This window comes from Perognathus longimembris, chromosome 1 (assembly GCF_023159225.1).
Source record: "Perognathus longimembris pacificus isolate PPM17 chromosome 1, ASM2315922v1, whole genome shotgun sequence".
Classification (NCBI taxonomy): Eukaryota; Metazoa; Chordata; class Mammalia; order Rodentia; family Heteromyidae; genus Perognathus; species Perognathus longimembris.
This window is the reverse complement of record NC_063161.1, coordinates 39,735,102-39,797,107: the sequence shown is the minus strand read 5'-3', so window position 1 is coordinate 39,797,107 and position 62,006 is coordinate 39,735,102. Positions and strand designations below refer to the sequence as shown.

The window sequence follows — 62,006 nt, the reverse complement described above, 5'->3', positions numbered from 1 at the left end:
CACTCAGGCCCTAAATAAGTTCAAGCCCATGACAACAAAACAAAACAAACCCTTAGAACTATTGTATGATTTTTGGGGGGTAAAGAAGGTCTATGTATCTGAGGTTGACTTTGAACTTGTTACCTTCCTGCCTTTTTCTCCCTGGTGCCTAGATTATAGGCATGCACTGCCACACATCTTGTCTTGCATATTGATTCCCTGGCCACCAGGTCTCAGCACATGTTTACATGTCTTTGGGGCTCAAGTCTGTTGGCTCAACAGTGGTGTGGTAGAGAAAGAACAAACAGATGAATTCTATAGAGAATTTAGTTCTACAGTCTCAGTAGGAGTAAGTGGGAATTCTGACTCAGTAGTCTGTACTTACCCCTATCAGTGTGAATGTTGTTTTTTTTTGCCAGTCCTGGGCCTTGAACTCAGGGCCTGAGTACTGTTGCTGGTTTCTTTTTGCTCAAGGCTGCCACTCTACCACTTGAGCCACAGTGCCACTTTTGGCTTTTTCTGTTTATGTGGTGCTGTGGAATTGAACCCAGGGCCTCATACATGCTAGGCAAGCACTCTTGCCACTAAGCCACATTCCCAGCCCCAATGTTGAGGATTCTTATGGGTGTGTCATTTCTAGGTTTTCTACTGGTTAGTGATCAGAGACTACCTTCATATTTCTCCAGTATTGAAAGGACTGAATTGCTCTAAAATGTAAGTCTTGAGTACCATGTACCAGTGTCCCATGCCTGTAACCTTCCTTAGGAGGCTGAGAATTAGAAGAACTCACTTCAAAGCCAGCCTGGGCAAAACAAAGTCCCTACAGATTCCATCTCCAATTAACCAGCAACATGCTGGACTGGACGTGTGGCTCAAGTGGTAGAGAGCCAGCCATGAGCAAACAGGCCAAGTTGAAGGCCTTGAGTTCAAGCACTGGCACATACCCACACACAAAAAGTCTGATCTAAACTTTTTGGCTGATGTTCTCCTTTCCCTCCTTCCTTCTTTTACAGTTCGGCCTCTTCTTGAAATCTAAAAAGCCAGTGCCACCTTCATTACTTACCTCAAATACCATCCAAATGCTCTGACTGCTGCTGTTGTTGGCCCGTTCTACTTTTCTAGCCTGTATAGATGGAAAAGGGGAAGCATCCAGCTAGGTTGCTGCTGGCCAGCCGAGAGTGGTTGGGAGGGGCAGGTCTACTAGTTGCCCTATGCACATTCTTTCTAGGTAAGCCAAGACCACAAAGCTCGGGTCACTCGTTATACAGGTCATTTCTCTCAATTTTTTCCCTGACCAACTCTAAGGGGTGGTGGTGGTGGTGAGGTCATGTCTTCGGATTGCTGCAAAACCACCAGGTCTTAAGCCCAGCATTCCCTTCCTGTAACAAACCCCATTCATGTGCGTGTGTATGTGTGTGTGTATGTGTGTATATATGTGTGTGTATGTATATACAGGGTGAGGCTCAGAATCATGCCTGCAGAGCTCCTAGTCAAGACTGATCTGGCAGGCTCATGCTGTGTGCTATGCTGTGGTAGTTCTGTCTATAACCCTGGAGTCCATTAAATCTCAGACTTTTACAAGGGACTTGGACAAATTACTTGTTTTTCTATAGGAATCTGGCAACTTTGAGTGTCCAACCTCTTATTTTCTACTTGGTTTATGAACCAGGAGGTCTGAGGTTGGGAAATTATGGGCTACTTGTTCTTGTAGTGTTGCTGGAATAGAGCCTACATGCTTATTTACATATTGTCTGGGGCTATTTTGTGCTACAACAGCAGTTAAGTAGGTGGGAGAAGACCACAGGGCCCACAAAGCCTGCTATGCTATTTATCTCTTTAAGAAAAAGTTGAGAGGTTGGGATTTAGCAAGTGCAAGGCCCTGAGTTCATTCTTCAGCACTGGAGAAAAAATAAAAGAATTGTTGGTTGACTCCTGTAAGTTAGCATTTTCCATTTAAGGCAACGAATCATAGCAAGATAGCAAGGCAAAAGCACCCTCAAAGGGGAGCTTAATCTGCCTACTTGAAAGCAGGCCAATATACGTGTTTTCTCTAGAGCTGAGAAGGAATAATGATTTATCAGGAAGGTTTTTCTTACATGGCACTCCATTCAGAGTTTACCAATCAGTAAGTACCATCCATGTACATAAGAGCAGCTCAGGTAGAGACTTCAGATGAGGAAACGGCCTCTTTGCCCTTGTGAGTGATTCAGCTTGAAACAGCAGGTATAACAGTAGTTCAGCACTTAGCTGGTGTGCATGAGGTGCTGAGTTAGATTCCCTAGCACTGCAAAACAACAACAAAAACTAAGTAGTATCAAGGAAAGTATGTCAGTAATAATACTTTGCGGCCAAAACAAAGGACACATTCCGGAACACTAGGACAGAAATAATTTTTAATTCATTGAAAAGTGCAGCAGTGAACAGGGTCCTTTGAAGGGCACTTTCTAAGTGAAGTGACTGAGATGACAGAGCCAGGGCAGATTAACTTCTGGGAACAGATGATGCAAAGAGGAACTTACAGTATTCACTGAGGTCAGAGTGGAGGTAAAACTAAACCCAAGCATAGCCATTCAATCCATCAGTGGGTCAGGTGGAAATAGCCTTTGCTTTCTTTTGAGGATCCTGGGCTACTTTCTCTTTGTCCATAAAAAAAATAAAAACAAAAAACGACCCTAATTCCTAGACACTTAAAAATTGAAGAACATTTCTCACAGGTTAAGGTATAACTTGCATGGTTCTTAGTATTTTGTACAAAAGTCCTAGAATTGGGCTGGGAATATGGCCTGTGGTAGAGTGCTTGCCTCATACATGAAGCCCTGGGTTCGATTCCTCAGCACCACATATATAGAAAAAGCCTGAAGTGGCGCTGTGGCTCAAGTGGCAGAGTACTAGCCTTGAGCAAAAAGAAGCCAGGGACAGTGCTCAGGCCCCGAGTTCAAGCCCCAGAACTCGCAAAAAAAAAAAAAAAAAAAACACCAAAAACTAATATTGTGAATTAAAAGGTGTTTGGAACAGCACCATGTGTCAAAGTCAAAATATGTTTCCTATGTGGGAAATGGCTGTGTGAGGGACAGTGTTAGAACAGCAAATCTTGTAAGGCAAAATCTCTTCATTCTGAGTGTTTTATGGTCTTCTATTCTTAAGGTCACCAATAGATCTGGATCTAACCCTACAAGGGATTATCAACAAACTCCAAATCAGCACAATTAAAAGAACAAGGATAGCTTCTTGCAGCAGGTCCCTGGTATGTAACCAGTCTTAAACACCTGTGCATTTTTCAGTCTTTTAGGCCATACACTGAAGTGTCTTCACTCAAGTGTCAGGAAACATACTGGAACTAAGAGATACAGAGAGGGCCGCAGTACATCTACCACCCCTGTACCTGCTATTAAATCCAAGAGCACTGTGGCAGATGCTCCTGTCACTCATGACTACATCTGCTTTCTAGACCCAGCATCCCAAAACGGAGTAAGGTGACAGTGTAGCCCAAGACCTGGTAAGAGTTGTTTCTTTGGGGGGAGGGGGTGATAACAGTGGCCAACTTTCATTAATATTGAAGTTGACTGATAATGTTTAGACTCAAAATGGAGACTAAAGCCAATAGCCATATTCAGCACTGCAATTTACTTTTAGGATTGTTTTTTAAAACTTTTTTTTTCCTTAAAAAATACACATCAGAAATGTTCATTTCCGGGCTGGGGATATAGCCTAGTGGCAAGAGTGCCTGCCTCGGATACACGAGGCCCTAGGTTCGATTCCCCAGCACCACATATACAGAAAACGGCCAGAAGCGGTGCTGTGGCTCAAGTGGCGGCGTGCTAGCCTTGAGCGGGAAGAAGCCAGGGACAGTGCTCAGGCCCGGAGTCCAAGGCCCAGGACTGGCCAAAAAAAAGAAATGTTCATTTCCTTTTCTATTCACCTCTGGATACCACAATTGCTGGGGTCATGAGAGGTAAAGTATTAAATCCAATGGTGATGAATGCATCATGGCTATTTGGAATTCTGATATTAAAGTGGCTTGTGGCCTTGGTCTTAAAAGAGCTTAAAGCTCAACAGAAGGCAGTAAGTAAAACTAAAATCACTTATTGTGGTGAACAAGATAGACTCCACAGCTCTTCCTTTTCCTCTGCTTTCCCACCAAAAATTAGCCTTTCTGTGAAGATGTTAGAGGTGAACTTGATTTTCAAGCCAAGAACATAAGTGTTTCTAAACAGAAAGGAACATAATGGGTCTGACTTCAAAGGGGAATACTAACTGGAACCCTCATTATTCAAGACAGAATGAACCTGCCTGAAAGGTAAGAAGGATGTGGGATAGTTTGTAATTGCATCAACCATTGGAAATGGTTCCATCTTAATATAAATGGAACGAGCAACGGTAAAAAGGTAGTGATGATGACTTTACACATGGCAATGGCACGTATGCTCTCTACAGGGAAGGCACCTCTTTCATTCCAGGTACAGATTCCAACTCAAGAGCCTACCTATCTCCTGAAGGTCCTCAGAAAACAACCTTCCCTCACTCCTGGCAGTTTTTGGCTCCCCCCTCCCCCACTCCCCCACTATACCTCAGCCACTTTGGGGTGGGGAGGATATCTCTAGGGACATTTCCTTGGCTTTCTAGGGCTAACAAGCATTCCACAGGCTTTGCAGCCACTGGAAAGCAGATGGCTGTCTCCTCCAGGAGCTACTTGGAATCATCCTCTGCCATAAGTCTGCTGTGCTCAGTACAGCAACAGCCCACAATTCAAAAAACCAACCAAAATGGGCAGATTTGCCACGCTGATTGATCTTGTAAACAGCATACCTCTACTTAATCTGAAATCAACGGATTTTTGTTCCTAATCACAGCTCTAGTGGTTATTTTTCAAGCCACATGATATTTTGATGGTCAGACAAATGCTACGCGGGTCATTTGACATTAGGTACAGCTAAATACCAAAAAGTGTTCTTTTTTGCCCTAAAGTATTGCTATTTACCTGAATAGGCTTATCAATTCAGACTTGGGCCACATGGATCCTATCAGTGGTCCTGGATCAGGAGGGAGACCTCAGAAGTGCTCATCTACTTAGAAAAAAGACCAGGGTCAGCCACTGCTGACACAGGGGCAGATTCACAGTTTACCACAACACGCAAGTCAGCTCTCAGGTGGCTCGTTCAAACAGGACTTAAAATGGCCAGTCCAGAGCTCTTCCAGGCATGGTCTCAAAGAAGGAGCTACACACACCTACAGCAATCACTTCATGAGAAAGAGGCGGGCAGGGATCCAGTAGCAGAGGCTGGGCTCAGTCGCTACAGAAAATGTTTTGAGAACCTTCGCTTCCGGATGCTGCCATGATTGCTGAACATGAGACGGGGGTCAAACCTGTACCTGAGGATGAGGAAAGAAAATGGTCACATGCACTGTAGTTACTGAGTATTTCAGCAATTATTAGTACTCTGGTATAATAGCAGGAAAGGCTATAAAAGCTGTGCTAATTTATAGGGTAGCATTTATTTTTTTTAACATGCATATACATGGTTATCTAGGTTTTTGTTGCTTTAGGGTGCTGGGGATTAAACCTAGTGCCTTGAACCCACTAGGCAAGCCCTCTACACTGAGGTACTTCACCAGCTTTCATCTTTAGTGCCTTAGAATCCTTGCCCCAGACTGTACATACACTATTTCAAAGTAAACATGAACATCTCTAAGACGTAGCTTATCATTGAATTTCTCTACTCATTCTCCTACATTCATCTTTGGTTTGAGGTGAAGATAAAAATGAACATGAAGATGGCCAAGTAAGTTATAACAGAGAACATCTCTTCCCTCTGTCCTTAGGACCACAGTGTGGAACTAAACTCTTCTCCAGGGACAGTCTGGATTTTTGCTTCTTGCCACAGCAGTTGGGACACACGGGGTACTGACATTGCCAGTCCTGACACAGACACAGAAGGGCCCTGTGTGAGATCCCAGGGCAGGGGAGAGCAAATCTCATCTGGCAAGTGTAGTAGGGTTATATAGTCCAACATCTGATTTTACACCTGTGTTCATGTGTGTTTAATACATGAAGTTTGCTGGTCATCACTCGTTTCTCTACTTAGGGCTTGGGGCATGAAGTCTTGGGAGCTCTAGCACCGGCTAGAAGCTTACATAAAGAAGCTCCCGTGCCACCCCAGCAGGAGGATCTGGGGAGCAGCACAGTGTCTGTGGCTGAAGCACCCACTATGTGTACACAGCCAAGGGTCAAACAGGCTATTTCCTTAGTATCACAGCAAAGCAGAATGAGCAGCCCAGCTCAGACCAGCCACACTCCCTTTGACTTACACAGCAGTGTGACCCCTGGAGACAACCCCACAAAGAAACTGAAGACAGAAGAAACTTACCCTGGGTCAAAAATCCCTGGAGTGCGACAGGTTGGCCCAGCACACGACTGTAACATCATCAAGCGGTAGTTCATCTTTCCTAGAAGCTCTGGGTCGATAATTTTAGCGATGTTAGTGATTTGGTCTGGGTCTGCAGTCAGATTATAGACTTCCACAAACACCTAGAGGCAATGAAAGAAGAGGTTAGGAAAACAAAAGTCAAATAACTCCTAAGGCAAGTTATTTCTAAAGAAAAAAGAAGGTAAGTAAAAAACAAAACCAGAAAAGAAAAAACAACCCTAAACCCAGCAAAACATCATCAGGCCTAAAGATACTCCCAGAGCCAAATTGTGCACTTGGGCTGAAATGCATCTCCATTGCTTTGGGTCTAGAGCCTGGTGCAGGGAAGGGGCCACCCATACACATGTGCCTTTGGGTCAGCAGATGGTGAAACATGACCTTCCTTCTGTAACCAGAGCAGAGAGCAGAAGGCAGGCCCCTCAAGGGCAAGGTCTCAGAAGCCAGGCTTGGTAATAAGGCCACTGAAGTAAAATTAACATTTGAAGGGTTATTTTTACCTTAGAGTTGTGTAGTTCAAATGAGAATGACTATGGAAGTGCCTCAACTTGTGTTAGACAAACGTTGTTTTCCTATTTTAAATAGTACCTCAGGATGCTTAGTACCAATTGGAGGACACAAGTGTCTTAACTTTTAACATTAGACACATCTAGTTTCTAATTAATGTGCTGACTAATATGACTGGAGTCAGGTGACGAGCAAAGAAGGTGGTGCTCAGTGCCACCTGTCCAGTCCTGACTTTCTCACTGGTAGGTATCTAGTTGATAAGTATAACAAGGACAAACCACCAAACAGGAAGTGAGTTTGATGGTTCTCTTCCTAGTTGGTCCCATGTGCTTTTGCAAGAGGAAGGGTGGGCCTGGGACAGACAAGCATCTGCTATCTGCTACACATTGTGTGGAGGGGAGAGAGGCTGCCAGATGTGTAGGGGAACAGAGGCTGATAACCACATGGGGTCCAGAGGGACTGGCTTCTATATCCACAGCATCTTCCAGATATCCAACTAATCAGTGGAGGCCAAAACCCACCACGGCTCTGGGTCTTTGTCACCCAACTCTAATCTATGAAGTGACAGCAGAGGGTGTGTGAGGAGCAGCTCCTCAGCTTCCTAGGAAATATTCCGGCTCTGTGAAGCTCTGTAGACGTTCAAAACACTTCCCTTTCACCCCGACTCCTAGGGAGAAGCTGGAGAGCAGGCACATATCACTGAATTCCAGTGAACTGGGCATGGAAAGCCCAGTCCTGTTGGGGATGTGAGCAGTGAGGTGCCGCCTTAGGAAATTCTGTTTTCTTCACAGAAGGAAACGAAGTGTGGAGAAGAAATGTGCCCCCTGGGAACTTCAGCCCCCAAATCCAACCAACAAAGCCTAGAGAACAGGCAAAGGGAGGTGGGGGACGGGCAGGCGTCGTCCTTACTTCCTGGTCATCAAACTCGCAGTACTGTAAATTCCACAGCGCCGACACTGTCCTCACGCACGCGTACGTATTGTTGTAGGCATCCTCACACACACAGTCTGGGAAGCATTGCTGTAGGGAGATTTTGAAAAGTTCAATGAAGATTGCTTTTCCATGGCAACAAAAACTTGGTTGCCTACAAGGGCAGAAACCAGACATGGTATGTGGTGCTCATGTTATGGATGGGAGCCCCAACTTGATGAGACAGATACCACTCCCAATGGAGTGGTACTCCCAGTGAGCTGGGTTGGAACAGGGAAGGGAACTGCTAAGGTAGAATTCAGGTACATGCTCCTGCTCTATAACCTGAACGAACTCAAAGTGAACCTTCTGATGAGGTGACTAAAGATTAGCACCTCAAGGGTTTTAATACTTCGTACATCCAAATAGCACCTTGCTGTGTTGTGGGTGAGCCACTGTAAGTTGCTACTCACAGACACGCCAGGACTCAAGGAAGGACAGGTTGGGTCAGTGACATTCCGGCCTTCTCCTTGATATTCCACCAGGACATCCGATCGCCATGTCAAATTACTAGCTCCTCTCTAGAAAAAAAAGAGCAAAGGAGGTCTAGAAAAAAAAGAGCAAAGGAGGTGTCTGAGGTGTATAGGCTGTGGCACCAAAGACGACAACATTTCTAGAAACCGATAAAGGGGATTTGGGAGTTAAAAGGAATTGGTTAAAGGGAATGGCTAACTTGATGCATATGAAATCTACTGAGTATCAGGCTTGGTATTTACAACTTTGCAAGTGATGGGTGACAGCTTTGAACATTTAATAGTTCATTCCTAAGACAACTTCTGTGAAGCAAGCCAGGAAACAGAAACCAACAAAGTAACTCAACAGGAATCAGTTACTGGGTGCAAGTTGTTTGAAGTCCAGATTAGACTGTGCTTTTTAAAACCATTAATCTCCAAGAACTGTTCTAAGCTTACCTAATAGGTTTCGAGGACAAGAACAAAACAAAACAGACTGGAGCTGCACATGAGGCACTGTGCCAGGGTCCCAGGAGCTCAGAAAGAGGGTACAGTGCACATGTTATCCCCTCAGTATTCAGTGCACGTTAGCAGTATGGAAGGAAAAGAGGAGGCAGCATTTGAAACGCAAAACTTTAAGACAGGAATACAAAAGGTGAAAAGAGGAAGAATCTAGAACAAGACCAAATTTCTGGATCAAAAGCACATAAATATGGAACACTCAGCTTTGTGAAACCTAGTTTTCATACGTAGTCAGAGTGGTGAGGTGGGCTGGGGCCCACACAGGAAGAGGCCCTGAACATTAGGCTTCATGTCTGTTCTATAAACAATAACACATAAACTGGGCACAGTGGGAGTACCTGTATTCCCAGCTGCTTGGAATTCTGGGGCAGGAGGATCAATTGAACCCAGGAGTTTGAGGCCAGCTTGGAAAATATAGTGAATACTTCTATTTCTTATGAATGAAAACGGCAGGTGATGGGACACAATGGGAGAAGGTAGGTTTTTTTGCTTTGTTTTGTTGTTTCTTCCTTTTTTTGGTACCAGGGATTGAACCACTTAAGCTATCCCCCCGGACCTGGGAGAGGAGATTTTGTGCAAGGATTTCACACAGTCAAGACTGTGCTTCAGAAGTCAGTCTAACAGCAGAATCTAGAGCTGGAATGGCGATAAGGATTCAGGAAGACCTAGTTGGAAGAGGTTCTTGATGTGAGCCAAAGCCTTCCTTCTCAAAGGTCAGGCAGGAATCTGTTTGAAATGCACAATCTCAGGCTCTGTTCTGTGTCAGCTGAGAAGGGTCATTCGTTCGTCCACTTGTTCAGTGGTACTGGGGAGCAAATCAAACATGCAAGTGTTCTACCACTGAGCTACTTCCTCAGTACTGATGAGCCAAAAAATCTGTGTTGGCTTTTTTTTTTTTTTTTGTGCTGGTCCTGGGATCTTTTTTCTCAAGGCCAGTACTCTACCAAGTGGAGCTACAGCTCCTCTTGGCTTTTTTGGTGGTTAGTTGGAGGTAAGTCTCAAAGACTTTCCTGCTTGAGCTGGCTTTGAATGGGGATCCTCGGATCTTAGCTTCCCAAGTAGCTAGGATGACAGACATGAGCCACTGGCACCTGGCAAAAATCTGTATCTCGGGTGACTTACATGCACAGTAAAATTTGAAAAAAGAAAACCAAACAGTGATTTGGAGCACAAGCAGCACGAGCAGCATCTGGGAACATGTGACAAATACACATTCTCAGCTCCTGATGATGTAGGGTTCACACAGATACCCTCAAGCCTCTCTGGAGAACATCAGTTTGCAGACCATTGTTTTGAAGACTCATGCAGGGGAAGCATCTTGAGGAGCTGTCCCCAGCTTTAAAATGCTAAGAAAGGAGAAGGAGAAGAGCTATTTCCTAACTCACTATTAGCAATGAAACCTGAACAGTCCTGTGAGCTTTCTTTAGAAGCACCTCTTCCTCCGTAAGTGCTCACAGTGCTCTCCCCTCCTCACCATGGGCTGGGGAACAGGAAAGCTTATCTGCCATACTTGAGTGCATGGAGCCCCACTCTTGAGTGACAAGTGTCCAGGAGAAAATAGTATACCTGTGAAGTCTAGAGGAGTGGCTCTTTTTTTTTTTTTTTGGCCAGTCCTGGGCCTTGGACTCAGGGCCTGAGCACTGTCCTTGGCTTCTTCCCGCTCAAGGCTAGCACTCTGCCACTTGAGCCACAGCGCCGCTTCTGGCCGTTTTCTGTATATGTGGTGCTGGGGAATCGAACCTAGGGCCTCGTGTATCCGAGGCAGGCACTCTTGCCACTAGGCTATATCCCCAGCCCCTAGAGGAGTGGCTCTTGAATGCTGCTACCGAATAAAATCAACCAGGGAGCTTGGGAAGTCCCAAGGGCCTTGTGATTAAGTCAGACTCTTGTTATGTTCTCATCTAACTTTATTCCCTCAAGCAGCAGCTGGGCTAGACTGGCTCCTGCTAGTCCAACAGAATTTTCTGACAGACATGTTTTAACTGCTGCTCACATGGTTAATACATCCAAGGGTGTGAGATTTCATTTTGTTCTGTGGTCATCGACTGCCCTAATGGATAAGAATGTCATTAGAACCACCTCAATGACAAAACAGGAAGGACAGAGCCATAGCTCTAAGTGGTGCTTTTGGAGCTGTGTGGGGAATTAAATATACAGCCTGGGTACCCCTAGAATGTAGTTTTTTTTTCTAATTAGGAATACATTAAAGTACACACCATAAATTGGGAGTAATTAATTCTGTGCTCCAATGTTTTTCTGGTAATGTGAAGTTTATATGGTAGAAAGGCAACTTTGTGATGCCACAGTCAGCACTCTAGAACTGCTGACTGGATTTGATTCCATAGAACAAATTCATCCAGAGCATTCTGTGATATGTCTTGCTAAACTAGCCTCCTGAGAGGTTTTACTGCTGATACCTCTATTAGTAGTTTTTAACACCTCAAACGTCTACTAACACTGGGTAACAATCGTTTTAATCTTTCCTAGGTCATAAGTGAGAAAGGCCTTTTACCAGCTAAGCACTTCTTACAGCACTTCTTACTGCTTTTACATCGATTCTGGCCATTTTTAAGTTTTCAGTGGGTTGATTTTTCACTTTTTTTTCCTGACCATTTCCAGACGTTCATTTTTGTTTCCTAGAACTTACATATTTTAGGACCATATATACTTTTTTTTTTTTTTTGCCAGTCCTGGGCTTGAACTCAGGGCCTGAGCACTATCCCTGGCTTCCTTTTGCTCAAGGCTAGCACTTTGCCACTTGAGCCACAGCGCCACTTCTGGCCATTTTCTATATATGTGGTGCTGAGGAATTGAACCCAGGGCTTCATGTATATGAGGCAAGCACTCTCGCCACTAGGCCATATTCCCAGTCCCCCTATATATCCTTTTCACATGTGCAAAATATATATTTTTTCAATTTGTCACTTATCAAGTTTGTTTTTCTGGGAGGTGGTTTTTCTGGGAGGACAGAGAAAAAGAGAATACAGAATGTTGAAGCATATACATGGTCCAATCAGTCTTTTTCCTCTAGAGAACTCTTTCCCCCACAAGATCAGAGAAGAATTTTGTTCTCTGTCCCCCTGTTGAATAGCTTTAAGACTTAATTAAGTCTTTACATTCCAAGAATTTATTCAGAGTTTCACCTGAGTGCTGATTGAGGGCCTTGTACTCACCAAAACAGGCAATAAGGACATTCCATCCATTCGAGTCTTATTCAGGTCATAGCCAGCAATGTCCAAAATTGTAGGACCCAAGTCAATGTTGGCCACGAGCATCTATTAGAATGAGGAAATAACAATTTAGTAACACAATTGGGCCCATTTCCTTCTTCCATCCATACTAAAAGCTCTCATTCCCACAACAGGGAACACTCACAGCCATTCTCATTTTGATCTTACAGTTTCATATGTTCAAACACAACTTGAAAAAGGCAAAATGAAAAAGTCTTGCTGTCAATGACAGTGCAACTCACTGGCATTGGCTAGAACATAGTCAAATCAGTTCACTGTTTGACTTCATGTGGGCTCCTAATACTTCTTAAAGCTATAAAGGTTGGATGGTTGCTACCGATGAAAATGATCAGCCCATTTTATAGTTTTACAAAGCAATGGAATCGCTTTAAAAAAGATTTCCTATAACTGGTAGTTATATCTTATAAACATAGCTACTCAAAAGGGTAAGAATGGAAGGACTACAGTTTCAGATCATCTTGAGCAGAAAAGTTACTTTGTAAGATCTCTTCTCAACCTATAGTGGGGTGCAGTGGCCCAAGCTTGCCATCTAAACTTCATAGGAGGATGGGGTTGGGAGGATCGAGGTTCTTGGCCAACCTGGGAAAAGAAAATCTGCGAGATGCCATCTTAATAGAGGGAAGCCGGATGCAGTAGTGTGCCTGTCATCCTCAGGATGTGAAGCCTAAAATAATCAGACTGAGGTCCAGGCATGCACTTGGGCAGGAAGGGAGAGCAGATCAAAAAACTATCCCGTGAAACACAAGCTGAGAGGCATTGCTCAGCAATAGAGGACCAGCCTAGCAAGTATAAGGTCCTGAGTTTAAGCCCTAGTACTGCCAAAATACAAGTTTGTGGGGTTTTTTTTTTTGTTGTTGTTGGTTGGTCATGGGGCTTAAATTCAGGGCCTGTGTGCTATTCCTGAGCTTTTTGCTCAAGGCTAGTGCTCTGCCACTTTGAGCCACAGCTCCACGTCTGATTTTCTGGTGGTTTAGTTTCTTAACTCTAAATTCTCACAGACTTTCCTGCCTGTGTTGGCTTTGCACTGCGATCCTCAGATCTCAGTCTCCTGGGTAGCTAGGATTACAGGCATAAATCACTAGTCACTCTAAAAAAAGGTTTCATTAAGCATAGCTCAGCAATAGAGGATCAGCCTGGCAAGTATGAGGTCCTGAGTTTAAGCCCTAGTACCAACCCAAATAAATAGATTTCATTAGTTTTTTGTTGTTGTTATTAATTTTTTGGAGATAGGGTCTCATGATGTAGCCCAGGCTAGCCTTGAATTCAAGCTTGCAAAAAAACTTCAGAGGCTGCAGGAAACTTACTCCAACTATACAACTAAAAAAGTTTCCTTAAATGGCATAAAATAATCTTTAAACAAAATTCTAGAAATTAATGGCATATTTTCTTGATTTATTAGACTTATTTTCCCTCTGTGTACAATGACTCTTCAGGGTTTAAACTGGAACAGTCAACATATACACAGTGTATACATATACATATGTATGGGGGTAAATACATAACTATGTTAGAATTTTTAAAAAGATAAAATTATATGTGCACATACACACATATATAATTTAACCCGATATACAACATTACTGTTCCCACAGGTACTAAGTATGAGAAAAAGAATGAGGTTCTGTATCTGTGTTTGAACCCATGTTATATTTTACATGGTAACATTTTAATTTGGGCTATCCACCGCTCATTGCTCCACAGCCCCACTGAGACTGGAGGGCACTGTGGTGGACAGCAAAGGCCTGAGTAGAACCTTTCAGGCTATGTTTTCAAGCTGCCTGGTCACCAAGTAGAAAAGCCTGAGAATGGTGAAACTAGTTGTGAGAGGTGAGGACATGTAGGAATCCAAGTTTACCAAGATCCCAGTCTCCCAAATATGTTCGGGTTATTCTCATGTATTCATTCTTACTGCAATCCTGGAAAGAAGAACTTCCTTCATTTTGTAAGTAAGAAATGAAACACAAGAGCTAGGCGCCAGTGGCTCACACTTGTAATTCTAGCTACCCAGGAGGCTGAGATCTGAGGATTGTGGTTCAAAGCCAGCCTGGGAAGAAAAAGTGGATGAGATGCTTATCTCCAATGAGCCACCAGAATAAAGGAAGTAGCACTGTGGTTCCAAGTGCAAGAGTTCTAGCCCTGAATGAAAAAGCTCAGGGACACGCCCATGCCGCTGAAGGACACGCCCATGCCGCTGAAGGAGTAAGTATAACAAAGCAAACAGCAGTAATAGTATTTGCAATTGTTGAGAAAACTTGAAATACTCTAGGAAAGGCTAAGGATAGAGATTTGGGGGGAAAAAAGAAAAAAAAATCAACTAAACCTGCCACTTTTAATTTACGAAACAAAAGCAAAAAGCCTAGCTCTGAAAGGCAAGGAGACATCTTCAGAGCATTGTTGGCCAGGGGTCAGGTTTCCTGATGGCCAGGATGGCTCTCAGAGGGCAAGCGATATACATCCTGGCTCTGAATCAATGTGGAGCGCCAGCTGTCAGAAATTTCCATCCAGTGAAGACAATTCAGGGACAGGCAATCCATATGTCACTGAGAAAGAAACTCTCCAGAGCTAGGTCTCCAGGGATTACACAAATCCAGTGTAACAGACAACTGCCCTAGTTCCAAGTCCCCCAGGCAAACTGAGCAGCCTGGAACAGCCTTCAAGTCTGGGTGTGAACAGGATAGATGGCCACAAAAAACAGGAGTCTCTAGAGTCCATAACTTGGCTGGAGTGAAGCCAGTTCCACAGGACTACTGATATGTCTAACATTTTTTTTTTAAGGGTAAATACCAAAATCCCCAGAGATAATAAACCCGTGACTACCAAATAGCAAAAAATGGCCTCAAGGACCAGCAGTTGTATGATGGGAGACTTTTTTGTTGTTTTTGAGAGATAGTCTCTTCAATGTAGCCCAGGCTGGTCTCTTACTCACTGTCCTCTTGCCTTAGTCTCCTATACAATGAGATTACAAGCATGTGCCACTATTCCTGGCTGATGGGAGACTCATCTAATTCTACTGATAGGATTCAAGTAAGTACCCAAACATTCTGATTAGATCAAAGTTTCTAGGAGACCTGGGGGCATGAAATCGAGGGGTGATCCTGCTCTGTAGTTGTGGAAGAATGCCAATGTTTGTAGTTATTGGAATTAAGTACACCCAATTACATTGAGAACTGAACTGTAACATCTTCCCACTTCATGATATGGCACAGCAAGGCTTATTAGGTCCAAACTCTTCTTTTTTTTTTTTTTTTTGCCAGTCCTGGGGCTTGAACTCAGGGCCTGGGCACTGTCCCCGAGCTGCTTTTGCTCAAGGCTAGCACTCTACCACTTGAGCCACAGCACCACTTCTGGCCTTTTCTGTTTATGTGGTACTGAGGAATCGAACCCAGGGTTTCATGCATGCTAGGCAAGCCAGTCTACCACTATGCCACATTCCCAACCCGAGTCCAAAGTCTTAAAAGCAGATGGGCAGTCTTCCTGACTCCCAAACAGTACTGTTTTCTCTGGACCATGCTCTGTCATTTTCCTTTTTCTTCCTAAACCCCTTTTTGAAGAACCACCACCACAAAATCCAGAGCTAGAATAATGTTCAGCTGGAGTAGAAAACGTCCGTCAACTTCTGGCATCCACAGGGACTACCTCTCCTAAACAGCAGGCACAGAGCCAAGTCCACATGTCAGTCAAAATGTGCACTGCTCTGGCTGACAGGCTGTTGACAGCTTCACTTGTTATTGTCAACACGCAGTCCTGTGCCACTCAGAACAATTGGCCCTGGGAAGACTGTTGCCAACACATGATGTATGTGATCCCCTGACATTCTTTAGGTTAGATAAAAGCCAAGGCATCTCACACTTCAGCTATACCTGTCAGCACAGCAGTGTGACCAAACATTGATGTCCCCATGAGTCTTAGCTCTGCTATCTGTGATCATGGCACAATTCAACCAAAATGGTTGCCCCAACACTGGTTAAGGACTGTGTATTTGAAGTCAAAACAAACAGTTCTTTTCAAGGACATCCTAGGAGGTAAGTGTGAGACCAGCTAGAAACTTATGGGAAGGGCAGAAGCCCTAAACCAAAGTCCTAAAGGACCAGTAAGAGGGCGGGGAAAGGAGTCTCGGGTGGGTAATCCAGAGAGAAGGAGCCATCGGTTGAATAAACAGGAGACGGAAAAAGAAGGTTCACTGAGGAAGTGAAGGCATTTTTGGGCTAAATGGCCTCTGAACAAGCCTAGCGTGTTCTGACACTTTTGCCTCCTCATGTCCTGTTCTACTTAGCCAGCGCCTCCCACAGACCTCTGGTGTCTGCTCAAGTGCCCCAGAAGCTTCCACAGTCTGCTGTAGCTAAAGTACCTGGCTCTCCTGACATAGTAACTTAAGGACCCATCTTCCCCAGTTGTTCCTAGCCAAAACCAAGGTTCCTGATTTACGGTGCCATAAGGGGAAAAAAAATTAGAAAAATGTGTGATTGCACTAGAGTGTAATGGCAAGCACTATGGACTCTGGAGCCAGCCTGTTGGGAGTTAAAAGGTAGTGCTCTACTTTTTACCTATGAGATCTTAGGCAAACCAAGTAACTTCTGCACCTGTTTTCTTATCTGTAAGGTGGAGATATTAGGATATACAAATGTATATCTCATAAGACAGAAGATTAAAGGAGTTGGTTCAAGTATTATACTTAGAATAGCACTAGCTACTCTGAACAACTGAGAGTTACAGCTGAGAGTTTATGGGGCCAGGCTTTATTCAGCTTGCTTAACTAAGGTGAAGTGTCTACCTCTGAAACTTACATTGCAGTGTTAACTGGAAGAAAAGAAGGAGCATGTGTTCCCTGGGCAGCCTCCTTCCCCACACCAGTTGGTGGATGTGGGGTGGGCCAGCATGCCTACCCCTGCTTCTTGGAAATACACACACTGCTGTCATGGTCTCCACACCCAACTGCAAATGCCGACCTCAGCAAAGTACCCTGCAGATTTACTTACTACCTTCCGAACTTGCCTATATCCTTTGAAAGAAGAGGCCTCTCTAGAGGGCACTGAAATTTGTAATGGAAGGTGACTAGCTGTAGCCATGCAGTCATAAGAGCAAAAGAATATTTTTGAAAACATAGTTACGAAGCCCATTTTGCCTTTCTGAGAGGATTCTAACAAAACCCCACCAACAGCTTAATAATAAGAAGTGAAAGGTAGGAAATGAGACTAGTCAACACTAACCCCTCCAAATACAATCAAAATGTCCAATATGCCCAAAAAGTCTGGCCCATTTTGCAGTTTTTGTGTAAATTATGTACTTGATCATTTTCTTTGATCTCTAGAGCTGGGACTAAAACTGTGATATCAGGAAGGACAGAAGTCATACTATGAGGCATTATCAACTATTTCTCAAGTATTGGCAAGTGTTTTGATCAAGGTGTCTACCATATCTAGGAACAACACACTTCAACAATAGATCCTGAGTCTGAAAGACATTACAACATGTTGGAGGGCAGAAAAGCAACAGCAAGAGCCCCACATAGGAAAAGGACAGTCGTATATGCAAATGAGGCTAGGTCAGCAGCAGACACTACCTGGGACCTCTGCCCTATAGAAAAGTGGATGCCAGGGACCAGGAGCTTGGCCTAGTGATAGAGTGCTTGCCTTAGCATGCTCGAAGCCCTGGGTTCAATTCCTTGGTACCACATACACAGAAAAAGCTGGAAGTGGTACTGTGGCTCAAGTGATAGAGTGCTAGCCTTGAGCAAAAAGAGCTCAAGGACAGTGCCCAGGCCCTTACTTCAAGCCCCGGGACAGGCAAAAAAGAGAAAAGTGTTGCCTCTCACAATGAAGTTTACAAAGAAAAGAAGAACAGATGCTTGTACCTACCCCATACCACGTGAGGCAATCAAAATCTTTCTGGATATTGCCTAAGCCTGTATCATTTTTCTTTTTCACTATTTCAGAAGGAATTGAGAGTCACTGGTGCAGGACAAAGAGTAGTTTCCAAAGACAAGCTATACAAGCTGATGTGACATAGTATGTGTGATGGCCCACATATACTTCAGAGAGGCTGGTGGAAGCTAAAAGAAAAATGCTTAAAAACACATATGATGTCACCCTGACTGGACGTCATCCTCACAGAAGGAACAGCCTTCACTTCTCAGACAAGGGCCCACCTGTATACTGCACCAGCTTCACACTCAGGCACTTACCTTGCTGGTCTGATTTGGTTTGATCCCAGGCCCTCGAACCAACAGTGGAACTTTGATATCAAATTCATACAGTTGTCTTTTGTCTATTGGCAAAGAAAACTGCCCTGAAAACAAAATACACAAAGTAAAGACAAAGCCAAACAGATGTGTAGGGTATACTCTGTTCCATTCATTTAATTGGCAGCAAAACCTAACAATACTTTGGACTAATGCTGGTATTTTACAAGGAAGCTTCAATTTGTCCAGGTCTCTTAGGTACTAAGTCAGGAAAAGCACTAAAGCCCACCTTCTTCAGATAAGTAACTAGAAGGGACTTCCTATTTTGCAGTAGAACAAAATGAACCAATTAATGAATGGAAAGGGCTAAAATACAAATATATAAATATGTATGCACCATATTCAACCTGATCAGTTGAAGGCAGTGACTCTAAACACCACCAAATAAGGCAGCAAATATTTATCCTGCCTTTCTTGAATGAACTGCAATTGAAGACAACCAAATAACTGAGGAGAGGAAGGTCTTTGAGGATTCATATATAACATGTGGAAGGACAGAATTATGACAGAGTTTGCCATTTTGGCTGGAAGAAATAATAACTCTAGGCAAAAAAATCACTGAGGGTAATTTCAATGCTAGAAAGGTTCACAGAAAGGGCTCAGGTTGAAACTAGCTGATCTTTCCTTTTACCCTGGCAGGCTCAGCATGAGGGCACACACCCGTAACCCCAGTCCTTATAGGAGGCAAAGATCAATAGTTTGAGGCCAGCCTAAGCTACCCTGTAAGACTCTGTCTTGGGCAAAACAGTGAAACTAAGGAAAACTGCACACTAGTATCGACAAATTAGGTCAGCCAGACAGACACATGGGCCTCATGAGGTGATACAGGAGTAGGAAGTGCATTCTTGCCTGAAAATCATTTGTATCAGTTCTAGTCTCACTACCAATCCACAGGAAAGGCCAAGTACCAATGAGTAAGTAAAGGCCTCATGAAATGGTAATTAGCCAAATACGGAATGTGGAACATTCTAAGGACAAAAGCTTCATTTTCCTCAGAATATCAGTCTCAAGTAAGACAAGACCTAAATAAACAAAGGTGGTGTGTGACTTTGTTTGGATCCTGATATGGAAGGCATCTGTCCAGGTGTGTGTGGGTGCTGACATATGGAATCACCTAGGATGGAGGAATTACTTCAAAACCTAGCAAACAGGAAAACACAGGGAAATCAGGAAGGATTCAAGACTGGCCTCACACAACTGAAGGGTCAGGGCAGTTGTTTTACTAGGTATTCTTTTACATTTTTTTTTTTTACTAATAAAAAAAATTATATTTACTTAGAAGCATTCAGAATGTCAACAAAACAGCTGCAGCTTTTTTTTTTTTTTTTTTTTTGGCCAGTCCTGGGCCTTGGACTCAGGGTCTGAGCACTGTCCCTGGCTTCTTCCCGCTCAAGGCTAGCCCTCTGCCACTTGAGCCACAGCGCCGCTTCTGGCCGTTTTCTGTATATGTGGTGCTGGGGAATCGAACCTAGGGCCTCGTGTATCGGAGGCAGGCACTCTTGCCACTAGGCTATATTCCCAGCCCTGCACCTTTTTTTTTTTTTTTTGCAATTACAGAGTGGTATTCAGTTAACAGAACAACAATTATTTCATATAAGCTGCGTCAGACAACTGAAGATGAAAAAACTACCATCCCCATATATAACTAATTTGTGCTGTGCACCATCAAGAACCTGCTTTAAATTTCCATGCCAATTTACAACCCCCATACTGTACCAGGCAAGGTTAGTGGCTATTGAAAATACCACCAGGACAGGGCTATGAAAAGACATTCCGTAGTGTGTTAACTATACAAAAAAAGACACTGTACAGTTTAAAAACAAATCTTACACAGCCTTACATTTCAATTTTTTTTCTTTAAAAGGAGTGAGTTGTGTACAGGGGGGTTAAATGCTTTATAGACAAGAAAAAAACTGCGCTAGAACCAACTTATTCATCATCATCCTCATCCTCTTTGTCTTCCTCTTCTTCCTCCTCTTCCTTCTTTTTCTTGCTCTTTTCAGCCTTCACAACCCCCTTTTTGGCTGCATCAGGTTTTCCTTTAGCTCGGTAGGCAGCAATATCCTTTTCATATTTTTCCTTCAGCTTAGCAGCCTTCTTTTCATAAGGCTGCTTGTCATCTGCAGCAGTGTTGTTCCACATCTCTCCCAGTTTTTTCGCAACATCACCAATAGACAGGCTGGGGTGTTCCCCTTTGATTTTAGGGCGATACTCAGAACAGAACAAGAAGAAGGCCGAAGGAGGCCTCTTGGGCGCATTGGGATCCTTGAACTTCTTTTTTGTTTCCCCTTTAGGGGGGATGTAGGTTTTCATTTCTCTTTCATAATGAGCCTTGTCCGCCTTGGCCATGTCTTCAAATTTCCCTTTCTCTTTAGCAGACATGGTCTTCCACCTCTCTGAGCACTTCTTAGAAAACTCTGAGAAGTTGATGGAGGCATCCGGGTGCTTCTTGTGCTCCTCCCGGCAAGTTTGCACAAAGAATGCATATGATGACATTTTGCCTCTCGGCTTCTTAGGATCTCCTTTGCCCATGTTTAGTTTTTCCTCCGCGAGGAACAGAGTCGCTCGGTGCCCGTCCGGCTCTCACTTGCCCCTGCGCTGTCTCTATGGAGCTCAATGTACTCTCTTTTACATTTTTATTTTAAAAGATAGTTCTCATTGCCCTTTCTGGCCTTGAACTCCTAAGCTCGAGCACTCCTGCGTCAGCCCCCTGAGTAGGGTTGACTACAGATATGTGTCACCACACTCAGCTACGCCATTCTCAACTTTTGAGCATCTCAAACTATTCATGATAAAGACATTAACTATCAAATCAATCTGCTTTTATGCAAGCCAGTCCAAGGTTAATTCATTTCACAGGGAAATTTATAGAGGAAAGAAGAAAACACTAGTGTTAAACCACAGAACATCCGAGTAGAAAGGACCAAAGTAAAAACATGCAGCTGATTCACTGTGTAATTTCCAAAACACAAGAATGTGTAAAAATCAAATTCCAAGTATGTGTTTTCTTCCAAGATAACCTTTTTTTTTTTCCTGTTCAGAATATCCTTTGTTCTCTAAGTTCTGCTTATCCTTAAAATGAATTCAACATCCTGTGTCTTGCATTAAGGATGTCTCTAGCCTCCCCACCAGCCAAGCTCATTTTCTTCTCTGAGATACCAAGTAACTTGCATTCTAATCAGCAAAACAGGAAACCTCGTTTCTCCATGTGCGAAGATGTACCCTCTAAGCTGAGGGGTCTTGGGGGGAAGGCCCTCCTTCTGGCAAATCTACAGCTGCATAAGCACTAGAACTTCTGCCAAGGCTACAAACCAGTTGTCAAAAATGACATGCACACCTGACCCTGCCTCTCACCTGTGTGATAGCCATTGTCTGAGGTATAAAAGATGTACGTGTTGTCAAGCTCCCCAGTGAACTCCAGTCTCTTGATTAGTTTCTCCACGAGGTCATCCACTGAGAGCAGAGTTTGCCATCTAGATGTGAATAGAGGTAGAATGAAATTGCATCACTATCTTAACAAACAGGCAGCCTGCCTCCCCCAAATAACAACAAGACAAAACAACACACCAAATATTCAAATCTCAAATTTTGGTTCTCCAGACTGTCACCATGCAAGACAGGTTAAAAAATTCCAAAACATAATTAGTTCATTCTGAAGTTAACTGTTGCCTAAGAAATAACAGAGATTTAAAAAAAATTTTTTTAATGTTTTTGGTAACTAAGGATTTATAGCTGGGCATCAGGGCCTGAATTCAAGCCCCAGGAATGGCAAAAAAAAAAAAAAAAAATAAGATTTCTTTTTTATAGTAATGAGTAGAGATAATCAGAAGGAAAGGCTGCCACTGTGGTGCAGGTTACTCCAGACTGATTCAAGTGTGTGTTTAACAGTGTAATTAGGCCTGGGCACACCAAGGCCATAAGTCAGAGCTGTGTGTTCTATGAAGTTTCAATGTGTCATTTACATATTGTCTAGGGTTGCTTTCCTACTATATCCGTGAGCTGAGTAACTGTGACAGAATCATAGCCTGACTACTTAAAATATTTACTATCTTTTTATCTGGTCCTACAGAAAAGCTTGCGGACCTCTGGTGTATGCTAAATACACCCTAAAAGGAAGTCATGAATTCTTAAAAATCTACTTAGCATTTCTTGAAAATTCCAAACACAAAGGTAAATATTTTGATCGGTATCTGAGCTGATTTCTCAGTAAGTAACCTTTCCTTTAAAGACAGGAGGACAAAATTCAACTAAATGGTTCTAAATGTAATACATTTTTAAAAAACAATTCCTAACTAAAAACAGATTTTTTTTCTTTTTTTAGTATTCCTAGGGTTCCAAGGCTCCGTCTCACACGAGAATGTAAATGTATACCTGATTCTGAGACTGCCATTGCCCAACAAAGCAACTCTCCCACTAACTTTTCCTCTGGGAAAGCAGCAGCAGCTCTTACCTTTTTCTAAAGGCATTATCTAAAAACTGTATTGAAGAATTAGTCATTGGAGTCTTGGCTTGTCTGATTAGCCAGTGCTTGTTCTAAAAGTCAGAAAGACAAAAAAAAATATTAATGCCAAGTCACCATAATCACATAAACTACTAAGATAACTAGAGTAGATAGAAAAAAGAATTCCTACTCTAGCAAAATGGAACTGGAACCTCTTCAAGCAATATCAGACCTAAGAAACCAATTCCTATTGGCTTCCAATCATCTCCTGAACTGGAAAATTCCTTTTGCTGAAGTGTTAATAGAGGTTTTAGTAAATGTTATTAGGAAACCACTAGCTCTACAGCAAGTTCCTAAGACTTCAAGTCAAACCTGAAGGTTTTTCCTATGTAGATAAAAGTCACATTCTGAACAACCACAACAAAAAGAGTTCCCCTATACTTTTAATTCTTCCTTGTCTATTCATAAAACTCAAAGCTATTATTTCCAAAACTGTACTCTTTAGTGTTCTTTAGTTAATGTTTGAGAAATGCCATATAAAATATCCTCTTAGTGGACATTTGCATCAGACCACACATACTTTGAGAAGTCCTATCGTGGAGTGATTTATTTAACCCCGTCTCCGAACTTACTGATCATAGTAACTTCTATTAACTTCTTTTGGAGCCCAGATTGGAAACTGCCTTATAGTTTAAAACCTTGTTCTCTCAGCTTCAAAATCATCTGTAACAAGCACACGCTTAGAGCATAGCAGACAGTATGCCAGATGTTTCTATACCCTTGACTCCTTACCCCAGTTACATGGAGGATCAAGATTACTTTAGACAGAAAAATGAAGTTAAACTTCTTGCACATCTCCTTGAGAGAAGTAGCACTGGGTCTGACTCCATGGCTCATTCTACAATTTAATTCTTCCTGACAAGTACGATTTCTGGGTGACAGACACTGGTAGTAGAGACCTGCCGCTGAACCAGGAAATGGACTATACCCTACACGAAAGGAAGTACAACCTAACAAAAAATACTTTGAGATGCATGGTTTGGGAGATACTGATCTAGAGTGTTATGGTTGTTAAAAGTATGACTTTTAATTTAAATAACAACTATCTAGATTTGCACTTAGAGGTTAGGAAAACTGCTATAGTAAGACTTTTTTTCCAGGTATCTAGGGTGGTCAATGGAGTAAGTTAGTAGGTAAAACTTAGAAAGGAATGCTGACTGGCACACAAGGCAAAAATAAGGGTTGCTGTGGCTTTTGTGTCCCCTGTGCTGGCTCATTTTTCCACTCAACTTCCCTTCCCAAGCACATTGTACTGTGACACCCACTTCTTCCTGTGCCTTCGGGCCAGTGGGAATCATTGAGCAAGGCTGCTGTGGGCTCAGCTCAGTTCTCAGGGACAGGTCTCAGCCTCTACCAGAGGGAGCCCAAAGGTTACCAGGAGAGCCCAAGAGACAATGCTGGATTCAGGACTTTCCCGCGGCTCACTAGGTATCTGGCAGGAGCCTTATTTATCCCCCTGAAACAAGTTTATGTCATCTGTTACATTAGGAAAGGTACCAATATTACCTCTAAAATATCTTGAAAGAGGGCTGGAGGCATAGCTCAGTGGTAGAATGCCTGCCTACCAAGCATGAGGCCCCAAGTTCAAATCCTATTGCCACCATAACAAACAAACAAACAAAACCATTGAAGCAAATCAACTATACTTCATTGAACATGTTGGTGTTATAATGGTGAGCTGAGCTGTCTCCCAACTACACTTCATATACACATATAAAAATAGAATTACTGTATTAAAAAGTGGGAAAGCTGGGTGTTCATGCCCATAATATAGGTGTTTGGGAGGCTAAGAGCAGAAGGCTAGTGGGTTTAAAGCCAGCCCAGGCAGAAAAATTCCCAAGATCCTATCTTTAAAGAAACCCAGAGCTGAGTACTGGTGGCTCACAACTGTAATCCTAGCCACTGAGGAGGCTGAGATCTGAGGATCGCAGTTCAAATCCAGCCAGGGCTGGAATGTCTGTGAAACTTTGATCTCCTGTTAACCACCAGAAAACTGGAAGAGGTGCTGTGGCTCAAAGTGGTAAAGCACTAGCCTTGAGCCAAGATCCTCAGGGACAGTGTCCAGGCCCTAAGTTCAAGCTCCATGACCTACAAAAACCAAACCAAACCAAACCAAAAACAGCTATAACAATGCTGGATAAACAGCTCAGGTGGTAGAACCTCAGTGTAGCAAGGGTGAGACGCTGAAGTACAAACATAGTACCACCAAAAATAGGGGAGTGGAGCAGAAAGAATGAGAGTGAACTTGATCAAACTACAATACATGTTACGTATGGAATAATCACATCAAATTCCACTGTACAATATACACTGATTTTTAAAAATGCCACTTTCTCTAAAGGCTTTTCCCTTAGGGCATAGGGTATGGCAGAAAAACCATTAATATGCTCAAAGGCTTCCTGGACAGTATATGACACAGCTAAGGATCCTGAGCATGTCTTCATTCAAGGGTGTGGTAGCCTACCGTTCCATGGATGTTGAAGTTCTTGTTTCTTGGGGCAAAGACATTCTGGAAAGTCTTCTGGTACTGAGGTGCTGCTGTCCAAGGTGAGTGAGGTGCTGGAGTGGAGATCATCATGAAGAATGGCTCAAAGTTAGACTTGTAGTCCAGGAAGTCCAAGGAGACATTAGCCTGGCACATACAAAGATTGGTCATCTCACCCTACCTGATAATTGAGTCATTCATAAGTAAACAACTTCTGGTGGGCAGAGGATCACACTAGCTGTTAATCCCAGCATGGGCTCTTATTTACAATCATGTGCAAACATGTTGGTGGAATAATAGATTTGGTTTAGGTGATGCTTAGAAAAGAGTTAGCACATACCATCATAAGATAGCAATTGAGACTTTGACTTACATAATCTAGACATTGTTATTCACACTAACAAAATGAAATAGTGATTTGGCCATTTTAGTATTAACTCACATTAATGAAGCTTAGAGTATACATATTTTATACCTTAAAGAATGGCTTAAAAAGTGTAAAAAGAGCTGGGTACTGGTGGCTCACGCCTATAATCCAATCTGCTCAAGAAGCTGAGATCTGAGGATCAAGGTGTAAAGCCAGCAGGGGCAGGAAAGTCCATGAGACTCTTATCTCCAGTTAACCATTGAAAAATCTGGAAGTGGAGCTGTGGTTCAAGTGATAGAGCAATCGCCTTGAGCAAAAAAGCTCAGGGACAGTGCCTAGGCCCCAAATTCAAGCCCCAGGTCTAGCACCCCCCTCTGTCCCCCCCAAATCAAAAGTTAGCCTAATTCTAAGACATGGAAAAGGTGGATTAAGTAATCTATATCTTACAAAAATATGCAGAAAATAGATGTTATCAATTATACCAGCTAAAGTAGCAAAGCCAAATGAATATTAAACCCAGATACTGGGGCTGGGTTGTAGCTCAGTGCTAGTAAATATGCTGAGCAGACCAGAGCCCTGGGTTCACTCCAAGCATCAAAAAGGAAAGAAAAGAAACCTCAAATACATCATGCCAGGGCTTGAATTGACTTAACTTTTTTCCTTTGCTTATCAGGAGATGCATTATAAAAATGAAAGCACCCCACATGCACACTGTTTTTCATTGCCTTAGTTAATTTATGTCTGCATCTATTCCCAGCCTTAACACAAAAGACACAGAGGGTATCTATGTCCTGTCACCTTCCCACTTTCCTAATGTCCTCCAGCCCTACAGTATCCTTGCAGTTTGTCCACTAGGCCAGGCACATTCCTGCACAATCAAGACCCTCACACTTAACTCTTCCCTCTGCATAAGCTATTTAGCCCCCGATCCATGCTGATTACTTCATATTTCTGCCTAAATCTTACTAAGCAGCCCTCTTACCCTTCTATGTCTCCAGGTGCTCAGCATCTAATGACTCAACACACCAATGTGTGTATATGCCTATGTACATAGGGAGTATGTGAAGTCTCCTGCCACAAGAGTTACTGCTGTGGACTACTCCTGAACACCTGCTATCCTGGATGCTGAATTATTTGGCGAATAAATGCTCTATGGAAGGTTTCCATTATAAACCAGAAGTTCTCAAATTCACTTTAGTAATTTATACATGTGTGCGCATGCACACATGCACACACACACACACACACACACACACACACACACACACTGCACCCAGAACTCCCATATTCTCATGCCTCTACCCACATAGACTCATGAAGCTGCCATCCTGAAGTACCTGTATAAGTATCTTCTATAGTTTTTAATTGGCTGAAATTATTCTTCAGCAGTTAAATCAAGTCTTCATGCATTTACATTACTGATACAAATGAGTAAGACTAGAGGGTTCCTATGCAGAGCCTTCAGTCAAATATGGGGCCGACCAGTGAGGCCAGAGCTTCAGCCACTCACCAGAACATCTGTCAGGTAGTCCACACTATAGTTTTCTCCATGCTTACGGGCCTTCCCATTGATAGAGAGGGTATAATTATAGTATTTAGAATTCTTTTCCTATTTAAAAGAAGAAAACAAAGTGTGGTCAGAATACAGTATAGTTTATACTGTGCTACACTATATTCTGTTCAAACAGTGATACATTATAAAAAACAAAACAAAACAGTAATTACTCAAGTCAATATTGAATAGGATTTTCTGATAAGGGTTTTTAATGCTAGCAAAGTTTCAAAAATTTGTTCCTAGTTTAAATGCCACTACTGACCAAGTATGATAGTACATTCTTATAATCCCAGCACTTGAGACTGAGAAAGAAGACAGTGTTCAAGGCCAGCCTGTGCTATAAAGTAAGTTCAAGGCTAACCTAAACTACAAAGACATGTCTCAGAAAACCAAGAACTAGGGGCTGGGAATATGGCCTCATGGTAGAGTGTTTGCCTCGTACACATGAAGCTCTGGGTTCTATTCCTTGGTACCACGTACACAGAAAAAGCCAGAAGTGGCACTGTGGCTCAAGTGATAGAGTGCTAGCCTTGAGCAAAAAGAAACCAGGGACAGTGCTCAGACCCTAAGTTCAAGTCCCAGACTGGCAAAACAACAACAAAATAAAAGAAAGAAGGAAAGAAAGAAAGGAAGAAAGAAAGAGAAAAGAGAAGAAAAGAAAAGAAAACCAAGAACTAGGGCTATAGTTCAATGGTTTGCCTGCCTAGCATAGGCAGGACCCTCAGGATAATTCCCAGCACGCAAGAAAAGAAAAGTGGATTGGAAGAATTGTCAACTGCATTGCTAATCCCACTGTAATGCAGGAAGAGTTTCTCAAAAAGGAGTGACTCAACAGAAAGCAAAACCAAAAACAACCATTTTTGTCTGTATGAGAGCTAAATTAGAGAGTAAACATATTTTGCATCTGTTGGGCTGTGCCTAGTCATCACCGACTTCAATAGTCACTCACCAAAGCATACCAGTAACTCCAGCCCAGAGGAACGTGTTCTAGTCCACCTGCGTCTGGAGCTCCATACTGAAAAGATAGACAAGCAGGATATTAAACTCTTTAGGCCTGACGGGAACAGAAAGAAACAGAAACTTGGTCTTATGTGTAGGTTAATGTCTGAAACATAATAGGTGCTCAAGAGTCAGAAGTCAGAAGAGCTTGTTACTCAAGGAACTTTACTTAAGCAGGAGTTCATAAGCTATGTCCAGTGGGCTACCACTGGCTTGCCAATTGTTTTAGAAAAGCTATATGATAAGGATTTAAATGAACAAGAGCAATCAAAAGACAAATACTTGGTGAAATTTGACAGTTACACAAAATTCCAATTTCAGTGGTAATAAAGATTTGAATACAGCCAGGCTCACCCACTCACAGGGCAACTATGGTGCTCTCCTGTTGAGGTGGCAATGGTACATAGTTGCAATGGATCTGCGTGGCCTGCAAGCAAAGCCTACATCATTTACTTGCTGGCAACAATCTACGTGGCCTACTTGACCAGACCCATTTGTGGGGTGAGGACTGAGCTCTAATGGCACAGACCAAATCTGCCAACTGACCTTATGGCTCATAACTGCCGAAAGAAGCCCACTATGAGTTATCAGTCTATTACTTCACTTGTTCTGATGAAATCTACTTTGAAGCACTTACCTGATGAGATGAGCAAGTGAAGAGACCCCAATTTATCTCAACCTAGTGCCACACTGCTCACCTAAGATAGAATTTAGTCCCTGAGAACTGTCTCTGTACTTTGAAAGATCTCTCCTACTTCCAGATATGCATCAGATGACCTTTAGTGTGCAAAGCAGCCTGACTTCCCTTTATGAGCCATACTTCCTACTTTTTTATGATTCTTTCAAACTGACTCATCTTCCTTCAAACCCATGAGGTAACAGATCCCATCAATTATTGGGGGAAGGGAAAAATTAAGAGAAATTTCAGGCCTGATATTAAGACCTCTAGGAACCAAAAGTAAAGTGCACCCCTCTGTAAATGACCTTTACAATAACGATTTGAAAAGGAAAATGTCCTTCATCCTGTACACCCAGTCTAACTTTAAAAGCTAACTCTAAAGAGGCCCAAATATACTTTGACTAAAAGCCAAGGCCAATTTGGTGCATTTGGGACCATGAAATCTGGCGTGGAAAGGTCATAATGAGTTACCATTGCAGCCAGGCCTAGAAGGCTAACACATCAACCACTCGGCCACCTGGCTGCCCCAGGCTCTGGGCTCTTTTCAGTGGCTCCAATGTCTGTTCTCACTGTTCAGTTTAGAAAATGAATTAAACATGAAGCTGTTATAATATACAAATAGCTCTAAGAAATCTGAGGAAAAAGTCTAAGTGGAAAAAAATTCCTCTTTTGGATCATGATAAAGAGGAAGTAGAAACAAAGATACTCTGACAGCATGACACATGACAAACAGTATACTTGAGATAAAAAGGGGAAGAAGTAGTAGACTAGTCTTAGGACAATTTTTAAATAAGTGCTGCTGGGACTCTTGAAGAATAACTCAGTATCCAAATCAGTAAATAGGATCATGTACTTAATGGGCAAGTTAGGGGAAAAAACTCAATATATATAAAATACTATGACTTGAATTAATAGTAATGCAAAAGTATTTCAAAGGAATCACACAAGAAACAGATCACTCAACATACCTCATTTAAATATTTTCCTGCAAAGAAGGTTTGATAACCACACACTGATTTGAGAATTGCTGGGAAAGTATTTGGCTCTTGGATCTTCTGCCAAGAAATGCTACTGCAGTTTCCCTCCAAAGTGTTGTTGACAACGTGGTGATTGTGGGGGTACTTCCCTGTCAAGATGCTGGCTCTGCTGGGGCAGCAAAGAGCACTTGGCACATACTACAAGGGAACAGAAGCAACAAAAAAGAGTTATACAAGATGGATGTCTCATTTCCAAGGAGGACAAAGGAAGTTGCTTAACACTCTAAGCTAGCTCATGGTCTTAAGTTTAAGTTTCTTCTCGAATATATTGGCTTTACATATGACATACTTCAGAACAGCATTAAGTCACGCAAAGGAGACACAAAAGCAGATTGACCAAATGACTACGTTTCTTTTTCAGTTGTTTTCTTTCTGAAGACGTAACAATAATTCTAATCTCATCTACCAAATATATATACTGCTGCAAGGAACACAGTATGTGAGAGCAAGGTTTGACCAAAGATGAAGAATGTCTAACAACTGAGAAGTGGAAGTTAGGCTGATCTACATCTCTAGTTAATATTACTTATCTACTCTCAACAACTTTTTTCTGCTCTAGCAGTAATAATCTGTTCATATCACCAAGCCACTTTGCATAGGTTAATACAGGGAAAGAATGACATTCAGGTATACATCATGCTACCTTTACATACTGTCTCTTTCAAATACATGTCCCTTTTAAGTATATTGCATGGATCTCCCTTGCTGGTCTTTTAAGTTGGATTTAGTTTTTTGTTTATTTGGTTTTGGTGCTAGAGGTTATAGTCAGGGCTTTGGACATCTGCATATGCTAAGTACACACTATACACTGAGCTACAGTTCTAGTCCAGATTGGTATTTTTATGTACTGATGAGGATGTATGGCCTCCACATGCAAAAAAAAATTTTTTTTAATGTGAGTTGGCATGCTGTGTGCTTTGCTCATTTTTCCCCTCCTGGGTTGCTGACCTCTTGTTAACAGAAGATTTGAGTAAAGGAAGAATTCAGTCAATTACAAATACTTCCCATTTTCACTCTATCTATCTATCCATCTATCCACACCTCCACTTCCAGTTTTTTTTTTTTGGTGGGGGGGGGGATAAGAGGTAATTAGAGCTAGGAATCTCATGGACTTCCCTGCCCAGGCTGTCTTCAAACCACTATCTTTAAATCGCAGCCTCCTGAGTAGTTAGGATTACCTGTGAACACCAGTGCCTGGCACTATTTTTTAATTAGTTATTGTTGGTACTAGGCTTATCAGGATTGCTCAGCTGGAGCTCTAGTCTTTCAGGCCAGCACAACTTTTTGCTAGTTCTTTTCTAGAGATGAAGTCTCTTAGACTTCTCTGCTTAAATCCCAATCCTCTTAGCCTCTTGAGCACCTAAGATTACCAGTGTGAGTTACAGGTGCCTGGTCCCTCTTAATTTTACTAAGAGTTCAACTTCAAGCTGGAGTGCTGTTGGCTCACACCTGGAATCTTAGCTACTCAGGAGGCTGAGATCTGAAGATCATGGTTCAAAGCCAGACCAGGCAGGAAAGTTTGTAAGACTCTTATCTCCAATAAACTACTCAGAAAAGCTGAAATGGCACTGTGGCTCAAGTGATAGAGCTCTAGCTTTGAGCCAAAGAAGCTCAGGGACAGCACCCAAGCCCAGAGTTCAAGCCCCAGGACCAATACAAAAAAAAAAAAAAAAAAAGAGTTCAACTTCTGTAATTTCTACGTTGGCAACTTTTAATTCTCTCCCCTTTTGCAAGTGTTTACTTGACCTTGTATGCCAGTTTCACATTTTTACTGTAACTGGTTGTGGAATCCTTTCTCTGTTTTTCATTCCTACGTGGAAGCTAGACCTAAAAGACATATATTCATGAGCATGTATATATGCATCTATATACATAATTATATATATGGACAAACATAGAACATAAATCTAAGGGACCACTTAGGTGGAAAAGAAGAAAGGGAAAAAGATAGAGGGTGAATAACTGTAAAATGCATTGCAACTATATGTAAAAACAGCATGAAGAAGCTCAATGAAAGCTATTGAATGGGGGGACTGGGTGCCAAGAAAGCAGAAGAAGCTCTGTTGGGGAGGGGATGGTGTTAACAGGTGAAAGAGGATGAATATGGTCAAAGTTGTTTCCATATATGAAGCAGAACAATGGAACCAATTTAAATTGTCTTAGAAGCCGGGCACTGTGGCTCAAGACTGTAATCCTACCTACTCAGGAGGCTGAGGTCTGAGGATTACAGTTCAAAAGCCAGCCGGGGCAGGAAAGTCCATGAGACTCTCTTATCTCCAATTAACCACCAGAAAACCAGAAGTGGTACTCAAAGTTAGCCTTGGGCAAAAAAACTCAGGGGCAGTGTCCAGGCCCTGAGTTCAAGCTCCACAACCCACAAAAAAAAAAAAAAAAAAAGTTTTAGGAAGTGGGGAAATGAGAAAGAAAGGGCAATAGAAGGGGGTACAATTGATTGCAATATATTGCATACATGGGAGGAACTGTTACAATTAAATCCCTCCCTGAGTCCTCTGAGTACTACTGAAATCTTTGTAAAGGGAGGGGAAGGAGTGTACAGAATAACAAATTCTACATGACACTCCTCAGACTTTAAGACACAAATCCATATATGATATTAAGCAAAATAAAAGTTCACAGATGAAAACAACAATACATTATTTTGATTCTTGGCACTACAAAACAAACAAATCTGAGGAATGGAGCTGAAATTCGGAGTAGAGCACATGCTTAACATGCCAAGGCACTAAGTTCAAACTCTAGAGCCAAATAAAAAGTTACAAGTTTACTCTGATTGCTATTACCTACTTATTATTGCAGGTAACTTGTAACTTTTGGAACCATTTAATTGAATTTCAGAATTGCTTAAGATTCCAATTATAAAAGTGTAATATTTCTAGCTATGACTAGTTATTCCTAGAGAATTAGGTTTTGCTAATATTATGAACAGGATCTTTTCTCCCTCTTCTGTTTTTCTAACTTGTCACATAGGAGAAAATTATTTATTTCTACTTTACTGAATTACATTCAGAAAAAAAAAAAATTCCAGCCAGGTGTGGGTGGCTCACATGTGTAATCCTAGCTACTCAAGAGGCTGAGATCTGAGGATTGTGGTTCAGAGTCTGCCTGGGCAAGAAAGTCTGTGAGATTCTTATCTCCAATTAATTATAGAAAAAGCTGGGGGCTGGGAATATGGCCTAGTGGCAAGAGTGCTTGCCTCCCATACATGAAGCCCTGGGTTCGATTCCCCGGCACCACATATATGGAAAATGGCCAGAAGTGGTATTGTGGCTCAAGTGGCAGAGTGCTAGCCTTGAGTAAAAAGAAGCCAGGGACAGTGCTCAGGCCCTGAGTCCAAGCCCCAGGACTGGCCAAAAAAAGAGAAACAAACAAACAAACAAAAACACCTGGAAGTGACACTGTGGCTCAAGTGGTAGAGTGCTACCTTGAGCAAAGGAGCCCAGGGACAGCACCCAGGCCCAGAGTTCAAGCCCCAGGACTGGGAAAAAAAAATTCTCCCCCTCTCCCCAGATTTCCAATGATTATATGTTTTATTGGTAGAAAATCCAAAATAATATATACCACAGAATAAAGTCATTCCTTCAGATAAGATATTTAACTAGGGGAAAACAGACATGTATATACATTACACTGGATTCCCAGAGACAGTGGTTCTTCTTAGAATATGAGCACAAAGTCTAGTAAGATTGAATCAGTTTCAAAACTTACAGCATTGGAGAAAGTCATCCCCATCTCTCCAATGAGGGCCCTGGTTTTCTTCAGTGGTGTCTGTAAAATAATTAATTACCCATTAAATAATTTCTTCTGAGATTTTACAATAGAGACTAAAGTCATGGATTGTTTCATCTTAACCATTTTATTTCCCAAATAGTCAGCTCTATCTGACATGAAGCAATAGCCAAGTTTGATGACCTGTGCAGAGGTTAGGGTTCATAGTGCTAGCAGAAAGAGAAATGGTACAGCTGCCGGTACTGTTCCATGGACTCTGATTTCAATGTAATGAAATTGTGGTACCCTTTTCTTACTTGTCACTAGTCCAAAGGTATACAGCTCTGTCCTAGAAGGATTTACCTCTAGAAGCAGGGTGCAAGAAGGGATAGGAAAGGTGTGTTTATATTCTTAGAAGACAACACTTAAGATTTGAAAAGCTAGACAATGCTCTCAGTTTCAGAGACTGCCTGAAATCCCATATACTCAATGGTAGAGACCCAACACACATTTGGAACCAGCAGCTCAATGCCTCCTGCTCTACATAAGTCACTACTACTTTGAGGTGGCAAGGGCCCGAACCAGATGGCTGGCAGGCACTTATGGGTGTACATAGAATTCTGCCAAGCAAAAGGCTACTCAGAAATTGCTTTATATCCTTGCTTTTTAATCTAAGATTCTGATATATAGGCAGAACAATTAGCTTCATCCCAGGGTGGAGATAAAAACATCGAAACACTAAATGTAAGTATCAGAACACTAATCTTTTGTTTTGTTTTTTGCCAGTCCTGGGGCCTGAACTCAGGGCCTGAGCACTGTCCCTGGCTTCTTTTTGCTCAAGGCTAGCACCCTACCACTTGGGCCACAGCACCACTTCCGGCTTTTTCTATATATGTGGTGCCGAGGAATCAAACCTAGGACTTCATGTATACGAGGCGAGCACTTTACCACTAGGCCATATTACCAGCCCCAGAACATTAATCTTTACTCACATTCTAGATAGCAAAAATGTTGAGAAGATTGATTTTGGTTGTACTGTAAGGCAACTCATGATGACTGAAAGACCTTTAAATCTTAATAGCATATTGCACATAGTCTTAAGTATATCTTGCATAATAATTCCCTATGACATTTCAAATACACTTCAAATGTAAAAGTTGGCTAACAAGATTCATTTTCAACAATGTATAAATGACTTTTTCCTCACTAATTTTATGGACAGTAGAAAACCTAGTAAACCCATGAGTTCAGAGGGACAAGAATTCTAACTTATTCAAGACAACCTGGGACATTTCATGAGTAGATGCCAAGCAGGATGCCAAGAATCAGTAGTGCAATAGAAGACCTGTGCTAACTTCGAAGTCATGTCACCAGCTCTCCTCCAAACTTTACTGGGGGTTGGCTATCCTCAGGAAAAGAACAGTGGGAAGAATAAAACACTGGCTTGACTAAGACTCTTAAGTTCTAAGGACACAGGGAAGGGGAATGAAAATGTGAAATGAGGAGAACCACAGAGAGTAGAAATCCTGAGCTGACTGGGAGGGATGGTCATCAAATTGTCTGGTTAAGGGCTGGGAATGTGGACTAGTGGTAGAGTGCTTGTCTCGCATACATGAAGCCCTGGATTTAATTACAGAAAAAGCTGGAAGTGGTGCTGTGGCTTAAGTGGTAGAGTGCTAGCCTTGAGCAAAAAGAAGCCAGGGACAGTGCTCTGGCCCTGAGTTCAAACCCCAGGATTGGCCAAAAAAAAAAAAAAAAGGTCTGGTTAAGTATGCGGAACCACTGGACAATATTTGGCTTACAGTAAGACTATACTGTGTGTTTATGTTTACATTTAATGCATACCAGGCATTGATCTAGCCAGTGGTGGGCAACATACAAGGCTTTTTTTCCCCTCATGATCTAAATAACTAAGAAGGGATCAACCAAACCTCTGAGAGTGACAAATGCTATGACAAGAACAGACCAGGACAATGTAACATAGCTGGAGGAGACATAGAGGACAAAGGATTGCTGTTGAAAGCTCCACAACGAGGGGTTCGAGGGGTTCGTCATGCAAACAGCTAGGAGAGGATGCTTCCAGGCTGAGCAGCCAGCACAAAGGCTGTCAGAGGGAGGAGAGTCATTGAGGAACAGAAGGCAAGCCAGTGTGGTAGAAGCAGCCCAACAGGTAAAGGGGAAAGGGGGCGGGGCGAGGGGGAGGGAGATAAGAGAGGTAAGCAGTAGTTAGACAATGATGTGGGGCTGCAAAGGAATTTTGCTTTTTAGCCCATGAAGTTTATATATTACTAACTATAATCTTTATACTAATAGTAGTATAAGTGATTTCCATAATCTGTGCTTAATGGAGCAAGTCCGAAGCAAGAGAACAGAGCATACTGAAAATGTGTATGGCTGTGCTAATCTAAACTGACAGTGGCTGGTCAGGTGAAGTTCATTTAACTCACATGAGCAAACATGTTACTTTACTTATCCCAAGCAAAATCTCTTCCATGAAAACTCCTGAAGGAGGCATTTATTTCCTTGGTCTCATGGACAGCTGCTCTGAAATAGTGCGGACAATTTTGATTCTATGACCAATTTTTCTTTTAATAATGGAAATCACTTTGCTTTAAGAAAAGCAATGCCATCATGCATTTATTCTTTCTCAACACTTCCTGATGGCTTTTTATCTGGATTCCTTGAGGTGTGATTTAAAGGTCACTTTTCTTTCTACAGTGAATGATGTAAAAAGAGTAACCTGTGCTTCTGTGAGGAATAGTGTACAATGTACCATAATTATATTTAAGTAAATTTTTTAAAAAAATAGAAAAGAACAATTCCCTGGGGTGAGCAAGACAGATACAGTGAAATGTTAAAGATGATGTGAATATACAAAAGACTGCATCAAAGATGTCTGATATAAAGCACTTTTTACACCTGTATGAAAGCAGAACATTGAAACCCGTTGGAATTGTTTTAATAAGGGGGGAGAGATAAGAGAAAGTAATAGAGGAGTTGAGGTTAATGGGGTATAAGGTATGCATGGATGGAACTGTCACGATGAAGTCACCTCCACCCCTTGTACAACTGTATGCTAATAATGAATCTTAGCAGGTACTGGTGATTCACAGATGTAATCCTAGCTACTCAGGAGGATGAGATCTGAGGATTGCAACTTGAGATCACAAAAATTCACTTGCCACCATCTTCAAAATAACCAGTAAAATGTAAGGCTAAAGGAGTAGTCCAAGTGGTAGGGCATCAGCCTAGAAAGCATAAGGTCCTGAGTTCCAACCCAGTATGCCAAAAATAAAAATAACTGATCAGAACTATAGAAATGCTATTAACTTCTTGACCTGAGTTAGTTTGGGATGTTCATCAATGCTTATTTTGCCAGCTGTGGCACCAATAGATGAATTTTATGTCAGAGAAATCTCTCTCCACAGAAATGAAGATACTATATAGAGCTTCATGTATAAACTAAGGAGGAAAGTGACCCCACTGACATTCTAGAATGTTACCTGAAGACACTCTGGCCTACAGTGTGACTATGCTGATGTAGGGGAGATGAGACCTGACAGTCAGTGTTACCAGTGTTCTGGAACAGGAGGAAAGCATGGTGCTCTGGGATCAGAAGAAATCCAAGCTTTGCACTTACTAGTTATAAGAACTTTGGCCAAGTTGCTTAACTATCTCTAATTTTTAGTGTTAATATCTATGGCAAAGGACTCCTATGAAAACTGCAGCACAAGCCCTCCACCTCGCTCCAATTGGTTCTTTAATGCCATGATGGCCTTAGCTCTTCCACTTGGGAGACCTGACAATCAGTGGTAGGATATTCTGAAAAAAAAGATGGAAGAACTCAGAATTCTGTAAAGAATGGGAGCATTATGTTTTAACTTGGTCCTTCTCTTCAATTTTGGCTCCTCTCTCCAGCACAAATATATATCTGAAAGAAGAGCCGTCTACAAGTTTAAATAAACCAATAGGATTAAAATTAAGAGAGAGACCTCAGATATACACAGAAAACAGCTATGGCTAATAAAAAAGGAAACACAATGAACTATGAACATCTTCTATTCAAGTTATGAATTTCCTTTTTAACAGAGGTATTTAGCGTAACCTTTTAAGTACTTTTGTCACCACCAGAAGGGATGGTCTATTCTTCACAGCCAAAACATTCTTCAAGAACATGAATTAGAAAGAAAAAAGGTTTTGTGAGCAGGAAGACACATGCAGCAGTTGGAATGATAGAAAAACCAAAGCAAAAACTTGGGAAGGAAATTAGATCAAGACTCTTGGTACCAACATGGCTGGAAGAAACTACCAAAGAAGTGTATGTGAGAGAAAGAAGTGTAGAGTTCAAATGCAGCATGTCAATTATCAGCTGGAAAAAACTCTCATACTGGTCAGAGCACTGGGTATAAAGTATATCTTGTTTCACAACCCAGCAATACATACATAAGGACATGCCTACCACATGCCCTGTGCATGTGCACACAGATCATGCCATTCTTTTCTATTAGACAGGAAAACAAAAAAAATGTTGGTAGCTACTCACTGAACTGATAACACAACTCATTCATGGGTTAGGACCACAGGTTTGAAGAACACTGAGCTAGGGTGTTAACCACACAGGAAAAGTTAGGACCCTCTGCCTAAATGCGTCAGCACTGAGCTGAAAGCAAAAAAAAAAAAAAAAAAGGGAACAGAAAGAAGAAAATAATTGAGCATTTGTTTAAAAGAAGAAAAAAAAAAAAGGAAAAACACGTGAGGAAAGCTAGAACCTGGAGCAGAGGACCAGTTGGGGTTAACTGCCTTAAGACAAGAGCTAGTTAGCTAGTGTTGTGCCTTGAGCAGGCTCCTGGGGGCCTCAGTCAAAGGGTTGGAGTGGACATTCTCAAGATACAAGAGCAAAATGAACTCTGAGCAAGAACAAAGTCTCATGACAAGAGCCATAAGACATAAAAAATGAACGATGACAGCATCGAATGCTTCAGTGTTCAATAAGCTTAATTCAAAATTTGATTCTTGTGAAGCAAAACACGGTGCACTATTCGAGATCAGCTAATTTCGGCACTTAATAGATAGCAGGCACAGACATTGTACCCAGGCACAAATGCCAAGGTGGCCTAAGTTCTTCATAATGAAGTCTGGACTTGATCCTGCAGGGGTGGGGAACAGCAGACCTGAGCATAAGGCCCAGGAAATCATTTGGCGCCTAATGGGAGAGATATTTAAAGGCTTCTTCTTTGCTGCCCGTGGCTCATTTGCCTGTATCGATGATTTTGTATGGCCCATAGTGATATTATAGATATCCAAATGGTCCTCGATAGAAAAAGAAATTCGCTACCCCTGCAAGGAAAACAATCCAGGCTGGTGTGCCCTCCCCAGCACCTGCTCTTCAGGGGTTCGGTGGGTTCTTCACGCCATCCACGTTTACCTCGAGTTTGAATGCAAACTCGAAAGCAATAAGGTCCAGGCTGAGGAGCACCGTGCGGGGCTGGCGCGTGAATCAACCCCGCGCCAGCAGTCCTGAGGCCCAAAGGGACCTACGTGGAGGCCTCGAGTGGCCACAGCGAACCGAGCGGGGTCAGGGCGGTCCGTTTTGGGGCTGAGGGTAGGTAGGGAAGGCGCTGGAAGGCTGGGAGTCAGCCGGGGAGCTGGAGGGGCGGGGCAGAAGTAGAAGAGTTACCATGCCGCCGAGCACTTGGTCCTGGTCGTCGGTGAGCACCAGCACCACGTTGGGCCTCCGGGAGCCGGCCGCCACCCCGGATCCCCCCAGGCAGCCGCTAAGCAGCAGTACCAGCCGCAGGGCAGCTTTCCAGGCGGACAGGTGGCTGGGACCGACCCACCGCGGCCCACCTGGAGGCAGGGGCAGGAGGCGCATGGCGGACAAGTCCTCGGGAAAAACCCCGGGACACGGAGGAGAGACGCGCAGGACACCGAAGGGCGAAAGGCCGAGGAGCTGCAAGCCAAAACTGCGACGGGCAACGCGCAGGCCAGGGGCTGGGGTCAGGCGTTTTCTCCCTAGGCGTGATCACGTGAGTCGGAGACAAGGCGGGGGTACGCCGCGTGGACACGTGACTGGACCCGGTGGGCGTGACCGTAGGCGGTCTATGGGCGGGGCTTAGCGGAGGGGAACGCCCCCAGCCGCGGCCGGAAAGCCCCGGCGGGCTGGGCCTGGGGGTGGGAATCTTGGCGGGTGCGGGCTTCAACCTGGGGGTGTGGCTGCGATCTGGCAGAACCAGTTTCCGAGGAAAAATTAAAATGAGGTGAAAGGAAGGAGAGGGAGAGAGTCGGCACACGTCAGCCAACTGTGAGAAAGAGGAGTGCACCCTGCGTATGTAAGCCAGCTGTGAGTAGACTGAGCTCTACCACGTTTAATCCCTGAGGACCCTTAAATCGCTTTTCATTTTCTCTCAACTTTGTGAGGCTGGGCTTAACATTCTCATTTGGCTCAGCAGTGAGATTTGGAAGCTGGATTCTGAGTCTGGGCTATTAATTCCAACTGATTAGATTCTACTTTCTTCAGCTGAAAAGCCTGACAGCTTTATCCAAATATTCTTTGGTGTGTGTGGATTTGTTTTTTTTTTTTTTGACCAGGCTTCTTGAGAAAAGTTGGAGGATGGGCACAGTGAACCACAAAACCCTGAAAAGGACCATTCAAAGGCATTATTGAGTAATCTGGGGGGGGGGGGGTGCGGGGTGGAGGGGAGGGAATCCATGAAATTAGAAACTCCAAAATATTTCTGTATTGGCTCTGGGACAGCTTTCCTTTGTCCCTCTGCTACAGGACATACTTCCAGTGAGTCCAGCTATTAAGTTGGATCTCCAGCACCTCCTTAATGGTGACCTGTATTCTCTAATCTGAACTGTGATAAGAACTGACAACTGTTTTTTATCTTTTCTTTTCTTTCTTTCTTTCTTTTTTTTTTTTTTTTTTGCCAGTCCTGGGGCTTGGACTCAGAGCCTGAGCACTGTCCGTGGCTTCTTTTTGCTCAAGGCTCAAGGCTAGCACTCTGCCACTTGAGCCACAGTGCCTCTTCTGGCCTTATCTAGATAGGTGGTGCTGAGGAATCTAATCCAGGGCTTCATGTATATGAGGCAAGCACTCTTGCCACTAGGCCATATTCCTAGCCCTAGAACCGACAACTCTGGAAAGCACTTTAGTAAATAAAAATAGTTGTGTACTTAGAACATTGTATATGTTAGGCAATATGTGAGCCCTAAAAAGTGGAGTAGAATTGACCTTACACACACCTACCTGTTCCATCTGCACTAATTCCCAAGCCTGTGCCATTGTTTCTGGTTTAAGATGAGAATGTAACCTATCTGAGGCCCAAGATTGTGTAATTAGGTGCCAATTTTGTTCTAGATTCTAGGCTAGTGCTAAGGAGATACAATTTTCCTTTCACTACATTTGCATTCTAAATAGCAGAGAGGTGTAGCTGTCACAGAAGTATTTGATTACAAAACACATGTTATCGAAGAAGTAAAGGATACCTCTATAATTTAAGGTAGCATTTCAGCATTTAGGCTGATTCAGCCTAAAGTGACCTGAAGAAGTGACTGTGAATTCAGAGTAGATAAGTTACTCAAGGAGTAGTGGGGTGGTAGAATGTGTCCTAGGTGCAGATCATAGGGGAAAGTCTTGAGATGGTACATTCAAGGAGCTTAAAGAAGCCAGTATGGTTAGAGCAGAGGGGGATAGAGGGAGGCAGGGCCTCCACCATGTGTTATGGATTTGCTTTTCACACTAAGCTAATTGGAAGTCACTAAAAGAGTAGGGGATCCTACTTTTGCACACATCTACTCTATACACCTATATTAGAAGATTAACCCTTGTTTTACTGAAGTACAAAATGTCTTTCTAAATTGCAGGTAAATTGTATTTAAATTTTATCAACTATTTGAATAAGGTTTTATATCCCATTTGTGCTTGCATTTCTTAATCAGTTGAGAAAAAAAGTGTATTTAGAAGTAATAAATTTTCATTGAATCTATGTAGGAATGCTATAAAACCTCTTTTAAAGAAATGTGGGGCTGGGAATATGTCCTAGTGGCAAGAGTGCTTACCTCGTATACATGAGGCCCTGGGTTCGATTCCTCAGCACCACATATACAGAAAATGGCCAGAAGTGGCGCTGTGGCTCAAGTGGCAGAGTGCTAGCCTTGAGCAAAAAGAAGCCAGGGACAGTGCTCAGGCCCTGAGTTCATGGCCCAGGACTGGCCAAAAAAAAAGAAAAAAGAAATGCATGTAGTGCTGGGAATGTGGCTTAGTGGTAGAGTGCTTGCCTAGCATGCATGAAGCCCTGTGTTTGATTCTGAAGAACCACATAAACAGAAAAAAAAGCCAGAAATGAAGCTGTGGCTCAAGTGGTAGAATGCTACCCTTGAGCACAAAAAGTTTAGGGATAGTACCCAGGCTCTGTGTTCAAGCCCCAAGACTGGCAAAAAAAACAACAAAAAAAAATGTCTATCTTTTCTTTTTGGTAGTATTAGTTTGGGCCTCATACAATCACTTTACTGTTGTACTACACTTTTTTTGCTTTAGTTGATTTTTTTCTTAGATAGGCTGTCCATAATTTTTGCATTGGCTGGCCTATGTCTGTTTCTCACAGCCTGAAATTACAGGTATGATCTACCAGTTCTGGTCTAGAACAAATGGTAAGAGTATTTTATTATATTTAGTCCCTTCAAAGAAAAGTCCAAATTGGCATGTATGTTTAAAACACTCCACTTTGTAGCTAGGCCTGGGAATAAAACACATTAAAGTAGCCAATGGCTTCAGGAACTTAAGGTGAGCCATTTTTCTAGCTAAGTTAAGGCAATAGCTATGGATGAGCTGGAATTTTGCAATTTTTTTGAAGGGGTGGGTACTGAAGGGAGTCAGTACTGGGATTTGAAATCAGGACCTTGCTGTCTGCATGTCTACATTGGTTTTTGTTGTTGTTGTTGTTTGCTTTAGACTACTTTTACAGATAGATTCTTGCTTTTTGCAGGATCGTCATCTGGGATCACAGTCCTTCTTTTTTTTTTTTGGCCAGTCCTGGGGCTTGGACTCAGGGCCTGAGCACTGTCCCTGGCTTCTTCTTGCTCAAGGCTAGCACTCTGCCATTTGAGCCACTTCTGGCCATTTTCTGTATATGTGGTGCTGGGGAATCGAACCCAGGGCCTCATGTATACGAGGCAAGCACTCTTGCCACTAGGCCATATCCCCAGCCCCACAGTCCTTCTTACTTATGCCTCCCATGAACTTCCACTGCAAATACAAGTTACATGTACATACTCACTCTACGTAGCTGCTTTAGAATACATGAATTATATGCAACAATGATTATAACAATTCACAGTAACACTTACAGTTATAATATATGTAACAATACCACAAGAGTAATGCTTTTATAGCTCACAGAAATTGTTAGTATAAATCTAAAGCTGTTTCTTTTGTTGTTTTTGAATTTTGAGACAAAGTCTTGCTTTGGAGTTCATATTGGCCTTGAACTAATTATGTAGCCCACATTGGCCTCAAACTCTCTGCTATTTGTGTCTGTACCTTATGAGTGCTTAAATGACAGGACTATCCTACCATGCTTTGCTAAATCTGATGCTACTTCTGATAAATGGATATGGTAGACTTTAATCATGAAGAAAACAGCATCACAACCACTATCAATAACAAAGAAAGACATAGAAAGTTAAGAAAAGAGTGAAATTTTAATTTAATTAAAACAGTTTTTCTTTGTCAGTTGTGGGGCTTGAACTAAGGGCCTGGGCATTGTCCCTGAGCCCTTTTCCTCAAGGCTAGTGCTCTACCACTTTGAGCCACAGTGCCACTTCCTTAAAACATTTTATTTTTTTTATTTATTATTTATTTATTTATTTTATTTATTTATTTTTTTTTTGGCCAGTCCTGGGCCTTGGACTCCGGGCCTGAGCACTGTCCCTGGCTTCTTCCCGCTCAAGGCTATCACTCCGCCACTTGAGCCACAGCGCCGCTTCTGGCCGTTTTCTGTATATGTGGTGCTGGGGAATCGAACCTAGGGCCTCGTGTATCCGAGGCAGGCACTCTTGCCACTAGGCTATATCCCCAGCCCTCCTTAAAACATTTTAACTAAATATTTTATTAGAAAATACTGACTGCAAACAAAATCAGTAAAGAGTAGAACAAACATAAGGCACAGGGGAAATTAAAATGGTGAACATGAATTAGCTGTATCAGTAGTAACATTAAGTATGAATGAGTTAAATACTTGAGTAGAAGACAATTAATGTGAAACTACATGAAACACTAGATCTATCTCTATGTTGTCTATAGGCAACACACTTTAGATTCAAAAGTATCTTAGACTGGGGTACAGAGATGGAAAAATATATTGTGAAAATACTAACCACAAGAAAAGTGGAATGGCCACACCAATATCAGGTAAAATAATTAAAAGAAAAAAGTGCTATTAGAGATAAAATTGGACACATTATAATGATGGAAAAGTCAGTCCATCAGGAATATGTAGTAATTATAAACACATACCTAACAGCAAAGCATCAAAATTCATGCAGCAAAAACTTGCAAATATGAAAGAAAAACAGATAATTCAGCAATAATAGTTGGAGATCTCAGTACCCCCGTATATAACAGATACAATAATTAAGCAAAAGACCAACAAGGATACAGAAGATGTGAACAATGTTACAAAACAAATAGAACTAGGGACTGTATGGAGCTATAGCTTGCAGAGCATATACTTAGCATGGATAGGCTTTGGGTTGACCACCTCCCTTCCAACAAAGTGTTTGGAATATTCTCAAGTACCTTGGAATAAACTTTATGCTAAAGCATAAAAGAAACCTCAGTTAAAAAAAAAACACAACAGCATGTTCTCTGATCACTATGAAATAAAATTAGAAGTCAGTAACCCTCAGGTGCCAGTGGCTCATACCTGTAATCTTAGTTTCTTAGGAAGCTGAGACCTGGAGGATTGAGGGTCAAAGCTAGTCCAGGCAGAAAAGTCTTCCATACTTCATCTCCAATTAACCAACAAAATGCTAGACTGGAGGTGTGGCTCAAGTGGTACAGCAACAACCATAAGGAAGAGGCCCTGAGTTCAACCCTGGTGCTGGCATAAAGAGGAAGAGGAAGAAGACAACAAGAGGAGGAAGAGGAAAAAGAAGAAAGGAAGAGATTTGGAAAGCATACAACATTTGGAAGTTAACCCACATATTTCTGACTAATTAGTAGGTTAAAGTGGAATCAAAAGGGACATCTGTAACACAGATGAGAGGTTAGAGGTTTAACCTCTAGGTGATATATAGTGAGCAAGCACAACTTTTCTGTTATTGCAAGGGAATATCTTGATATTCTCTATGAAATCCACTGTAATGCTAAATAAACAAGATAATATTTAAACTAGATAGTCAAAGTTATTGTAAGCATCAACCTTTCTGATTTAGACACTGAATTAATTCCTCTTACATGCTAACTGCTACATATCAGTATGCTTTTCCTTTCTGTGTAAAATTTGGTGCCTTTTAAAAGTACTAACATCTCTGTTTTACCTTTCACTTTTCACCTTTTTGGCTTGAAAAATATAAGAATCTTTCTCATGTGTAGTTACAGGGTTGAAAACACAGCTTGCATTCTATTCTGAGCATATAGGTAAGTTGTACACAGCAAAAGAAGTAAAGGCAAAACTGACTTCTGTATGCCCATATGCATTTCTCTTCTGACTTGGCAGATGAACAGTCCCTGAGAGATTAAAACTAACTGCTTACTAGATATCCATCCCAAGAATAGTGGTCGGTTTCATCATAGCAATCCAGTCTTATAAATGTACTTCCCATCTAAAAAAATTAAATGACCTAGTTAAGGTCATTTTCCGTGACTGAATATATGTGAAGGTGACTGATAGACCTACAGTTTTAGAAATTAATTGAATGGTCACCATATATGGATTGTATGCTAGCTTTACATAAAGTCTATTCTAGCAAATCAAACCCAGAAATAGTTGCTTCTTAGCGCCTTGTAATTATAACGTAGCACTGGACTTTGTGACCTGGTTCTCTCAGAACCAAAATTATTTGAACTATCATTTTAGTAGAACTAAATTTCTAAATTAAAACACTAATTCTTAGCAACAGCCTAACTAATCGTAAGTGAATTTTACTTTATTGATTAGCTTCGGTGATGATTAGTTTGGACAGTTATGTTCTGTTGGGCCAGTGGTTCTGTCACATGTGACATAGCCAAAGTTAGAGTGCAAGACACTTTCCTGGGACCTGCCAGCCACTGGGCAGTAATAACTGCCCAGTAATAACCTAAATAACCTAAATGCTGTTTAGGGAGCTCATATTATATCAGGATACTAGGCAATTTGTTTGGTATTTTCTTTTCATTTTGTTCACAAAATATTTATTAATTACCTACAATTTGTTAAGGGCTCTTCTAAATGGTGGGCATATGTGAATGAACAAATTAACAAAGGAGCCTGCCAACTGAAGCCCATATCTTACTGACAGAAGATGAATGATAAAAACAAATCAGTGGATTACAGGTACTTAGGAAGACGCTGAGCATTGTGGGAAAAAAGAGGGAAGGCAAATAGGAGAGGGTAAGCTTCAATTTCAAAGAGGGCAGACAGGAAAAGACCCATAGAAGACACTGAGGCAGACTTGTGACTCAGATGAGAAAAGAGTTACGTAGATTTCTGGGGGAAATCATTCCAATGAATACAATCACTGGAACCTGTGCTCCTTCTTAACTTTTAGTTAGTTTTCTCTCTTCTGACTAGGCAAATGGGGAATAAATTTGAAGTTTTGATTAACGTAGAAATGTTCAGTGATAAATAATCTAGTTTTCTTGGCCTCTTTCTTCGCCTTAGCTCTTTCTGAGGTTATCAAAGTTCTTGGAAGAGACACCCTAAAAAAAAAAGAATAGAGCTGAAGTGGGTGTGTAACCACGAGAAAGGCTTGGGAAGTCAACTAAAGAAAGGGATTCCCTTTCAGTGTGTGATCCTATGAAAGTCTTGCTTGTTGCAAAGTCTGGCATATGGAGAGGGTGCCCTCCTGGGATTCATGCAATGTTTGGGACAATAGTGAGAAAAAAAAATCCTCCAAAAAACAAACCAACAGCTGTATAGTAAATTAGCTCTGTGCCCTCCATTTCATACAGTCAACATGAATTGTCAACAAAAGTAGTGTTGCTACAAAACTTTTATGAAACAGTATTTCCAGTGTAAGCTTAAGTTCTAGACACAAGGTAAAAAGTTATAAAATTTCTTTCCTTATCTTAACTCCAGGTATACTATGGTGATGGTGTCAGGAACAAGGCACCTATTTAACGGGGCTGGATCTTCTTAGGAATGCACCTTGAAAAAGAGTGTGCTGAACAAACATGAGTCCTGAGTATTCTACTGTTCCAGGGAAGGACAACAGTCAAGTGTTTAATTGCATTAGACTTAACAAAGATTTGTCAGTCACCAAAACCAGAAACACTTCAAGGTTCGAGAACAGTTCAAGCCATACCTTGTGAATGGAGAAGTTACTTAGCCTGTCTTTTGTGAGTGTGTGTGTGTGTGTGTGTGTGTGTGACATGGTTTGTTAATATCTCTACTAGAATTAGAATGCAGGCCTTCTAATTTTTTAAATTAAATTTTATTGACAAGGTGATGTGCAAAGGGGGTACAATTACATAATAAGGTAGTGAGCACATTTCTTGTCATATTTCTTACACCCTCATTTTTCTTTCCCTTCCCTAGTTCAGGTAAGCATATATACAATATCCAGTGTACCAAAATCATATACAGTGACCATGTAGGGTACGCCAAAGGAAATTTACCTAGAACATTAAACATAATGACAACAATAGAATCCTCCTGTGTCCTTCTCTTGGAATTCTTTTTGCTTATCTTCATCTTACATAATCATGTGTATATAGCTGTTGAGCTATTGTGGTCCACTGATAGGTCTATGCTAGACCTTTTTATGTTTGTTTAGTAGTTGTTTGGTTTTAGAGACATACTGTAAAGTCGCTGAACCAAACATGTGGAAATACCATTTGAAAAGAAGTTTGTTATTTTGCAAACTTGGTCTGTATTGTTTCCCCACCCCCACCCCAACAGTCATATATCAAAGAGACCATGCCCCTTTGTTCTCTGTGTTCTAGGCTTGTCTCACTAAACGTTATTTGTTCAAGCTCTGACCATTTTCCTGTGAATACCAATATTTTACCATTTCTAATTGCTACAGGTACCACATGTTTTTGATCCATTCATCTGTGGAGGGGCATCTGGGTTGTTTCTATATTTTGGTTATTGTGAATTGTGCAGCGATAAACATGGATGTGCAGATGTCTTTATGGTATCCTGGTTCAGGATAGATGCCTAGGAGTGGTATGGCTGGGTCATAGGGTATATCTATGCTGAGCTTTTTGAGGAACTTTCATACTGTTCTCCAAAGTGGTTGTACTAGTTTGCATTCTCACCAACAGTGGAGAAGGGTACCTCTTTTCCCACATCCCCTCCAGCAATTGTTGTTTCCTGAGTTCAGAGTATAGGCCATTCTAACTGTAGTGAGGTGGTATTTCAGGGTTGTTTTTATTTGCATTTCCTTTACTGCCAGGGATGTTGAACATTTCCTCATATGTTTCTTTGCCATCTTTATTTCCTCTTTTGTGAAGTCTCTCTTTAGCTCCTTTGCCCATTTAATAATTGGTTTACTGGGTTTGGAGGGGGGTAGTTTCTTGAGTTCTCTGTAGATGACGGATATTAGGCCTTTGTCTGTTGCTGTGCTGGTAAAGATCCTTTCCCATATGGTTGGCTGTCTTTCTAGTTAATGGCTGTCTTTAGCTGTGCAGAAACTTTATTTTGTGTATTCCCATTTGTCGAGTCTCTCCCTTACCTGTTGTGCCCCTGGGACTCTGTTCAGGAAGTTCCTATCTGTGCCTATAAGTTCTAGTGTCTTTCCTACTCTGTCCTTCAGTAGTTTCAGGTCTGATGTTGAGGTCCTTAATCCATTTTGAGTTGATCTTGGTGCATGGCGATAGGCTAGGGTCCACTTTGAGTTTTCTACATGTGGTTTATGCTTTATTTATTTATTTATTTGCCAGTCCTGGGCCTTGGACTCAGGGCCTGAGCACTGTCCCTGGCTTCTTTTTGCTCAAGGCTAGCACTCTACCATTTGAGCCACAGCACCACTTCTGGCCACCTATATATGTGGTGCTGGGGAATCAAACCCTGGGCTTCATGTATAGGAAGCAAGCACTCTTGCAACTAGGCCATATTCCCAGCCCCTTAGCTGGCTTTTGTTTCAACTTCTGAACTTGAAAAATGAGGGCTAGTGCTTACCTGCTTCAAAAAAAAAATTAACGTGAGGACTGAGAGAATTCACTTCAGTTACTGAGTGCCCAACATTATAAAAATCATGTGCTAGAATAATATTGAAGATAATTATGGTAAAGGTATCTAAAGGTGAAAGAGTAACCTCCAAGTTCTTCTACTGAGGATGTGTGTGTGTGTGTGTGTGTGTGTGTGTGTGTGTGTGTGTGTGTCCAGGCATGGTGGCTCTGTAACCCCAGATACTCAGGAGGTTGAGTTCCAGATGATTGTGGTTTGAGGTCAGTAGGGGCAAAATGTCTCAACGCAAAATTTAGATGTGGTACATCACAGCTGTAAGACAGAAATGCTGCTGGTTAGGATGATCTTGGTCAGAAACCAGTATGGGTCAAAAATGAGACCCCTGACTTAAAAAACAACAAACTCTAAAAGGGAGAGAGAGGCTTAGTTCTAGTGGTGGAGCACTTGTCTAGCAAGCAGGAGGCTCTGAGTTCAAACCTCAATATCACCATCACCATCACCACCACCACCGCCACGGGGGGGGGGGGGGAAGCATCTCTCACTAACTTGATTTTTAAGAGATCATGTCCTGAACGTTTATTAAACCCTATTGATCCAGTTGCTTTTCCCTGGAGGAAACTCATTCGCTGCGTTATTAAATCCCAAGTATACGCTAGGTGGGTGGAGCTTCCGAAAGTTGGTTGTAGAGAAAAAAAAAAAAAAGTCAACCAAGAACTTTAAGAACTTGGCGTTCACTCGCGTGGGAAGGTGAGAGGGACCGGCTTTGGGTCCGGCCTATTGACCGGCATTATTTCCAGCTGGAGCCGAGTAGGCTGAGTTGCCCTCTGACGGGGTTAAGTGAATGCTTAAGAGAAGGCGGCCGCGGCAGGCGCGTCCTCCCAGGTCCGGTTGGGCTACACCCTGCCCGGCTCCCGGCCCCGCTCCGCTCCCTATTATTGGAGAGCGCCCTCGGCCGCAGGTGTCCTCGGGTAGCCGGGCGGCGTGGCCTTGGCCTTGCCGGCGGGGCGGGGCACTTCGGGGATCCGGACCCGGGGGCCCCCCTCCAACCCGCGGGGCGAGGCCGCACCGCCTCCCGGAACTGGCGGGCGCGGGGCGGCGGGGTTCCCGGGGGCCATGGAGGTTGGAGCCGCGGCTCGGGGCCGGACGGAGCTCCCGGCGTTGCAGTCGGCCGGCCGGGCGAGGCTGGAGGACGGGGTTCCCGGAGTGTCCCTCGCTCCTCCAGCTCCACCCCCGCCGGGCTCCCGGGACTCGTGGGAGGCCGAGGAGGAGCCGGGGCCCCGCACCAGCCGCACGGCGTCTCTGGTAAGCGGGCTGCTCACCGAGCTCTACAGCTGCCCCGAGGAGGAGGAGGCGGCCGCGGCAGGCGGCGCTCGCGGCGGGCCTGGGGGCCACGGGCGGCGGCACCCCGACAGCCCGGACAGCTCCACCGAGGCCTCGGGCTCCGACGCGGTCCTGGGCGGCCGCGGGGTCGGCGACTCCCGCGCGCTGCAGGAGCTGCGGGAGCGGCCGAGCCAGGAGCTCCAGAGGAGGTACCTGCGGCAGAAAGGTAAGGGGCCAGCAGGGGGCCCGTGGGCGACCCAACCCCGGGCGCACCCCTGACCTGTGCGCACCACCGGCCCGTGCGCCCCGTCACAGAGGGATTCGCTTTTGGGGGATCCGCTTTGATCTGACGCAGGTGCCCACGGTGTCACTTCCAGCTTTTTGGTGGTTAATTGGAGATCGGAGCCTCGTGGACTTTCCTGTCCTACCTGGCTTTGAACCGCCATCAGCATCACTGTAGCTAGGATTAGATGCCCCTGGCCCCTGTAGTCTCCTCTCCATTGGGTGCATCAGCCGATGGGAAGTGGTGCACGGCCTCCATTTCCCCCCCAACGACCCCAATTCCCTCAGTGATCGCCCAGGCCCTAGGGGAGAGGCTATAGGGAATCTGATTTCACCTGAGCAGCTGCTTAGCTGTTTCTGATTTGTATGCCAGACATTACCCTGAGGAGGCTGGGCGTGTACAGGCGATTTCCCCACTTTCCCCAGCTACACCACCTGGGCAAGGTTTAACCAGCAAGGCAGAAACAGAGAATTCAGTTTTCCATCAAAGAGCGTGAATTCCTTTTCTGCCAGAAAGAAAGGTTCTAAGCTGAGAGCACGTAGGTGTTTCCTTCGGTTTGGTTCTCTCGGTGGTGACTAATGGAGTGCTTTGGAGCACTGGTTTCATCACAGTTGAACTGGATCTGAGGAAGTGGCCTTGGCTTTTTCACAGGGGAAGGACTAATTTGGAGTTTTGTTATCAAATTCTGAGGTCTGCGTCCTGATTGGAATTATGTGTGTTTTTTTTAAACTCTTCATAATAGCTTGTTTTTCACTCAACACAGTAGTTGTTATAGAGATACATAGTAATGCCTCCATTTGCAAAAATTTATGGAGCTGAATCTGACCTGGCAGGAAACGCTACAGAAACTCGCGCATGTATCCAAGTCAAATAGTTTTAGCTACAGAAAGGGTCGCCATTGCTTTCCCTTGACAGTTGTGACTGTTGTTTTTTTCTTCAGAATGTCGCCTGTTCTTAGCTTATTCTTGCATCTGTGACTTTGCCACCAGCCCCGCTGCGGGGAGAGAATCTGGTTCAGGGAGAGTCAGGCCCCTTCACCCGCCCGCCGCTACCCCAGGCCCTGCGCTCCCCCATCGCCCTCTGGCCCTTGTCAGTGAAGAGAAATGCATTGAAGATGAAGTCCTGTCTGTTGAGCTTTGGGATTTTGTGTTGTTTTCTAAGCTTATTTCAGGAGAGAACCTGGCTTTATCACCAGGTTCTTTTTTAAACATTTTAACTCCCATGTGAACATACTGTCCAACTTACGTTTTTTTCATAAAATCAAACTTTTTTCTTAAGGTCAAATTTGTCTTGCAATGATGTGGTAAGTTGCCAAATAATGGAGATTATTTTAAATGTTTTGTTCCTACTCTTGTTTTTTAATTAAAATTTACCTTCAGTGTGTGTAGGGTTGTTTGGGGGATTTTTTTGGGGGGCGGCGAGGTGGGGGGAGGGATTGTTTGTTTTATTTTGGCTTTTAATGTAAGGCGGATATTCCTGTCATTTTACATGGTTTCGTACTGAGATTTTATATATAAATTATAAAAGGTTTCCCTAAAAAAAAAAAACAACGTATGGAGCTGTGGAAAACTTACATATTCTGGAATTACTGTCTTCGTGCTAAATTATCAGGGTAAAGATGAAAGGCAGAGCACTATAGAACGGTTTTTCACCTTCCCATGGTACAATCAGACTGGCTAATTCCAGGAAATAATCAATCTGTCTGCTTTCTCAAACCGGTGTAAACACCTTTCAGCTTCCTCTCTTAGTTTCCTAGTGAGGATTTCCTCCCTCAGCTAATTGTTGCAAATGGCCTCTGCTGCTGCTGCTGCTGCTGTGTGTGTGTGTGTGTCTGTGTGTGTGTGTGTCCCAGAAGTTCCATAGGGCGATGGTTCTTTCAGACACCAGCAAAGTGAAAATTATGGTTTGACTTTCACTTTTTATTACAGAAGTTTTAGCGATGACTAGTTTCTTTTAGGAAGAGGAAAATGGCCAAATGGTAGGCACAGTTTTGCAAGCGGTCTCTCCTGTGAATGGTGCTTCTGCCACCCATTCACAGGGCCTGTGGAAGCTTCAGTTTGCTCTTCATCTCCCTGAATTCCGCAAATGGAGGCTTTGCTCTAGCTCTATAATTCCTGTACTAATTGTATTAGTGTTACCTGACAAGGCCATGGATACAACTGTCTGCTTCAATAGTGCTGTTTATTAGCTAATCTTCTTATTTTCAGTGTCAAAAAATCCATGTTAATATACTCTGCCCGCAGGAAAAAAAAATCCTCACAAAATGCAGATAACTTGTGTGTTTATTGTCGTTTCTCACTGTCAGGAATTTTACTGTGGCACCACACAGTGCCTCTGTAGATATTTCATATGTGAAGGAGCAGAATGGCTGCTCAGGACTGCTGGACTGTCTCTTTTCCTGCCACTCTTCCTGGCTCACTGTGTGACCTGGAATGAACTATTTGCCCTCATTCAGTCTTACTTTCCTAAGTAGGGATAATGATATCCTGGAACAGGGCTATGATGAAGATTATATAAATGTATGTGTTCAAAGTACTCAATGTTAGCATTTTTTTGGACATCTTAATTGATTTCATTATGACATTTTCATACATGTATAAGCTACTTTCATTTTATCCCATTGTCACTTTTTTTAGTTTTTTAAATTGATTTATTTATTGTCAAAGTGATGTACAGAGGGGTTACAGTTTGATATGTAAGGCAGTGAGTAATTTCTTATCAAACATTTTTTGAATAATTATTTATTGTCAAAGTGATGTACGGAGGGGTTACAGTTTCATAGTAAGGCAGTGGGTACATTTCTTGTACAATTTGTTACCTCCTCCCTCATTTCCCCTTTCTTATCAAACTTGTTATAACCTCCCTCTTTTTTTCTCTCACCTTTCCTGCTCCCCAATTCCCTCCCCCCTCCCCCTGGTCTCTTCTTGTTCTCCCTCCTCCCCCTCCCCAGACCCTTTCATTTTCCTCCTACACTCATATACTTTTTTGTTTATTTAAATGTAGATTCCACATAGAAGAGAAAATGTGATATCCGTTACTCTGAATCTGGTTTATTTCAGTTAACACGATGGTCTCCCATTCTTTTCAAATGACATCATCTCATTCTTTATGGCTAAATAAAACTTCATGTGCACACACACACACACACACACATATATATATACTATATATTACATATGTGTAATATATAAGAGTTGTCAAGATAAGCAGTGATTAACACCCCAAACTATTTCAGGTCAAGAGGTTATACCATGTGTATAGTTCCAGTTTAATATAAAATTTGTCACTTGCTCTTTTCTTTGGTAGTACTGGCTTTGAACTCAGGACCTTGTGCTTTTTAGGTTGATGCTCTACCAGTTGAGATATGCCTTCAGCCTTGCATTTTGCTGGTTATTTTTGAAGATAGAGGCTCATGAATGTTTCTGATCTCAAATGGCAGTCCTCTAAATTTCAGCCTCCTGAGTAGCTAGGATTATAATTGTCAGCCACCACCATCCGGCTCGATATTTCGTTTTTGAGTAGTGTCACACTATGGTTTGTATTTTTCTCCAGTTATTTATGACACTTTTTAAAAAAAATTCTTTTACTGATAGACCTTAATGAGCTGAAGATGATCCTTCAAGAGCTGAAGTATAGAACTGGAGTCCAGTCAGCCAAGTTACTCCGGCAGCTGAAGCAGAAAGATCGGCTTCTACACAAAGTGCAGAGGAACTGTGACATTGTGACCGCCTGCTTGCAGGCAGTGTCGCCGAAGAGAAGTAAGTGTGGTGGAGCTGGAGACCACCAGTTTCCCACCAAAGGAATTCAATTCATTTCTAGACACAGTTGTTGGCATGTTAATGTCAAGTAGGCAGTCGCTGGGTTTTGGATATTTCAGAAAGTTCTGCACATGGAAGCTTCTACCCTCAGAACTAAGAACTATGAACAGCTCAGACAGCTTCTTTTTATTTTTATTTTTTGCTTTTCAGTTAAAGTGAATACTTTGTCTGATGCTAAAATTTTATTATTCCAGATTTGAGATAGTACTTTAGTGGTTGTTCATACCTGTTGCCCAATAATGACTCAGATTGTCCTGGTTCAGAAAGCATCGAAAAGATTCAAGTTAAAAGTCACATCTTTGTTCCCTTGACCTCTGTGTTGTTCTAATAAGTGAATTAAACAATAGACAGAAAAAAGGAAACTCTAGTGAGAGGATCTAATGATGTGCTCTGCAATCTGAAAAGGACAAAATATATGAGCTAATGGAACCTGTCTGTTGGGTAATGAGTGTTTTTTATGTTATGTGAACAATAAATCACTAAATTAATAATGTATCTTAAATACAAGATGTTAAGGCTTATGAATTAATTTTACAGTTCTCCATGAAATAGTTTTATATTCTATTCTAACATTTCCATTTTGTTTCACATTTTTCATTACATGCAGCACGGCAGAGCAGGGGTTTCAGGTATGGCGAATGTAGGCGCATGTGGTATGTTTTGGTAAAAATGCCTGTGGTAGCTTCTCGGATGCATGTGAAAGTTCCTTTTCTTTCCCTTTGATTGTCACATCTTATGTGCAAAATGCCATATCCTTGAGTTTTTGATTGTTGTCTTTTTAACTTCCAAGTTAGAAGGTGTCTGCATAAGGCAATTTCTAGGCTTAAGTCTCAGAAAGATAAAAATTAATGTCTTCAACACCACTTTCATAATTATTATTAAAAGTCAAGCTTGTGTTTTCCTGTGCCTCTTTTATTGCTGTTTTCTATCTATTATTATTATTCATGCTTTTTCTTAAAGGAAGTTTTACTTAATGTGCATTAAAGGGAATGTTGCTTGATTATCATAATGATATCGTTAGAGTTCATACCCAACAGGGATGTGATTGAGTACACTGAGTTTTAATATGGTTTTCTGCAGTCAGGGACTTACCTGAAATAGCTACAGAAGAAAGAAGAGAGAGAGAGAGAGAGAGAGAGAGAGAGAGAGAGAGTGTGCATGCATTCATTCATCCATGTGCCTATGTTTATATCTGTGAAAAGCTGGCATGCTTTAGAAGTTTTTGTAAGCTTTTCATGAAGTCTGATTGATTCAAAGGTATTTAATAAAAATCATTATTTCCCCTATTAGGAGACAACTTGTGTTTATAATTTATTTTTCTCCTTTTGTTGTGTTTTATCTATTCATTACAATAGTTTATGCCCAAAGTTATTAACTCAAATGGGTAAATGCCCACTTTTCATGTGAGGGGAAGCATGACGGGTGGTGGTGGAGGAATGAGGGTGATGGTGGGGGTTGGGAGGGTAGGGATGGGGTTGGGTGGGGGTCGGGTTGGGGGGGGGAAGCAGTGGCAGGAGAGGGACCAGCCCAGGGATTCAGATTACCGGCAGTTATTAGAGATTGCTAATTGTTTAGGCTTTCAGTTTATTTGACTGATAAGGCTGAATTGATGTGTTTTTAGCCACATGTTCCCACAAGCACCCAACATAGCTTGGGCATCTATGAACGCATGCTCCTGTGGAGTTTAGTTTCTCTCTTCAATCCCAGCCAGGGATTTGCATTTTATATAATATGGAGTTGGGGCTGGGGATTTAGCTCAGCGGAAGAGCGCCTGTCTGGCGAGGCCCTGAGTTCAGTCCTCAGCTCTGGAAGAAAAATAATCTATAAAATATAATACGGAGTTGTCTGACTCCCTTTCTTGAGAGTTATAATTGCCAAATTCTCACCTTGTAATATGACTGTAGTAAATAGAACAGTATGATTTTTTTTTTGTTGTTGTTGATAAATAACTACATTAGAATTATTATTTGGGAGTTGGGAATATGATTTAGTGACAGTACTGAGAGTGAGAGAGAGGGGGGAGGGAAAGGGAGGGAGGGGGAAAGAGAGAGAGAGAATTTATGCTTGGTATTTTTTGTGCTAATCCTGAGGCTTGAATTTAGGGCCTGGGCATTGTCTCTGAGCTTCTTTTGCTCAAGGCTAGTGCTTTACCACCTGAGCCACAGCACCACTTCTGCCTTTTTCTGAGTAGTTTATAGGACATAAGAGTCTCATGGACTTTCCTGACTAGGCTAGCTTTGAACTGAGATCCCGAGATCTCAGCTTCTTGAGTGGCTAAGATTACAGGTGTGAGCCATTGGCACCTGGCTGCATACATATATTTTTGACCTCTATTTAGCAGGTTGGTCTACTCTGAAGTAATTTAGAATATTACTGAATGCAAGAAATAGATAATGTTGAAATATATTTTAGTAAAATTTCCCCTTGTTAGAAGGACTTCTTTATACCTTATAGCTATGAATTTTTCCATATTATCACAATTTACTTATTTTGATAAATACTGCAAATTTATGCAGTATTTGAGAGTACAGGTATATTTTTTGAACCTCTGACTTTTTTGTGTGTGCTAGTATTGAGGCTTAAACTGTGAACAATGCACTCTTGATTACCTTGCTTGCTCAGAGCGGTGCTCTACAACTTGAACCATATCTCCAGTATGGCTTTTAAAAATAATTTTTATTATTTATTTATTTATTTTGCCAGTCCAGGGGCTTGGACTCAAGGCCTGAGCACTGTCCCTGACTTCTTTTTGCTCAAGGCTAGCACTCTGCCACTTGAGCCACAGCACCACTTCTGGCCATTTTCTGTATATGTGGTGCTGGGGAATTGAACCTAGGGCTTCATGTATAGGAGGCAAGCACTCTTGCCACTAGGCCATATTCCCAGCCCCCAGTCTGGCTTTTTGTGGCTTAATTGGAGGTAAGAGTCTTAAGGATTTCTATGGCTAAACTGGCTTTGAACCATGATCCTCTAGGTCTCAGCCTCCTGATTACAGGCATGGGTGACATCTGACTGACCCTCTAACTTCTGGGAGATTCCTATGTCTTAGAGACAAAGTAACTTTTAGGAAGAAAGTGTTCCTGCATGTTGGTGATGTTAGCTTAACGTTTGAGAATTAAAAATAGTTTTTTCAATCTTTGGCTGAACACAGGGAAGAGGAGTTGATAGCATTGTTACAGCTCAGGCTGCTGATGCCAGCACTCAGGGCTCTTGCACTATCTTCACTAGCCAACAGGAGGAGCTCTTTAAGTGGTGTCTTCACTATTTCAGCCAGCAGGGGCCGTTCTATTAAGCATTCATAAGAATGGTATTCTAGTTGACATACTCTATGTGGTCTCACCTGAGGAGGGTAAAAGAGCTTAAAAATGATACAATCTTGGCTAAACACTATATGTTAAAAAGTATTTCCACTAAGCCGTCTTTTCCATATATATATATATATGTCAAAGTATTTCTTAATATACTCAGCCAATAGTTACTGTACATTTATAATTTATTAGACATGATTAAAAGTTGTTGGGGTTGTAGTCACGAGCAACACTTATTATTTTTTTAAATCCTAAGTCTAAATGAAAGACTGATTTAAATACTCTTTCCTCTAAAGAATTTTAATTTTGTAGAACAATTGAACGCTATGTTACATACTAAACCAATAGCAAAATATAAGATAATCATTTCTCATATAATGAATGCTTACTCTTAGATATTTTGTATAACTCTTCCAATACCATTTTCCTCTGCAAAGAAAGAGGTTATTTCAGTGTTCTTAGGTTTTGTTGCTTGTTTGAGTCATTTGAGATCTTAAAAAAATGCTGAATGTCCTAGACATTCATGTTTAATCGACTCAGAGTTTGGGTTGATCATGATGGTGTTTAAGTTCTCGGAGTACTGTATGTGCAGAGAAGTTGGAGACCCTCTAGGCTGTATTATGTGAGCAGATCTTTGAAGATTGGTGATGATAATGATGATTATGAATTATAGTCCTTTGATTTTTAATTCTTCTTCTTTTTTTTTTTTTTGCCAGTCCTGGGCTTTGGACTCAGGGCCTGAGCACTGTCCCTGGCTTCTTTTTGCTCAAGGCTAGCACTCTGCCACTTGAGCCACAGTGCCACTTCTGGCCGTTTTCTATATATGTGGTGCTGGGGAATCGAACCCAGGGTTTCATGTATACGAAGCAAGCACTTTTGCCACTAGGCCATATTCCCAGCCCTAATTATTCATTTTTTGAAACAGTGTCTTGCTATGCAGATAAAGGACTAGGGATGTGGCTCAGCCAGTGTGAGGCCCTGAGTTCAAACACAAATACTGTCAACCCCACTAAAAAAAAAACCCCAAACACTCCAATCAAAATGCCAGCTGGATGCCAGTGGCTCACATCAGTAGTCCTAGCTACTCAAGAGGCTGAATTCTGAGGATTGTATTTTGAAGCTAGCCCCAGGCAGGAAAGTCCAGGAGACTCTAATCTCCAGTTTAGCCCCAGAATAGCCCAAAGTGGAGCTGTGGCTCAAGTAGTAGAGTGCTAGCCTTGAGTAAAATAAGTTGGAATGCCTAGGTCCTGAATTCAAGCCCCAGGCCCAGCACACACACACACACACACACACACACACACACACACACACACACACACACACACACACACTGATAGGAATGCTCACTTCATGGAGTCTTTCTGAGAATTATTGAGTTAAAGTGTGTACAACAACTGGAATATTGCCTGGCTCTGAGATTTACTGTTATGCCACACTTCTGTGGGAAGGTTGGCGATTGCCCTTCTGCCATCCTTTGTCTACTTGTCTTTTGGAGACAGTTATGAAGGATGCTGAGGTTTCTCACATTTGAGACTAATTGACGTTTTGATTCTTTGAGGAGATGTTGAGTCATCATGATTAGAGACTTCATAACTTTGTTTTAGTCTTTTGTAAAGGATCACTTACTCTTTCCCAACAACTTGCAAGTTTACTCCTCCTTTGGGTGTTTCAGTTGATCATATGACATGCAGACATGGTTGGATGGATGGTGTAAGTGAAAGTCAGCTTTGTGGCAGCAAAGCGGAAAACATCAAAATCCATGGGGCCCACAGGGAGCAGGTCAAAGGAGTGGGATTAGGAAAAAATGATCAAAATGTGTTGGAGGCAGAAGGGAAGGGGGTAGTGGGGTGAGGCATTCCAGGCAGAGAAAGCAGCCCAGAGTCGAGTGGGTGCCAGATATTTGCAATTCTCCCAAGTGTTTTATTTTTTTTTAATTTTTTACTTTCAATGAATCCTATGTCATTCATCAATAATATATTTGTTTTCTGGTGCTAGCACAAGCAAGTAGATGCTTGTGATGAGTTGTGTATAGCAACATATTTTTTCCCCTAACAAAAGCACTTATTTATTTCTCTATCATCCTCTTGTAAACTACATCCATGTGTAGCAACATATTTTGATGTCTCACATTTGAAAAGAATAGCTTCTTTTTTTTTTTTTTTTTTTGCCAGTCCTGGGCCTTGGACTCAGGGCCTGAGCACTGTCCCTGGCTTCTTTTTGCTCAAGGCTAGCACTCTGCCAACTTGAGTCACAGTGCCACTTCTGGCCATTTTCTGTATATGTGGTGCTGGGGAATCGAACCCAGGGCTTCAAGTATACGAGGCAAGTGCTCTTGCCACTAGGCCATATCCCCAGCCCTGAAAAGAATAGCTTCTAATAAATGAATATCCCATGCATAGCTTATTATTGCTCTCCTTTAGTTCATTTGTAAAATGTCATAGGACATATGGCACTTTAATGTGCTCATACATGCGTATGTGTAACCATAGGAAAGAGATATGCAAAACTCTGAGTTTTCATGGAGCTGTAGATCATGTCATAGATTTTTTAAAAATAACATAGAGACTTTTTTGGCTAACTAATCCAGTGTACTTGTAAATCTGTATCTCTTTCCTTTAAAATACCATACTGAAAAGTGATTTATTTTATTAGATTACAAGTCAATGTAGTTCACATTAGACTTATTTCGTGCAAATAGTCTCTTCAGTAGTTGCAAGGAACTTCTAGTGCAGATCTGAAAAGAAGCCCACAGCACTTTTTTTTTTTTTTTTTTTTTTTTTTTTTTGCCAGTCCTGGGCCTTGGACTCAGGGCCTGAGCACTGTCCCTGGCTTCTTCCCGCTCAAGGCTAGCACTCTGCCACTTGAGCCACAGCGCCGCTTCTGGCCGTTTTCTGTATATGTGGTGCTGGGGAATCGAACCTAGGGCCTCATGTATCCGAGGCAGGCACTCTTGCCACTAGGCTATATCCCCAGCCCCCACAGCACTTTTTAAAAAAGTTATTTCATGGCTGGAAATATGGCCTAGGGGCAAGAGTGCTTGGCTCAAATACATGAAGCCCTGGGTTCAATTCCCCAGCACCACATATATAAAAAATGGCCAGAAATGGTGCTGTGGCTCAAGTGGCAGAGTGCTAGCCTTGAGCAAATAGAAGCCAGGACAGTGCTCAGGCCCTGAGTCCAAAGCCCAGGACTTGCCAAAAAAAAAAAAAAGTGATTTCAGGCAACATCATTTTTGTCTGTCTGGATATCCACTTCCAGTTGGGATTACAAAGGGTCTTCTTTATCACACCGCACTGACACTACCTAATGTGGCCAGCAGAGGGCAAGCTGGTTCCTTTCCCTCATCCAGGATCTGGCATTCTTCCCACAACTTGTGTCTATGATCCTTACCATTTTCTTTTGTTTTCTTTCGTTCTTTTTTCTTCCTGTATCATTTTCTTTTCTTTTCTTTTTTTGCCAGTCCTGGGCCTTGGACTCAGGTCCTGAGCACTGTCCCTGGCTTCTTTTTGCTCAAGGCTAGCACTCTGCCACTTGAGCCACAGCGCCCCCTCTGGCCATTTTCTGTATATGTGGTGCTGGGGAATTGAACCCAGGGCCTCATGTATAGGAGGCAAGCACTCTTGCCACTAGGCCATATCTCCAGCCCTTTCTTTTCTTTTCTTTCTTTTTTCTTCCTGTTTTATCATATTACACAGGCTTTAGAATCTGTTGTGTAATTAAATACTAGTTGGAAATCTGTCATGGATGCTCCAGCCTGTAATCCCAGCTGCTTGGGTGAAGCACAGTAGGAGGATTGTAGCCCAGCTGGGCCAAGGCATAAAGAGACCCTATTTAGAAAATAACCAAGGTAGAGAGCCCACCTTGCAAGTAGGAGGCATTGAGCTCAATTCCTAGTACAATAGAAACTAGTTGGAAAGGGGTATAGCATTTATTTCCTGGTTTTCTCCATGTAACTTGACTTTCTTTGGGCCGGGTCTTTTTCATTCCACATCTGTGGACCTTTCTTGAGCATTTTCTGTCTCAGTTATCCTAAACTCATTCACAAAAGATAGAAGGGATGCAACCCTCAGTCTCTGTGATGGGAGAATGAGATGTCAGTTGAGTTCTCAGAATAGCAATGAGCATGCAGAGGTTGCAGATTGTCAGTATAGGAACTATCCAGGAGGCAAAAGCAATGTGTGAATATTTGAATGATGGCATGTAACTCCTGCTTGGAGCCTACAGCTGGAAGGGCAGGTGAGCAGAGCAGCCAA

At 42.3% G+C, this 62,006-nt stretch overlaps 3 protein-coding genes across 3 annotated transcripts; 1 reads left to right on the top strand and 2 right to left on the bottom strand.

Moving 5' to 3' along the window:
* Window positions 1-4,936: 4,936 nt before the first annotated feature.
* On the bottom strand, window positions 4,937-39,727 carry Gns (glucosamine (N-acetyl)-6-sulfatase). The gene is made up of 14 exons (XM_048360271.1): window positions 39,367-39,727; window positions 33,690-33,749; window positions 29,895-30,101; window positions 28,198-28,263; window positions 27,204-27,302; window positions 25,306-25,473; window positions 22,791-22,873; window positions 21,695-21,813; window positions 18,284-18,387; window positions 12,025-12,126; window positions 8,291-8,398; window positions 7,818-7,928; window positions 6,345-6,505; window positions 4,937-5,349 (listed from the first exon to the last, which is right to left on the bottom strand). Exons 1-14 carry the CDS (start codon window positions 39,559-39,561, stop codon window positions 5,271-5,273), a joined length of 1,662 nt encoding a protein of 553 aa, XP_048216228.1. The 5' UTR covers window positions 39,562-39,727; the 3' UTR covers window positions 4,937-5,270.
* On the bottom strand, window positions 20,270-20,957 carry LOC125361700 (high mobility group protein B1-like). The gene has a single exon (XM_048360280.1). It carries the CDS (start codon window positions 20,870-20,872, stop codon window positions 20,270-20,272), a length of 603 nt encoding a protein of 200 aa, XP_048216237.1. The 5' UTR covers window positions 20,873-20,957.
* A 10,410-nt stretch (window positions 39,728-50,137) lies between the features above and the next one.
* On the top strand, window positions 50,138-55,028 carry LOC125347829 (TBC1 domain family member 30-like). Its single transcript, XM_048340787.1, has 2 exons — window positions 50,138-50,570; window positions 54,221-55,028. Exons 1-2 carry the CDS (start codon window positions 50,138-50,140, stop codon window positions 54,475-54,477), a joined length of 690 nt encoding a protein of 229 aa, XP_048196744.1. The 3' UTR covers window positions 54,478-55,028.
* Window positions 55,029-62,006: the final 6,978 nt, after the last annotated feature.

What these genes read in the sequence shown, in the direction of transcription:
- LOC125361700 (XM_048360280.1), bottom strand. Translation starts at nt 20,872, where the DNA reads ATGGGCAAAGGAGATCCTAAGAAGCCGAGAGGCAAAATGTCATCATAT.
- Gns (XM_048360271.1), bottom strand. Translation starts at nt 39,561, where the DNA reads ATGCGCCTCCTGCCCCTGCCTCCAGGTGGGCCGCGGTGGGTCGGTCCC. An exon ending in GATAATGCCTTTAGAAAAAG is followed by an intron (nt 21,814 to 22,790) that starts GTAAGAGCTGCT and finishes ATTCACATCTAG; the next exon opens with ATGGCAAACTCTGCTCTCAG. An exon ending in GCGAGTTTGATGACCAGGAA is followed by an intron (nt 6,506 to 7,817) that starts GTAAGGACGACG and finishes CATTGCCTCTAG; the next exon opens with GTGTTTGTGGAAGTCTATAA.
- LOC125347829 (XM_048340787.1), top strand. Translation starts at nt 50,138, where the DNA reads ATGGAGGTTGGAGCCGCGGCTCGGGGCCGGACGGAGCTCCCGGCGTTG. An exon ending in GAGGTACCTGCGGCAGAAAG is followed by an intron (nt 50,571 to 54,220) that starts GTAAGGGGCCAG and finishes TTTTACTGATAG; the next exon opens with ACCTTAATGAGCTGAAGATG.